This window comes from Nicotiana tomentosiformis, chromosome 12 (genome assembly GCF_000390325.3).
Source record: "Nicotiana tomentosiformis chromosome 12, ASM39032v3, whole genome shotgun sequence".
NCBI classification, from domain to species: Eukaryota; Viridiplantae; Streptophyta; class Magnoliopsida; order Solanales; family Solanaceae; genus Nicotiana; species Nicotiana tomentosiformis.
Window position 1 is genome coordinate 51339685 of NC_090823.1, and position 72089 is coordinate 51411773.

The 72089-nt window shown below is 37.7% G+C and overlaps 3 protein-coding genes across 3 annotated transcripts; 1 reads left to right on the plus strand and 2 right to left on the minus strand.

The window, feature by feature from the left end:
- The first annotated feature begins 17641 nt into the window (after window positions 1–17641).
- LOC138902623 (uncharacterized) lies at window positions 17642–18323 on the plus strand. The gene is made up of 2 exons (XM_070190508.1): window positions 17642–17892; window positions 18074–18323. Exons 1-2 carry the CDS (start codon window positions 17642–17644, stop codon window positions 18321–18323), a joined length of 501 nt encoding a protein of 166 aa, XP_070046609.1.
- Window positions 18324–64861: 46538 nt separating this feature from the next.
- Window positions 64862–67320, minus strand: LOC138902624 (uncharacterized). Its single transcript, XM_070190509.1, has 7 exons — window positions 67266–67320; window positions 66904–67127; window positions 66777–66785; window positions 66562–66681; window positions 66013–66446; window positions 65074–65203; window positions 64862–64969 (listed from the first exon to the last, which is right to left on the minus strand). Exons 1-7 carry the CDS (start codon window positions 67318–67320, stop codon window positions 64862–64864), a joined length of 1080 nt encoding a protein of 359 aa, XP_070046610.1.
- A 2681-nt stretch (window positions 67321–70001) lies between these two features.
- LOC104091495 (uncharacterized) lies at window positions 70002–71070 on the minus strand. Its single transcript, XM_070192155.1, has 2 exons — window positions 70167–71070; window positions 70002–70086 (listed from the first exon to the last, which is right to left on the minus strand). Exon 1 carries the CDS (start codon window positions 71064–71066, stop codon window positions 70308–70310), a length of 759 nt encoding a protein of 252 aa, XP_070048256.1. The 5' UTR covers window positions 71067–71070; the 3' UTR covers window positions 70002–70086; window positions 70167–70307.
- Between the last annotated feature and the right edge of the window lie 1019 nt (window positions 71071–72089).

The following is a 72089-nucleotide window of genomic DNA, read 5'->3' on the forward strand; positions in this document are numbered from 1 at the left end:
TTGTTCGAGGTTTAACTGATGAATTTGTATCTATATTTATAAAGCATGTTTTTGAGTTCGCCAATTCATTTTTGAGTGATGAAGTTACTAGGGATTTCTCTCCAGTGTCTGCTATGATGCTCCGGTCTTTGGTTGATGTTGTTATGTGGAAATGACCCCGATTTTCTCAAAGATTAGAGATGTCACTAGTACTATATTTCTGTATTTGACCTATTGATTGAGGGGAAGCAGCAAATCATGGGTGCGTTCAGATAGTTTTTTTTTAAAAGAAGCAGTCCAAAGTATGACACCCCTTATAGAATCCATATCCGGTTCTGGAATGACTGCCTCCACTGCATTAGGGGGAGCATTTTGGGGGTTTGGCTGGGCGACTCTTCGTCATTTGAATAACTATTATTATCCACAAAGAGACCTACATCGAAGGACGACTAACCACTATCAAGAGGAAAGTTCTTACTATTTAGGTTAGTAAGGTATTTCTATTTATTTTTTTAAAATAAAAATAAAAATTTTTTTGTGCTATATATATATATATATATATATATATATATATATATATATATATATATATATATATATATATATATATATATGAAAGAGTATACAATAATAATATATTTGGAAAATTAAATACCTTGGTCTAACAGACTTTGTTGTGCTTGGTCAATCACTCCATGACTGCAACGACCCGATCAGTCTTTTTATGTAATTGCGACCCATTACCCATTTTTAAGCTTCACACATGCGTGTTTATGACTTTATAACTTGTGGGGTTGTTTATTTTCGTTCCGGGAAGCTATCGGGTTGATTTGGACCCTTTGATTCTTGACTTAGAAGTTGAATTATAAATGTTGACCAAACTTTAACTTTTGTGAAAACGACCCCAGAACTGTATTTTTATGGCCCCGATAGCTTCGTATCGTGATTTCGGACTTCGAAAATTTAAAGTTGAAAAGTCTAACAGTAGGTTGACTTTTAGCTATCGAGTTCGGAATTTGGTGTTGAGACTTGAAATATGTCCGTTATGGTATTTAAAAATTGTCTACAAAATTTGGTGTCATTTGGAGTTGATTTGATAGGATTCGCACGTTTAGTTGTAACTTTAAAAATTCTTGAACTTAACTTTGATATTCATGTGTTTTAGGATTCGATTAGTAGTTTTAGTTGTTATTTTTATATTTTTATTGCGCGAGCGAGTTCGTATGATATTTTTAGACTTGTGTGGATGTTTTGTTTGGAGCTCCGAGGGCTCGGATGAGTTTCGGAGGGTTCGCAATTGCAAACCCATATCACAGTTGCGATAACTGCGGCTGAACATAAGGGCTGAAAGTCGGGATTTCATCTCTCATTCTCTCATTTTTGAACCCTAGACTCGGTAGGAGGCAATTTGGAGAGGGGATTTTCACCTACAAACTTTAGGTAATCGGTTCTAATCTATTTCTAATAATGTTCCATCAACATATCTTAGATTTTAACATCAAAATCATGTGAATCAAAGTGAAAATTTATGAAACGTTATCAAGTTTTTGAAAAATAAGAAATTGAGTTTTGAGAGTCGAATTTGACTCGATTTTGAAACTAATCACATATATGAACTCGTGGGGTCATGGGTAGTCGGAATCTACGATTGGACCCGGGTTTTGATCGGGCAGTCCCCGAGTTGACTTTTGGAAAAAAGTATAAATATCTTAGCTTTATCTATTGTAATTGATTTCCCCAACATTGTTTGATGATATTAGTAGATTTTGGTTTAGAGTTGAGCCGTGAGAAGGCGAATCTTAAGGGAAAAGCTAGTTTCGAGTGTTGAATTGGCCTAGTTGAGGTAAGTGTCTTGCCTAACTTTATGTGGGGGAAACTACTCCTTAGGATTGGTATTGATTGATTCATTTGTACTATGTGAAAGCCGTATACACAAGATGACGAGTGGGTACACGGGTTGTATGTTATAATTGACTGGTTTAGGCTATTAGACTCTTTCCATGCTTTAATTAAATTGTAGTATCATGTTCTAAAATCTCATAGCCAATCTATCCTTACTTGTGTTAGTCTATCCTTACATGCCTTAAATGATTTTGTTAATACTTGTTCCACATTCTAATTGATAAATTGCTCTCATGCTAGTTGAACTTGTTGCCTCTATTAATGTTACATGTTTTTCTCTCTCATTGTTGATTATTATTATTTGAAGTTATTGTTCATATTATCTGTCTCATTGTTGATTATCATTATTTGGAGTTATTGTTCATGTTATCCCTTCCCTTGTTGATTTCCATTATTTGAAGTCATTATTACACGTTATCTCTTTCGTTGTGAGTTATTCTTATTTAACATCGTGGTTATACATTGTCTCTTATTGTTGAGTTATTGGTGTTGAAGTTGTGAAAGTCGTTATCACGATGAGGCGAAATTGTTATTATTGAAACATCTTCCTTTTTGAGTATTTTACATTCATTGTTGTTGTTGATATTCTTGTACCCGTTGTGGTGGATCCATGGGCTATTGTTGTGGAGACATTGATATTGTTGATTGTTGGCAAGTTGTGATGTATGGGCACTTGTGATGCAAGTTGTTATTGTGATGTGATATTAAAGTGTATGTGGCGGTATAAGGCTTGTGGTTAATGGGCATGAGGTGAAATAAGGTGGGACTTATGTGCGTGTTGCTTGTAGGGGAACTACGTGAAGCCACGCGGCGTCAAAATTTGGGCTAAAGTGCATGTAGCTATTTCGAAAAAACTGTTTTCAAAACCTATTTCAAATGTAAGGCTCACATGGCGGTATAAAGAAGATTGTGATTGAAATTGTGAATTGTGAATACAAGACAGTACCTCGGTTGTGATTCTTGATATTGTACGCGAGGCGGTACCTCGGTGGTAATTCTTATTGTACACGAGGCGGTACCTCATTGTGATTCTTGTTGTTTATCTCATGTTGCAAAGAGTTTGGTGGGAACATTTCTTGTTATTTTGTTCTTCCTTGTTCTAGTAGTTGTTGTCCGTATATGATCATTGTGGCTCTTTTTAGTTGCTTCTTTCATGTTATTTCCATGTTAAATTTTCGAAATTATTTTATGTTATTTCCTTATTCCATATCAGTTATTTCTCTGCTTTACATTATTTATCCTTATTACGTTTTCATATTGTTTATTCTATCCTAGTAGGTGTCTTGACCTAGCCTCGTCACTACTCTACCGAGGTTAGGATTGATACTTACTGGGTACCGTTGTGGTGTATTCATACTACGCTTCTAGACATTTTTGTGTAGATCCAGGTACGTCTGTTCGTGCCTGTCGATAGTGACCATATGTTAGCTGCTTTAGAGAGACTTCAAGGTATGCCTACTCAGCATTCGTAGGACTCGGAATCACCTTCCCTTATTCTTATTTATTGTTGTATTCTCTTTCAGACAGTGATGTAGTAGTTACTCTAGTTTTACTCTGTAGATCTTATGACTCAGTTCCACCAGTTTTGGGAAAGTATTTGTTGAGATTCTATTTCAGGAGTTTATATCAGTTATTCAACCTTATTCAAGTATTTTGTTAATTATTTCTGTCAAGTTGTTATTAACTATTAGGATTACCTAGTCGTAGGACTAGGTAGCATAATGACATCCTACGGAGGGAAATTGGGGTCGTGACACTGACGAGCTGCTTTCTCCTTCTGTCTTAGGTAAGGGGAAGAAAGAAGATTGGGGAACTCGAAAAAAGGATAGGCCCATCAACATTGACTCTTTAGATGATATCAAAGAGGAGTCCTTAGGTAGTAGTCAATCCCATGTAGTTGCTTTAAAGTCAATTGTGATAGAGCTCTTTGAAAGGAGGCTAAGGCATCTGGATTAGGTTCCGGACTGAGGAACTGATTTGAAAGACAAGAGTAGGCTCAAGGAAGATCAAAAGACTAATTCGCGATCCCCTAAAGTTAGAAAGCTGGTTAGAATGCAATCTAAGCCTATGAAAAAAAAGTGATGAAAAGAGATTCAAATGATCATAAAGACCTGCCACTTGTTTCAGTCAGAATGAATCCCCGAGACCCGCTTCCGCCAATAGAGAACTATTAAGCATCGCATCCCGCACATATTCTACATTTTTTATTGGTTACATGTCACAATCCAAAACCACCAACCGGTCATGATGCCGCCTAATGTACTTGCTAGGCAAGCCGAACATAACAATAACGAATCATAATAACAGAAATGATGAAATTAATACAAGTCTAAAGCCATCAACATAACATAATAGGATTGATACATAAAAAATCCCTTAGAACTGGTAAATACAGAGTCATGAGCTCTAAGCGAAAATACAAGTCCAAAATACCAAATAAAAATAATGACTAAATGAAAGACAATAGTACAAAATGAAAAGAAATGCCAAGGCTGCGGTGAAGATGCAGCTCTACCTCATCTCTCAAATAACAATCTCAGCAACAAGCCACAGCTACTGGTGGCTCAGTCCAACACTTGGATCTGCACAATTAAGTTTAGAGAGGAGTATGAGTATACCGGGCCCTATGTACTCAGCAAGTATCTTAACTAACCTCGGTGAGGTAATAGAAGCAAGAATTATAAATAATACTCGCTAATCACCTGTACAGTTCATGAATCCAACAAGTACAGAACAATAATATGATCAAGCCATGAATCATTGAAAGAACCACCTTGGTGCACTCGATTATTTAACGTACTCTGCTCGGTCAATAATCTAGCATATAACGAAGATATGCAAATAAATCAGGTAAACAACCAAGGAAATGACAGGTAAAGATGAAATGCAATAACAAAACAAACACAGGCCAGCTTTTCCTCAGTATTTCCATAACCTTACCAAACCACTTATCAGTTTTCTGAAAACCGCGTGTAAACCATCAAGAATAAACGTAAGAGGGTGATCCTAGGGGGATGTATCCATATCCACACACTGCACGGCGTAGTCACGTACTAATAATCATAATCCGCCTGGCGTGGTCATAGGCTTAATATCACAATCCGCCTGGCGTGATCACAGGCTCAATATTATAATCTGTACGACGTGGTCACAGGCTCAATATCACGATCCGCCCGGTGTTGTTACAGGCTCAATATGATAATCAGCCTAGTGTGGTCACATGCTCAATATCACGATCTGTGCGGCGTGGTCACGGACACAATATCATAATTCGTCTGGCGTGGTCACGTGCTTAATATCACAATCTGCTCGGCATGGTCATATGCTCAATATCACAATCCGCATGGCGTGGTCATATGCCACATGTCCAATCCATATTGCACAAAAAGAAGATATACAAGAATACATGTACATGATCAAAGAACATCAAATTTCATACTCCTAGACTGGTATAAGTGACATGCTAAGGTGTATGCATATGAAAAGTGTGTAATCATAGTTCAAATCAGGCAAATACATCACAAAAGTACAATTTTCAGGTTCAATAAGGAGATTAACCTCTTTATAACCTCAAACTTAGCTCAAATAGCTCACAATCGGGTACACATGTAAGCAATATCACAACATGAAGCTTAGAAACCAATTCAAAGCATATCATAGCCTAAGCACTACTCCGAGCATGAATAAATTGCTACACCCTATGTTTTCGTACGTGGAAGTATGCCATAAGTAAATTAATGTAAGCTCGGAAATGAGATGTTAAATTCTGTATTTTCGTACGTTAAAGCTTCATCGTAAGTTAATCGACGTAAGTTAGGGAATAAGATTATTTTGGTATTATAAGTATTATGCTATTTCAAACAAGTGATAAGTAAATTCGCGAAGGTGAGAGGGTAAGTGAATCGAAGAAAACAAGTTTCGTCGAAGTTTGATAATTTGGGATAAAATACGGTTCGAACTATAATACCCAGTATTTAAGGACTAGTACCAAACAAGGTACCACATGACCATGATAGTAAGTTGTACAAAGTATGTTAAAAGTGAGTAGTATTTTAAGTAATTTGAGATAATTCCTAATTAAGTGGATAACTATTGGGTGGGAAATTTCCCCAATGTGGCAGCCACATACATAAGCCATTAAGTGACTCTTGAATAACTTTGCAAGGTGGCAATCTTTAAAGAAGTGATTGACGAATAATTTCTCAAATTCAAGATTTGGATTATTCACAAAGATATGGAATTCACAAAAGGCCATAAAGACTCTCAACGTGATTGCTTCAGTAAGTATCTTACAAGGTGGTGATCAAATTCACAAAGTGATCATACAGAATTGCTACAAAAATTCATACGAGATTTCATAAGGTAATAGCAACGGGATTTTGCGATTCTAAGGGAATACGGTATAATCTTTCTCAAGAATATCATACGGATATTTCCCTAATTCAATCCGCCATTACGTGTTCTTCGCAAAAGACGTGGGTTAGAGGGATTTTCAAGAGAATCGGTTTATGTATGTTAAGGCTATCCCTTCTTTCTTTTGCCATGATCCGTACGATACAAACAAAACGAGCAAATGCACAAATTTCATAAATGACTCTATTCATAGAAGTATTAGAGATGCCTACGTTCTTGATTCCCCTTGTGAATTATTATTACATCTTCTGTTCATGGGTCTCAGAAAAATACGTAGTTGATAAAGTTTATCCGAAGACATATTGGTCTTATAATATTTCGAGAAATTCTATTAACGTATTTCATATGCATTTCATTCATTTATACATGTACATTGACCCATGACCAAATGGCATTATATACGCGTATATTATATGTATATGGGATATGAAAAAAGGTTACGGTGTTATATACGCACCACCACCTGATCAGTTGGTATACGTTGATGATTTGCCCACAGTGGCCGAGATGATATAATGGGATACCCTCAGAGGCTTGATGATGTTATGAACGCATATACCTAAGCATGGTATGATATTTCTACGCATATACATGACATTATAAATATTAATGATTCACAGAGTTATTCAGACATACATGTCGAGTCTTTTACTCCATGTTTTTCTCATGTCTATTGTTTACTGATTTTCATTCCTTACATACTTGGTACATTATTTGTACTGACGTCCCTTTTGCCTGGGGACGTTGTATTTCATGCCTGCAGGTCACGATAAACAGGTCGAGAGTCCTCCAAGTAGGCTATCAGCTCAGCGGAAGATGTTGTTGCGCTCCATTTGCTCCGGAGTTGCTATTGGTCAGTATGATTAGGACATGTGTTGACTGGTATGGCGGGGCTCTGTCCTGACCTTTATGACATTTATATATCCTTAGAGGCTTGTAGACATATGTAGTGTACATGAAAGATTGTATGGCCTTATCGGCCTATGTTCAGTGTAATTTTGGTCTTATAGGCCCTATGTCACATGTATAAGTTTTTATATCAGATTGGGTCATCTTATATTGAGTATTCCCTTATGTTTATTCTGGTTAACCCATGACGGCCCGTTTGGCCCATTTGCCAATGACAGTACGATAAGAATGATATGTAACGTTGGTACTCGGTTGAGTAAGTTACCGGGTGCCCGTCGTGTCCCATCGGTTTGGGTCGTGACAAAAGTGGTATCAGAGCAGTTCTATCCTAGAGAGTCTACAAGTCGTGTCTAGTAGAGTCTTATTTATGGGTGTGTTATGCACCACACTTATAAGCAAGAGGTTACAGGGAATTTAGGACTGTCACTCTTTCTTCTTATTCTAGATCGTGTGGTAGAGCTCAGTTGTAATAACTCAATTTCCTAAACTCTATCTTATTCATAATACGACGATGCATACATCCAGAAAGATGGTAAGAGATATAGTTGTGGAAGAGTTAAGTTAGAGGAAATCGATTTTTCATGATGCTTATGATGAGTAAATGTGAGGTCTTCAGCAGATCATGTGTGTACTAATACGTGTAAGCCTCTTGATAAGGAGCCTTAAGGCAGAGAAATATAAGCATTTTCAGTTACCTTCAACAATAACAGAGGTACGTACAATTGGCCACACCCATCTCATTTATGCCCTATGGGGACTAACAGAAGTAGTATAAGAGAAGGCAGGATATCAGGATCTAACTGGGGTTAGGGTAACCCAAAATAGTGAATGGATTGTTAGCGTTAGCTGACATTTCAGAAGGATATTGCAAATCTGCTAATAGAACTCCTTGTAAGACACCCAGAGGGTGCACTCTAAAATAGTACAACTAGATATGAGTACTATAAAGATAGACACTGGAAGCCTTTAAGGGATAAATATTACCTTAGTGTAGATCTCGTCCCTAGTAGAGAAAGAATGTTAGGCAACCCGAAGAGCTAGTAGATGGAGCAAGGGGAGCTAAAAAGCAAAAGAATGCTTTGTTCGAGTTTTCAGAATAAAGTGATAGACAGAGATGTTAGCAGGGAAATAAGTAGAGAGTTAATGAAGCATTATGAGTAAGATGTGATACATGGATGACAACGGTAGATCAAAAAGATGACAGTATTACAGAGTCTATAGTCAAGTGAAGGAAAAGATGAGAGGTGACATGCCTTGAGACAACAAAAGAGTATAGGCCATAAAGTCATATCCTCATTTCGAGAAATAAGTTTGTGACTCTAACTTGATTACCAAAAGGAAACGTTAGACCCGGGAATAATAGAAATCAGAATGGGCTGGTGAACAAGATACACTAAACATGAACTAGGGACTGAGTAATAATCGACATCATGAGAATTTTAGAGATTGCGTCCCGGCGATAATAGAATGGAGGACAGATGAATACCATTTAAAGGTCATTCGGGAAGACGCTTCCCTAAAGCAAGCAAGGTGAGAAAAGTTAAGCTTAAGGGACTCTATGTGCCAGTTACACTAAGTGTCACCCTCGCGAGTGAGGAATTTCGTTATCCTTGGTACCGAAGGATTACCGCGAGAAGAGTAAGGATTCATCAATCAAATGCCAAAATCAAAGATGAAATCATGTATAATAATCAATCAGAGTAAATAATACTTATCCAATCCAAGTGGGGGGTAATCGCCTCAATCCGAGCTCCAGTCTTAAAATATGATAAAATGGTTCGAAGTATGAAAATAGAAACCCATACCATTGCTCCAAGTAAATCCTTCGAGATTGCGGGACCAGCATCGCGATCTTGAAGCACTGAAGCATAGCCGCCCTCAAAACCAACTACACGATCGCACCTGACCTATCACGATCGCGGAAGACAATATCACGATCGCGGAAGACAATTAGCTATAGCAATGCGAATGCGGACAAATAACGCGAACACAGAGACAAAATTACCTACTGCTCAACTCAGACCCTATGCAAACACACCACATCCATGCGAACGTGAAGACCTTCTAGCACTGACACATCGCGAATATGATTCCATGTCTCGAACGTGGTGCACGAAGACCCAACTCCTAACATACACTACGCGATCAGTGCTACACCTTCGCGATCACGAAGAACACCTGAGGCATCAGAAACCAACAGTTTTAAACATCATAGAAATGGTTTGGAACCACCCCAAATCACACCCAATGTCCCCGGGACCCCGTACGATCATACCAACAAGTCTCACAACATAATATGGACCTAATCGAGGCCTCAAATCCCACAAAATAACATCAAAATCACGAATCGCATCTCAATTCAAGCATAATGAACTATTTCAAATTTTTAAATTCCAAATTTACGCTAAACACGTCTAAACAACTCGGAATGATCCCAAATTTTGCATGCAAGTCATAAATCACCTTACGAACCTATTACAAGGTTTGAAATCCCAAACGGACATCAATACCATAAAAGAAACTATAGTTCAAACCTATCAAATCTCCAAGCCTTTAAATTTTTAACTTTCGCCAAATAGAGCCAAAACCTTCTAGAAACATTGAAATACGAATTCGGGCATATGCCCACATCCAGAATCACCATCCAGATCTAACGGAACCATCAAAATTTTGATCTGAGGTTAAATACACAAGTCAAACCTTGGCCAACTCTTCAACTTTAAGCCTCCAAAAATGAAATCTCTCTTCCAAATCTATTCCGAACCTCTTGAACATCGAGATCAACCATACATGCAAGTTGTAATACATTATATGAATACGATCAAGACCTCAAACTACTGAACAAAATGCTAATTCTCAAAATGACTGGTCGGGTGGTTAGAATCTAGTAAAGTTAGTCTAAAGCATTATGATTACTCTTGCAATTGTCATACACAAGCACACGAAAAGCACAATGCGGAGGGGAGGGGTATTAGAAGGGAATCGCTCCACCCTACAATAACAACAATAACAACAACACACCTAGTTTAATCCCACAAGTGGAGTCTGGGGAGGATATTGTATACGCTGATCTTACCCATATCTTTAAGAAGGTAGAGAGACTATTTCTGGTAGACCGTCGGTTCAGGAACTCCGCCCTAAAATATGTAAAATTAAAGGTATACTATATCATGTAAAATGGAAGTTGAACACTATATGTAGCATTGAAAGACCACATAAGCGATAATTCAAAATAAGGGCACAAATCGAATGAAAAAACTCGGATTTTGCGGTGATAATAAATTTAGATATTAGCAGGCATCCTAAGTACTTTTTGTTTAGTTGGAATCTAGGACACCATTTCAGCAATGCTAGCTGCCCATAGACAAATTAGTGAATTTGATAAAACTATCATATTTCTTATACCTCGTAAACTATATCTACTTAAAGCACTAGCAAATTTGAACCGCTCCTATCACAGTAGGTGTAGCATAAAGTACAGTAAGTCGGGGGGGCTTAACATAAGGCTATTACTTTCACACCTCTCTATGATAAAAAAGATATTTCTAGCTTCTGGTCTTTGATATAAAGAAATAAATAATACTAAAAGGGACATTCTCAAATTATCTTCAAGCTAGTGGAACAAGAAAGACATGGATGGTTTACTTATATAATGTAACAACTCGGCCAGTCGTTTTGAGTATTTTAGCCATGTTTACCCTATTTGATTATTTACATGTGTGTATTTGTGGTTACCTAACTTGTCAGGATGGTTGGTTTGGTTTCGGGGAGGTTTTGGATTGATTCGGGACACTTAGTCCCTTGATTGGAAGCATAAGTTGAAAGAGTTAATCGAAATTTAACTTTTATGTAGACGACTACGGAATGGTATTTTGATGGTTTGATTAGTTTTGTATGATGATTTTGGACTTAGACATATGTCTGGATTTGGATTTGGAGTTTCCTAGGTTGTTTTGGCTTGAATTATCAAAAGTTGGAAAGTCGAAGGTTTGGAAGGTGGATAGGTTTGACCGAGGGTTGACTTTAATGATATTGTATTTGGATTGTGGTTTCGGGAGTTGGAATAGACCCGTTATGTCATTTGAGACTTGCATGAAAATTTGAAGTCATTCCGAGTTGATTTGATATGGTTCAGCATGATTGGAAGTTAAAAGTTTCTTAGTTTCTTAGGCTTGAATTGAGGTGTGATTCATGGTTTTGATGTTGTTTTGAGTGATTTGAGGCCTCGAGTAGGTACGTATTATATTTTGGGATTGGTTGGTATGATTGGACGGGGTCTCAGGCGCCTCGAGTAAGTTTCAGATTGATTTTAGGCCATTTTGAGTTATGTTGGCACATCTGAAGGTTGCTGAGTCTAGTGTTTTTGCATCTGCGGATTTGTGGTCGCAGATGCGAAGCCGCAAGAGTGGCTGGTGTTATGAAGAAGAGGACTGGGCTGGAGGGGAGGGGAGTTTGCAGGTGCGGAGCTTGATCATAGATGCGAGGCAGTGATCGTAGAAGCGGTTCCGCAGAAGTGGTAGGTGAACCGTAGATGCGGTGGTCAGGGAATAAATCATTCTCTTATTTACGATTGATTTTCTGCAGATGCAATATCGCAGGTGCCATATTTTGGACCGCAAATGCGGAATCGCTGGGCAGTCTATTATATTTCGAGGGTTTGGTCATTTTTTTCATTATTTGGAGTTGTAGAGCTTGGTTGGTGGCGATATTTGGAGGGCTTTTTATTATTCAAAATTTGTGAGTTTTGTCAGGTTCTAGGGTGCGGGCCCGGGGTTGACTTTTTGGATTGAATTTATGTAATTGATTCAAGATCTTAGCTTTATCATTTGGAATTGTTTCTTATGGCTTTTTTATGATATTAAACTATTTTAGCTAAATTCGAGCCGTCCGGAGGTTGATTCACGTGGGAAGGGCTTCTTAGAATACTGATTTATCTTGCTTGAGGTAAGTATCTTACCTAAACTTGGGTGAGGCACTAGTTGCCTGAATTATTTGTGATAGCTACATGCTATAGGTGGCACACATGTGTGGGGTTGTGACCATGTGCATGCACCTGGGTATTTATTCATGCTCGGGGTAGTGCTTATACTATGATATGCCTTGAATTGGTTGCTAAGCTAAATTGCTATGATGCTTCTTATATCTATACCTCATTGTGAGCTATTTGAGCCATGCTTGAGGTTACAAAGAGGTTCAAGATTAAACCTGATAATTGCTACTTTCGTGATGTATTTGCCTTATTTGAGCTATGATAGCACATTTTGCACATGCATATACCTTAGCATGTCACTTATACCTGTCCAGGAGTATGAAATTTGGTGTTCATTGATCAGACATGTATTCCGTATATCTGCTTTCTGTGTGATATAGATTGAGCTGGTAGCACATGTCCACGACGTGCGGATTGTGATATTGAACATGTGACCATGCCGGACAAATTGTGATATTAAGCCTATGACCACACCGAGTGAATCGTGATATTGATCCTATGACCTCGCACGACAGATTTTGGTATTGAGCCTGTAACCACGCCTGACAGATTATGATTATTAGCACGTGACTATGCCGTGTAGTGCGTGGATATGGATCCATCCCCGTAGGGTCACCCTCTCATGTTTCTTCTTGATGGTGTACATGTGGTTTGAGGAAAATTGATTAGTGGTTTGGTACGGTTATGGAAATTTTGAGGAAAAGCTGGCCAGTGTTAAATTTGGTTATTGCATTTTATCTTTACCTGCAATTTCCTTGGTTGTTTACCTGATTTATTTGCATATCTTCTTTATATGCTGGATTGTTGACTGAGCAGAGTACGTTAAGTAATTATGTGCACCAAGGTGGTTCTTTTTGTGATTCATGACTTGATCATATTATTATTCTCTACTTGTTGAATTTATAAACTTTACAGGTGATTAGCGAGTATCATTTATAATTTTTGCTTCTATTTCCTCGCAGAGGTTAGTTATGATACTTGCTGAGTATATGAGGTTGGTTGTACTCATACTACACTCTACACTTAATTGTGCAGATCCAGGTGTTGGACTAAGCCACTAGTAGCTGAGGCTTGTTGCTGAGATTATCATCCGAGAAACGAGGTAGAGCTGCATCTCGACTGTAGTCTTGGCGTCTCTTTTCATTTTGTATTGTTGTCTTTCATTAAGACAATATTGTTATTTAGTATTTTGGTCTTGTATTTCCGTTTGGAGCTCATAACTATGTATTTACCAGTTCTGGGGGAATTATTATGTATCGACGCGACTATGTTATATTGATGGCTTTAAACGTGTATTATTTTCGTCATTTCAGTTATTATGATTCGTTATTATTATGTTTGGCTTGCCTAGCAAGTGTGTTAGGCGCCATCATGATCGGTTGGTAGGTTAGGGTCGTGACAAGTTGGTATCAGAGCCTTAGGTTCATAGGTTCTATGGGTCATGAGCAAGTTTAGTAGTATCTTGAGGATCGGTACGGAAACGTCTATACTTATCTTTGAGAGGCTACCTAACTGTTAGGAAAGCTTCACTTTCTTACATTCTTGTTGTGCGGATTTATTAATTTCTGGAATTTGAACCTTTACTCTTTTATTTTCTCATAGATGGTGAGGACACGTTTAGCCGGATCGGGCGGGCAGGCACCAGTACCACCAGTCAGGCCTCGAGAGGCTGAGGCCGAGGTCGGGCTCATACTACAGCTAGAGTAGCACCTGTGGGGCCACTAGTCACTCCAGTGAAGGAGCAGCTTCCGGATACTATTGAGCCGGTGGGACCAACTCAGACACTAGCGGTACCTATTATTATATCCAGTCTTCAAGAGGCCTTGGCTTTGATCTTGAGCGTGTGCACAAGCTTGGCTCAGGCAGGTACGATACTAGTTGCAACAACCACCTCACAGGATGGGGGAGGAGCTCAGACTCCCGTCGGCCGTACACTAGAGCTGCTAGCTCAGGGTTATCAGACACCAGGAATGTTACCAGTTCATCCAATTGTTGTTGCTCGGGCGGAGGTTGGTCCCCTATTACTAATAAGGAGCAGAAGACTTTGGAGTGATTTAAGAGTCTTGATCCTCCCGAGTTCAGTAGGGGAGAGTCAGAGGATGCACGGGGTGTTCTAGATCGGTGTCACTGGTTCTTCGCACAACGTGCATTGTGAATACCAGTGGAATTTCCTTTACTACTTTTCAGCTGACAGAGGTAGCCTACAGATGGTGGCAGGCCTATGAGTCAGGCAGGCCAGTTGGCGCAGCACCACTTTCATGACATTGGTTCTCGGTTAACTTCTTAGAGAAGTTTGTCCCACAGACTCGCAGAGAGCAGTTGTGTAGGGAGTTTGAGCAGTTATGCCATGAGGGTATGACTGTGACCCAGTACGAGATGAGATTCGTAGATTTGACACATCATGAAGTATTGTTGGTTACCACTGAGAGGGAGAATATCATAAGGTTCATTGATGGCCTCATTTATGGTCTATGTCACAGTTTGGCTCGAGAGGAAAAGACAGATGCTAGGGTTGACCAGGTCATTGAGATTGCTAGGCGGTTGGAGCATGTTCGCATGCTTGAGCGTGAGGAGCGGGAGGCCAAGAGGTCTCGTGGTTCAGGTGGTTTTAGTTGTGCCCCGTCGTGGTTCATGCAGGTTGCTATGCATTTCCTCCCAGGCCAGAGGCAATTGCCTCTTACGCCATAATCACAGGTATTGTTTCAGTGTGCCACATGGATGCTTCGGTGTTATTTGACCCTGGTTCCACTTACTCTTATATGTCATCCTATTTTGCTCGTTATTTTGATATGCCTCGTGCTTCTTTAGATATGCTTGTTCATGTATCTATACCGGTGGGTGATTCTATTGTGGTGATCGTGTATATTGGTCATGTGTGGTTACTTTTGGGGGTTATGAGAATAGGGTTGATCTCTTATTGCTCGGTATGATTGATTTCGAGGTGATTTTTGGTATGGATTGGCTATCTCCGTACCATGCTATTCTCTATTGTCACGCTATGATCATGATGTTGGTGAAGCCGGGGTTACCTAGGTTGGAGTGGAGAGGTTCTCTTGGTCACACACCTAGTAGAGTGATTTCATATATGAAGGCCAAACCAAATGGTTAAGAAGAGGTGTTTGGCATATTTGGCCTTAGTGAGGGATGTTAGTGTTGATACTCCTACTGTTGAGTCAGTTCTAGTAGTAAGGGAGTTTCTAGATGTGTTCCCTGCAAACCTGCCGGGCATGCCACATGACAGAGATATTGATTTTGGTATTGATTTGGTGTCGAGCACTCAACCTATCTCTATTCTACCATATCGCATGGCACTAGTAGAGTTGAAGGAACAATTACATGAGTTGCGTGATAAGGGTTTCATCGGGCCCGGTGTGTCACCTTGGGGTGCACCGGTACTATTTGTAAAGAAGAAAGATGGTTCTATAAGGATGTGGATTGACTACAGGCAGCTGAACAAGGTTACTGTCAAGAACAAGTACCCACTACCGCGTATTGATGATTTGTTTGACCAGCTTCAGGCTGCTAGGGTATTCTCGAAGATTGATTTGAGATTAGGGTACCATCAATTGAAGATCTGGGCATCAGATATTCGAAAATAACTTTCAGGACCCGCTATGGTCACTATGAGTTTCTGGTGATGTCTTTTGGGCTGACCAATGCCCTAGTAGCTTTTATGCACTTGATGAATAGCGTGTTTCAGCACTATCTGTATTCCTTTGTCATAGTCTTCATTGATGATATATTGGTGTATTCTCACAGCCGGAAGGATCATGGGCAACATTTGAGGATCATGCTCCAAACTTTGAGGGAGAATAAGCTATATGCTAAATTCTCCAAGTGCGAGTTTTGGTTTGATTCAGTGGGATTCTTGGTCCACGTGGTGTCCAGTGAGGGAATTAAGGTGGATCTGAAGAAGATTGAGGCAGTTCAGAGTTTGCCCAGATCGTCTACTACTACGAAGATTCGGAGTTTGCTTGGGTTGGCTGGGTATTATCGTTGTTTTGTGGAGGGGTTTTCATCTAAAATAGCCCCATTGACTAGATTGACGTAGAAGGATACCCCATTCAAGTGGTCTGATGAGTGTGAGGAGATCTTTTAGAAGCTCAATACTGCCTTAACTATAGCTCCAGTTATGATTTTGCCTTCGAGATCGGGTTCTTATACAGTTTATCGTGATTCTTCATGAATTAGCATTGGATGTGTGTTGATGTAGGAGGTTAGAGTGATTGCTTATGCTTCACGTCAATTGAAGCTCCTGAGAAGAACTACTCAGTGCATGATTAGGATTTGGCAGCCATTGTTCATGTACTCAAGATTTGGAGGCATTATCTTTACGGCATGTCTTGTGAGGTGTTCACAGATCACATGAGTCTCCAGCACTTATTTAAGCTAAATAATATGAACTTGAGGCAACGGAGGTGGTTCGAACTACTAAAGGACTATGATATCACCATTCTTTATCATTCGGGGAAGGCCAATATGGTGGACGATTTTTTAAGTAGGAAGACTGAGAGCATGGGCAGTCTTACTTGTATTCCAGTTGGGGAGAGACCGTTAGCATTTGATGTCCAGTCTTTGGCCAATCGATTCATGAGGTTGGATATTTTGGAGCCTAGCAAGGTTCTTGCGTGTGTTGTATCATGATCATCCTTGTTTGAGCGCATCAAGGCGCGTAAGTATGATGATCCCTACTTGCTTGTCCTAAGGGACATGGTGATGCTAATGAGGTTACTATTGGTGATGATGGGGTATTGAGGCTACAAGGTCGGATTTGTTTTCCAAATGTGGATGGGATGCAATTGTTGATTCTTGAGGAGGCCCATAGTTTGTGGTATTCCATTAATTCGAGGGCCGCAAAGATATACCATGATTTGAGGCAACACTATTGGTGGCGGAGGATGAAGTAGAATATCATTGAGTATGTTGCTCGGTCTTTGAAATGTCAGCAGGTGAAGTACGAGCATCAGAGACCCTGTGGTTTGCTTCAGAGGCTTGATATTCTGGAGTGGAAGTGGGAGCGTATCACTATGTATTTTGTAGTTGGGCTTTCACGGACCTTAAGGATATTCGATACAGTATGGGTCATTGTGGAAAGACTAACTACGTCTGCACACTTCATTCCAGTCATGATTACCTACTCTTCAGAGCAGCTAGCTCAGATTTACATTCGGGAGATTGTTCGCTTTCCATGGTGTGCCTGTGTCTATTATCTCGGATTGAGGCACACAGTTTACATCACATTTTTGGAGAGCAGTGTAGAGTGAGTTGGACACACAGGTTGAGTTGAGCACGACATTTCATCCCCAGACAGACGGTCAGTCTGAGAGCACTATTCATATACTGGAGGACATGTTACGAGCCTATATCATTGATTTTGGATGATCATGGGATTAGTTTCTACTGCTATCAGAGTTCTCCTACAACAACAACTATCAGTCGAGTATCTAGATGGCTCCTTATGAGGCCTTACATGGGAGGTTATGCCATTCTCCAGTTGGTTGGTTTGAGCCTGGGAAGGCTAGGTTATTGGGAATTGATTTGGTCTGTGATGCTTTGGAGATGGTGAAGTTGACTCAGGAGCAGCTTTGTTTAGTACAATCCAGGCAGAAGATTTATGCTGATAGGAAGGATCGTGAAGTTGCATATATGGTGGGTGAGAAAGTTCTACTCAGAGTTTCGCCCATGAAAGGTGTGATGAGGTTCGGGAAGAAAGGAAAGTTGAGCCCCAGGTATATTGGTCCTTTTAAGGTGTTTGAGAGAGTTGGAGAGGTGGCCTATAGACTTGCCTTACCACTTGGTCTATTGGGAGTTCACCTAGTGTTTTATGTTTCCATGCTCCGAAAGTATTATGGTGACCCGTCACATTGTTTTTGACTTCAGCATGGTGCAGTTGGATGAGGACTTGACTTATGATGTGGAGCCGGTGGCGATTTTGGACCTGCAGGTTCAAAAGTTGAAGTCGACGAATATAGCATCAGTGAAGGTTCATTGGAGAGGTCAGCCAGCCAGGGAGGCTACTTGGAAGACCGAGCATAAGATGCAGAAAAGATATCCTTACCTTTTTGAGACTCTACATATGATTCTAGACTCATTCGAGGATGAACGTTTGTTTAAGAGGAGAAGAATGTAATGACCAAACCTGTTATTTTGAGTATTTTAGCCTCGTTTCCCATATTTTATGCTTTACATATGTGTATTTCTGTTTATGTAACCTTCGGGAATGGTTGGTTTGGTTTTCGGGAGGTTTTGGATTGATTTGGGAAAATTAGTCCCTTGGTTGGAAACTTATGTTGTAAGAGTTGACCGAAGTTTAGTTTTTATGTAGACGACTCCAGAATGGTATTTTGATAGTTCCAATAGCTTCGTATGATTATTTTGGACTTAGGCGTATGTCCGGATTTGGATTTGGAGGTTCCTAGGTTGTTTTGGCTTGAATTGGAGAAAGTTGAAAGTTTGGAAGGTTTATAGGTTTAACAAAGGGCTGACTTTGATGGTATCAGGATCAGATTGTGGTTCCGGGAGTTGGAATAGGTATGTTGTATTATTTGGGAATTGCATGCAAAATTTGAAGTCATTCTGAGTTGATTTGATATGGTTCGACACGAGTTTTGGAAATTGAAGATTCCTTAGCTCCTTAGGCTTGAATTGAGGTGCGATTCATGGTTTTGATGCTGTTTTATGTGTTTTGAGGCCTCGAGTAGGTTCGTGTTATGTTTTGTGATTGGATTGTGTGATTAGAGAGGTCCCGGAGGTCTCGGGTGAGTTTCAGATTGATTTCGAGCCATTTGTTTTTATGTTATGTTAGCATACATGAAGGTTGTTGAGTCTGGTGTTTTCGCATCTGCGGATTTGTGGTCGCAAATGCGAAGCTGCAGGAGTGGCTGGTGTTATGCAAAAGTGGACTGGGCTGGAGGCAAGGTGAATCCGCATATGCGAGGCAGTGATCGTACAAGCGGTTTCGCAGATGCGGTAGGTGAGCCCCAGATGCGGGTGGTTGGGGAATAAATCATTCTCGCATCTGCGATTGATTTTCCGCAGATGCGGTATCGTATGTACGATATTTTGGACAGCAAATGTTGAATCGCTGGGCAGTCTATTATATTTTGAGGGTTTGGTCATTTGTTTCATTTTTTAGAGTTGTAGAGCTCAATTGGAGGCGATATTTGGAGGGCTTTTCATCACAATTTAAGGGGTAAGTAATCCTTACTTGATTTTGGTGTTAGATATTACCCATAGATTAATACACCTAATTTATATGAATTAAATGTGGGATTTGGAGTTTTTTTGGACTATGATTTTGGAGAGTGAGATTTGATGATTTGAGGGTCGATTTGAGGTTGGAATTGGATGAAACACATATATTTTGAGGTTAGAACATGTGTTTAGAATTTGTGAGTTTTGTCGGGTTCCGGGGTGCGAGCCAGAGGTTTACGTTTTTGGTTGACTTTGCATAATTGATTCAAGATCTTAACTTTATCATTTCGAATTGTTTTCTATGACTTTTATTAATGATATTAAGTTATTTTGGCTAGATTCGAGCCGTCTGGAGGTTGATTCACGCGGGAAGGGCTTTTTAGAGTACTAATTTAGCTTGCTTGAGGTAAGTATCTTACATAAACTTGATTGAGACACTAGTTACCTGAGTTATTTGTGATAGCTACGTGCTATCGGTGGCGCACATGTGTGGGGTTGGGTCCATGTGCATGCACCGTGGTATTTATGTCACGACCCAAACCGATGGGCCGCGACGGGCACCCGGTACCTTACTCAACCGAGTACCAATGTTACATATCATTCTTATTGTACTGTTATTGGCAAATGGGCCAAACGGGCCGTCATGGGTTAACCAGAATAAACATAAGGGAATACTCAATATAAGACGACCCAATGTGATATAAAAACTTATACATGTGACATAGGGCCTATAAGACCAAAATTACACTGAACATAGGCCGACAAGACCGTACAATCTTTCACGTACATGACATATGTCTATAAGCCTTTAAGGATACATAAATGTCATAAAGGTCAGGACAGAGCCCCGCCATATCAATCAACACATGTGCTAACCATACTGACCAATAGCAACTCCGGAGCAAATGGAGCACACCAACATCTTCCGGTGAGCTGATACCCTGCTTGGAAGACTCTCGACCTATCTATCGGGACCTACGGACATGAAACGCAACATCCCCAGGTAGAAGGGAGTACAAATAATGTATCGAGTATGTAAAGAATGAAAATCAGTAAACAATATACATGAGAAAAACATGGAGTAAAAGACTCGACATGTATGTCTGAATAACTCTGTGAATCATTAATATTTAAAATGTCATGCATATACGTAGAAATATCATACTATGCTCAGGTATATGAGTTCATAACATCATCAAGCCTCTGAGGGCATCCCATCATATCATCTCGGCCACTGTGGGCAAATCGTCAACTTATACCAGCTGATCAGGTGATGGTGCATATATAACACCATAACCTTTTCCCATATCCCATATACATATAATATACGCGTATATAACGCCATCTGGTTATGGGTCAATGTACATGTATAAATGAATGAAATGCATATGAAATACGTTAATAGGATTTCTCGGAATGTTATAAGACCAATATGTCTTTATATAAACTTTATCAACTACACATTTTTCTGAAACCCATGAACAGAAGATATAATAATAATTCACATGGGGAATCAAGAACGTAGGCATATCTAATACTTCTATGAATAGAGCCATCTATGAAAGTTGTACATTTGCTCGTTCGTTTGTATCGTACGGATCATGCCAAAAGAAAGAAGTGATAGCCTTAACATACATGAACCGATTCTCTTGAAAATCCCTCTAACCCACGTCTTTTGCGAAGAACACTTAACGGCGAATTGAATTAGGAAAATATCCGTATGATATTCTTGAGAAAGATTGTACCGTATTCCCTTAGAATCGCAAAATCCCGTTGTTATTACCTTATGAAATCTCGTATGATTTTTGTAGCAATTCCGTATGATCACTTTGTGAATTTGATCACCACCTTGTAAGATACTTACTGAAGCAATCACGTTGAGAGTCTTTATGGCTTTTTGTGAATTCCATAACTTTGTGAATAATCCAAATCTTGAATTTGAGAAATTATTCGTCAATCACTTCTTTAAAGATTGCCACCTTGCAAAGTTATTCAAGAGTCACTTTATGGCTTATGTATGTGGCTGCCACATTGGGGAAATATCCCACCCAATAGTTATCCACTTAATTAGGAATTATCTCAAATTACTTAAAATACTACTCACTTTTAACACACTTTGTATAGCTTACTATCATGGTCATGTGGTACCTTATTTGGTACTAGTCCATAAATACTGGGTATTATAGTTCGGACCATATTTTATCCCAAATTATCAAAATTTGACGAAACTTGTTTTCTTCGATTCACTTACCCTCTCACGTTCGCGAATTTACTTATCACTTGTTTGAAATAGCATAATACTTATAATCCCAAATTAATCTCATTCCCGAACTTACGTCAATTAACTTACGACGAAGCTCTAACGTACGAAAATGTGGAATGTAATATCTCATTTCCGAGCTTACATTAATTTACTTATGGCGTACTTCCACGTACGAAAACATGGGGTGTAACATCATTCTCCCCTTTGGAACATCCGTCCTCGAATGTTGACTGATAAACTTATCATTTTCATAACCTATGTCTTTTGGATACTTTAGTACTCCTCTTTCCATCTAGGCAACTATTCTGTGAATGAATCCCAAAGGTCAGGGCATTCCCCCCTTTAGGCCTCTTTCTCACACCACGACTCGTGGTCGAAATCCTTCCGATCTTGTAACTGTTGCTACCTTTTATCATGCAGCCTGTATGACTCTGACTTTGTAAGTGCGCTTACGCGACTCTTCTCTCCTTTTTCCTCTAGATTTTAGCTAACCTCTAGGCCTCACTTGGTAAACATATACAGAGCTTAATAAGATGTCCCCCTGGGCATTTATACTGAAGTTCTTCGCTCGGTACTATGTCATACTTACGAATTTTGTTATATCTTATTTCATAGACCCGGTTATCTATTCGCATAAATTTACTGCCATAACCCTTACTTCGATTTATCGTACTGGGGTTTGCTACCAAACTCCAGGTTACTCTCGTTGCTTCTTATCATAGATGTATAAGTCCAAGTCCTTCAATGCTTCCTTATTACTGTTCATCTAAAGGATGGAATCCTTATTTCCTCTCATACGTTGGAACTTTATCCATCTATTGTTGATTCACCTCAATATTGATCTACATTCTACTTACTAATAACTTGAAACCTCTTACGTAATCACTAGGGCTCACGTTGCATAGTGGAACAGTTGAAGTGATTATCCTGATCTACCTGGGGCAATATGATACTATACTTCCATGATCGTATTTCATAGCATCCCAACGTGATTCATATTATGGGGGTATTCTAATCCCGTGTCGTCCGTGAAATCTTTTCTTCTTCTCTTTTTTTTTTCTTCAAATCATTACTCAATCGAAGGCCCAAACTTCATCCTTTATCTATCACAATTACACCCTCATTCTACTGCCAGGGCAGCATTCCATCTCTTCTAAAGGCTATTTTTCTTAGACTCCTTTGAGTTCATTCATGCTATACCGAGCTTTGTATAACTTAGACAAACCATCAACTCTTTTTGTTTTCATGGGCTTATTCTTGAGAACTTATCCATTCTCGTTACCTTCTTACTTGCCCTTTCTTATCCTTACTCGTGTCTTCCTAAAACCTTGTCGCTTTACCATACTTTAGCTTGTGACCTACACATATCTATTTATATTACTCGCAACCTTCCTTCAACTTGTTGCACCATAGATTTCCTTGTGTTATTCTAGAACATCAAGTGAGACATCACATCGTCTCTAACTCTTCTTTACTCTCTTGACTAGGCCTCTCGATACCTATAAACCATAGGCTGGAAGATATGCCACCAATGACGTCTCTATCATTCCTGGATACTGAATCCGAGTGCTTCTAGCCTTCTATCCAAAGTATGAACTATTCACAACCTTCTGCATTTGAGTATCTCGTACGTTGTTCACCTTTACCTTAAAATCTCGCATCATATCTTCTATTTTTTTCATGACCTCCCTTCCACATAGGTATAATTCACATCCACAACTTGAAGCTCTATTATAACACTTGCATTTTTGGTGCATACACAATCCGGTGGGAGCTTCATACTGACTTCTTATAAGGTTGGTACCCTTCTAACTGGCTTTATCATAGATCCGTTATAGAATATGGCTATTGTACTATCTCTCTTGTACCTCTGATATTAAGAGTGATTCTGCAATGTTCTCAATCATAATGTCTATAACTTTCTGGGTCCAATAATCAGACTCCTAATTTACTTAGTTGATGTAACTCTTTAGTTTCCTCTTTCCTCTGATCAACCTTTATGTAGGCTTAAGCTTTCTTCCAATCTGCGGCTCATGGTATTAGTTATTACTTTAGCCCTTCATGGACGCTATGAAATATCCATACAATCTTCTAACAGTTCAATCCTTTGTCTATGACCTGGGCTCAATTCTTTCTTTTAACTTATACCAGAGTCTTCTACGGTTTGTATAATTGTCAACATATATGCTGCATGGGTAATACTCCGAAATCTTAAGTGCATTCATAACGTAACTCACTCTAGATCACTGATCGAATAATTCCTTTTGTTCCTTCTCCACTTTCTTTAAATGTAAGCAATTACTTTTCCTGTTTATTTTTCCACTTGTTGCATGCATACTTAGCTTATCTTAGTTCCCACGCATGCCAAAATTTTCGTGCAACTCATATGATCTCGAATATTACTTTTGATTTTTCTTCCTGTTCCTTAGCCACGGTAGGCGCCACTTTCTCATGGAGTGTATACAATGTTGTAGTGAGACTGGTTTTACATGACCAATTCCTCTTTAGGTCACTGTGCTTAGGTTGAAGCCTTCTTCCTTATTTCCTCAGCTAGTCTTTCGTTGTAGTACTTAGGGAAGACCTTCTGACTCTTGTAAAGCTGCGAGCTTATTACATCGTATACTTGATGGAATTTTTGATGTTCTTCCTTGCCTATAATTATCCGTAGTTACTTATTTCCATGCCCTTGTGCTTATAAGGTTGCTCTTGAACTGAAGTTTTGTCTGTCTTCACAGTGAGACTATATTTTATCTCCATAACATTCATACGGTACCTTTAACTACCCCAACTCTTATCTGAATATTTCTCAAGGGTCACGATGTCGTATCTGCGAGACTGAATTCCCATGTTGGGGTTCACTATGTTTATCTTGCATGATCTGTTGATTTGTCTGTAGCCTCTTGTCTAGCCATGACTAGACTCTTCCTGAATCAACTACTAACTGCTCGTTGGTCCATTTTCATATATGTATTCTGCGTAATCCCTCTTGTATTATTCCCTTTGTCTTAACTTACTTCTTGCACTGGCTCCTTGTTTATCAATAACATCTCGGGTAGGAACCCTTACTTTCTTCCCTTGACATCGTGTTTGCATAATATTCTGGAATCGTAGCATATCTGTAGGATTTAAATCAGTGCAATCTCATCCATTTTCTCATTTTTTATCGCATTCATCCTTTACCATTCCATAGTTACTAGAATCATTTAATTCTGACTTCATTCCACATCACTCCATATTTATTCCCCCCTTTAAGGGAGTACTAAGAATTGGAGCTACGACGATCTACGTATAAATATTTTACCTTTTCATCTTTGGCATCTTTTTACATTATCGAGAAACTAGAGGTTTTTGGCTAACTTTTTCTAAAGTGAATAATTGAGTTGTTAATATCGATTTGGAGTCGGATTTGGATAAAACTTGTATGGTTAGACTCGTATTCGAATGGCTTATCAGAATTTGTGAGTTTTGTCGGGTTCCAAGATGCGGGACTGGGTTAACTTTTTGGTTGACTGAGTATTTGATTAAAAATTCTACCTTTATCGTTTGAGTTTGACTCCCATGATACTATTTGATGTTATTGAGTTGTTTTTTGCTAGATTCAAGCCATTCAGAGGTCAATTTACGCGGGAAGGCATTTTTAGAGTATTGGTTTGGCTTGTTTGAGGTAAGAGTCTTGCCTAGCTTTGGTTAAGGAAATTTTTTCTGCTAATTGATATTGTTTGCTACATGCGGGTAATGTATATATGAGGTGACGAGCGTATATACATGTTCCATGGGTATTCATTCTTGGGGTAGATTCTAGCGTACTCTATGCTTTATTTGATGGTGTGTTCTACTTGATTATATGTATTATTCCATTAATTAGCTAAGTGAGCACAATAAATCATGCTAGAAAAATGTTGAGGCTATTGGTACCTTATGTTGAAAATGATGAGAAAATCTTGAGAGGTATGTTAAGCTTTCCTCAAAGGTAGGTACTCGTACGTTATGAACACACATTTGTACTTGTTCTTGTGTTGAGCCTTGATTGGGACATGTATACTCTGTGACACATATGGGATCCTTTGTATGACTACTTGAACTTAGTTGCTATATCTAATTTTGTCATAGTCATGTATTATATGTTGAACCACATCCGCACTTTTGTTGATTATGTTCTTGTACACTTTATTGATAAATTATGATGGTATGCTTCTTGATGATGATGTGTTATTTTGTATTGTTGTGATTGTGACACATGTGGACATGTTGGGTGAATTGTTTGGTATTGGCGCGTGGTTTCTACCGTCTATTATTATTATTGATATTGCACATATGGAGAGATAAGACGAGCTATATTGGATTTGCATATGTGGCTAGACAAGGTGGGATGATTTGGTAATACGTATGTTGCGAGACAAGGGGCAGTTTTTTTATTATAGCACACGCGGTGAAATAAGGGTGATATTGTGGGGATGTTATATGATAGCCTGGGGGCATTTTTATTGATTATGTTTGTGTGGTGGTACAATAAGGGCATTCTTGTTTGTGCTTATGACTTCTTTATGCGTGTAATGAATTTTTACATAATTTATTGTATTATTTCTAACATGCTAATCTATGCCTCTATTATTACTTGATGATTTGGTTGCCAAGATGGATTTACCTACATAGAGTTGTTATCTCATATTCTGTTGAGTTGTTGGTAGCGTAACATATTAAAGTAAAAAAAAAGTTGTTCTCATGCCTTAAAATATTTGATTCTTGAAAGTCCTCTTGAACATGTTATTTGGCAATTGACACAGAACCGGATTATAATGTGGTACGAGGTCTTTATCGTACAAGTGTGATTTATATTGTGGCACGAGTTCTTTACCGTGCAAGTGTGATTTATATTTTGGCACGAGATCTTTGTCGTGCAAGGGTGATTGATAATGCGGGTACGAGATGTTATATGCGTGCGATTTTATTTATTGACTTGTTGTTGAATCCGCGCCTTTATTTGTATTAAATTACTATCATTTGTTCTAATGAGACTATAGTTATTATTTTCTGCTATACTTCCTATTGCCAGTCTTTGATATATTGCACAAGTTATTTGACTAGTGAGTATCTTTCGAATTAAAAACCTCGTCACTACTTCTCTTAGTTTAGTCAAGATATTAACTGAGTATATGGAGTCGGTTGTACTCATACTATATTTTTGCACCTTGCGTGCAGATTTCGGAGCTGAGTAGCTGTAAAGACGGAGCTTTGCATTGGACATTTACCAATGTACCGGATTCATGCTACCTTTTTGTTCATGATGGCTTAGAATTTCATTTTTGTTTATATAACTTTCAAACAAATATTGTATTTGTTCATTTCACCAGCTTTGTAAAAGTATAATGGCTCATGACTTGTACTATTAGTCATTTGGGTAGTTTTATTACTCTTTAGCAGCCTTAATTTTAATATTGATAATTTCTCATTATAGTAGTAACTTATACAAATTAGTTTACCTAACGGGTTGGATTAGGTGTCATCACGATATTAGAGAGGATTTTGGGTTGTGACATAGATAGAATACTCTAATCTTGTTCTTAAAAAAATATATCAATCTCAAAGGGAACTAATATTGAAGGAAAGTGTTCTTCCTTTATTAAACAAATGGTGGACTTTGGTTAGAACTATAGTGCTACTTAATTTAGTTATGTGGGCGGCAGATTCATCCTCTTGCCTTCTCTTTTTGTGCTCCTTCAGTAAATAAGAAATCAAAATGTAGAGGGGAAAAGGTCAAATATATCCCTCTACTTTCGGATATTGTCTACATTTAACCTCCGTTATACTATTCGGTCAAATTTACCTTTATCATCAGCAAACTTTTAAAAATTACTCCTTGATTTGTTAAATAATCCAAAATCTCTTAATTGCCTTTTATTTAAATCACTTGTTGTTCTTCTTGCTCAACTATTTTCAGAAATTACTATTGATGTGAATGCTAAAAGTACTAGATTATAAAAATTATTCATGAATATTTTTAATTACCAATGCACCTACTTCTCTTTTTGTGATAATGGGTTTGGATTTGATTTAAAATTTTATTTATTTTCAATCATATACACATCGTAGAATTCAGTGGTTCTATTTATTGTGTATTATATGCAATTGATCAATATGTATGTACATGTATATTTGAATATATTTTGTTATTATCTGGTTAGTATGTAGTTTGATCAATTAACTTAAGAGTGCATAATGCGTAGGAATTTGATTAAAGCAAAGTTGAATTCGACAATGTAAAGTCTCCGAGGAACTTCAACTTCTATCACTAATACTTGCAAAGTTTTCATACCTTTAGTGCAACGAATTCGTTAAAGTTAGGATGTTGTAAATACTTTTGGAATTTAGACAAGCTACCTAATTTTGATTCTTTAATTTACTATACTTTGTTTACTAACCGTTGTATTATTTTAATATTTCTTTCTCTTATTTTTTTCTAATTAAAAAAGCAGATAAATGCCAATTATTTTTAAAATAGTGGATTAAGAAGAAGAATAAGTGACTTAATTAAAATAATTTGGGAGATTCTGGGTCATCTAACGGACTGAAGAGTAATTTTTAAAAGTTTGCTGATGGTAGGGATAAATTTGATCGGATAGTTTAACAAAGGTTAAATGTTAACAATATCCGAAAGTAGAGAGATATATTTGGCCATTTTCCCAATACTAAATATCTGAAGGTGGAAATCTGAGGCGTATAAAGAAGCCATGGTTTTGCCACTATTCTTATCCACTTGAGGCAGGAAACACAGACCGATGTTTTACTTCTTCCTCTCCATATTATGACCATCCACCTTTCATTTGATTCTTTCCACCCATTCTATTTTTTATCTTGGTATATGAAGTTATTTTCCATTATATTGGCACCCTGACCCTGGAGCTTCCTACCTAAGGTTACTCAAATTCCATAAAGAGTATAGAACATTAGTTCATTATATCTTATAAAAGGGACAAGGGGGGTAAGAAATGATATCTCCTCTTAAATCTACCATGAGCACTCTATGATGATCCCTAAATACAATTGTTTACCTTTAAAATAAGAAATAATTAAATTTGTACGCGATTAAAGAATACGTACTTTAATTTAACATGCATGATCTATGAACAGGAATTAATTAAAGTAAAGGGAAGCAAAATAATCAAACTAAACGTGATGAACAATCAAGACTGGCCTTTTAGAAGAACACTGAAAATTAACCTCGGTCGAGCCCTCGAGACTGGCTCGGTTGTAACCGAATAATTAAGCAGCTGAAGAACACAACGAACAGTATTTAGAGAATGAAAATAAATTTTTATTGCTTTGATATGCGTGCCAACAGTGGTTTAAAATAAAAAAGTTCTCTCTTTTATATTGTAGGGGAGTTTCAATACTAGTACAAGTCTAAATAAGGTAAAAATTTTCTTTTTCAGTAAATATTGATCTGCAGTTGATATCGGGCGGGATTCGCGCCATAATATTCGGTTGAGGGCGGACATGACGGCTCCCCGCTTATTATGCTTAACTGTTTCTCTTTTTCCTTAGTCTCGAACCTTCACTCTGCCCGGACCCGATGTTCAGCCGTGTCCGATCCCGGATGCATCGTTTGTCCTCCCCGGGCTCCGAAACGCAGAACCCTCCGGCTTTACTCGAGGTTGCTTCATTTCATGCTTCCTTCTCATTTCTTTACCGGAAAATTGGGGGTAACATTATCCCCGATTTTATTCCTACATAGATAGTCCCCTCACTTTTCGGAGGGAAGATTTATCGAAGCGACGAGAAGTGATTAGTTTACCCCGGTTCCTTCCTCTGTACGCTGCAATCGGGTCAATGGGTCAGTGAAACGTCCCATCAATCGTGTCGTTCTGACTTCAGACACGTGTCAGCCGCCGGTTGACCGTCCTCGAATGCGAAACGTCGTGCATTAATCACCTCCCCCCCTATAAAAGCTTCGGTTCTTCACTTGTTTACTTTCCGATTTCAAACCTTCTTAAGTTACCCCCAAACTTTTCACTTGCTGATAATCCTTTCAAATCCTCATATATTTTTCTTCACATCTTCATATCTTCATCTTCCCATCTTCAAATCTTCATACTTTGTCCTTGAATCTTCAAGTTTGACCTTCAAACCTTTATTCTCATCTTCAAACCTTCATACAATCTTTCATACATTCATATTCCCAGAATTCGATAACTAAAACTTCAAAATATGTGCCCCAACAGACCGCCCCTTCAACTTCTAACCTGGCCATGGATGTCAAGGTGTTTGAATCTGAAGCGGCCCTGGAACCTCCTCTAAATAATTTCATTCCTGGAGGCTGCCCTATAGACAACGACTTTAAGGTCGAAAAAATCTCCAAGCAAGGGGATCGAGGTGAGGAGGTGTGAAGGTACATATGCTCCATCACTGAGGACACGCTCCCAATCGTTCGGGAGGACTGCAAGTGGGAGGGCAAGGAAGTGGTCATCCATGTCCCTGATGAGGACATCACCACACATGTGGAGGGGTATTTAAGTATTTATACATATCCCTTCACGCTTGGCCCGGTGGATACAATAGTACTCGACTTCTGCAAAAGGTACGAGGTCTGCCTCAGGCAAATTCACCCGTCCCTTTGGAGGATCGTAATCCTCCTCCGTCACATCGTCAATAACATGGAGTAGCCTTGGTTTACCATCGACCATCTGCTTCGCCTCTACAGTCCCCGAATCTTTCGAGGGGGATTAATCAAGCTCGTACATCGGGAAAAGATACCTCCATTCTCGAGCATAGATGAAGACAGGGATTGAGGCTGGCAAGGGAGATTCGTTTAGGTGAAGACCGAGGATCTCATTCTTCCCGAGTTCCCGTCGTTCCCTGAAAAGTGGAACTTAACATGTAGGTTCCTCTCCTCTAAAGTAGTTAGAATACTTTTTGGGTTTTGTTCTTCTTTCTCATCGTCTGGTTCTACTGTTGTGCAGTGGTCACCTGAGTCCCCAACGCAGTTCCCCGCTTAAAAGAGTGGGTCGAGGGGATCTGCAAACAGTTATCGTATTTTGAGCGCGAATGGTGCAAACTCTAAAAGGGCAAGTGAAAGGCATGTTCCCATGGTGAGTGTTCTCCCCATGATTGAATTTCCTTTTCTATTCAACTGTCATCTTTACTAAGTCCATTTCTTCCTTCCACATGTTTTCCCAAGACCACTGAGCTTCTGGTAGTGGACGAGGACAAGGCTCCATCCTCACTTTCTAAACCCTCCGCTTCAGGACAGCCTACCGCAAAGGCCGTTGTGAAGAAAGAGAAGAAAAAGAGAAGAAATAGGGGGTCTTTTGGATCCCCGAACGCGAACGCCAAGGCCAAGAAGAAGAGGGTCATGGTCAGGGTCCGAAAGAGCAACAAGAAGAGTACTCGGGCCAGGGTACCGGACCCCGAATCCCTTTATCGACTCAGGGACTACCCTGAAGATGACGACTTGGAGTTCGTCGCCCATGGGCCAACCATTGAGGGAGAAGAGCAAGCAGCATCGGAGGGAAGTGACCGGGAGGCCGAACCTTCTTCGTCTCGAGAGCCCGAAGGAAAGCCAATGGCTACAGCCTCTCAAGAAGCTACTCCCTCTCCGAGAGAAGCCGCCGGTGTCATTGACATCCCGGAGTCGTTGTCTCACGCAGAGTCTCTATTTGACGAGGCTCAGGCCATCAAAGAAAAAGCAACCGAGACATCACAGGCCGCATACAAGGCCCTCAACCTGTTCTTTGAAGGCATGAACATCGGTGTGTTGGACTACTACTCCTGGTTTGGTCACCTAGAGATCCCGCAAAAGGATGTGCTGCCGGAGTCAGGCGGGCCGAGCTCGGGCCCAAAGCTGGTGAAGTAGTTCCCTGCCCCGAGTGTGGATCTTGGCTGTAAAGACCGGTTATGTTTACGATCCTGGTGGATACCCGGGTGTTGGCCGGACCGGTTGGCGTTGCCATCTACCTTTATTGCTTGGTGAGCGAAGAGGACCAAGCGAAGGTGAACGAGGTGGATTCACCGAGCCTTTTCAACGAGGCACAACAGGCGCTGAACAAGGTTTGCTTTTCTTTATTTGTATCCCTTGAAGGGTTCATTTAACCTTAGCATATTCTTATGATCTCATCATTTTTGTTTCTTAGGCCTCGGTACTTCATCACAAGAGCTTCCATCGGTCTTGGATGGAAGTAATGCAACTCGAGTTTGAGCTCAAGGAACAGGTCCGCCAGAAGGACGTGTACAAAACTCTTAGCGAGCAAAGATACGAGGCCCATAAGGACCTCCCCATCCTCAAAGCCGAGCTGGAAAAATCTCAAAAGGCATCCTCGTCGGTGAAACGGGAGCATTCCATTCTGGTCAAAAAGATAAGGGTATTTGATATTAATAACGAGAGGCTAAGCGCAGCTACTAACACCGCAACCTTGTCGACCAGCTCCAGGCCGAAATGAACGAGGTCAAAGCCTTGGCTGAGGCGTTGAGGAGCAAGATGGATCTCCTGGCCTTGGAAAAGGAGGCTACCAAAGAGGATTTGGCATCGGCCAAGGACCAGCTCAGGATGATGAAGGATAAAGCCGACAAGTGGTATCGGCTGAATGATGAGCTTAGAGCACAACTGGACTCGGCCATCTCGGAACGGGATGCCCTCAACTGGGGTACACCGCGTTGAAGTCCAAGTTGGAGGCAGCTTCGAATGAGTCCTCCGAGGTTCAAGATATGCTGGCCCAATACAAGAACGATGTGGAACTAGCTGAGGACCGTATAATAACAAAGGTCGAGTATGTAAAGTGGCTATTTTTATAACTGGGAAGTATATTTTTCATAGGTTTTAACCATGTGTAAGAACCTTACTTTCTACGAACGGACTCGGACATCTCCGAGTAGTTTTAAGTTGATCGTAGCCTTTTATTTTCGGGCCCTGCCTAATAGACTCGGTGCCCCCTGGATACAATAGCCCGAGTTGTCCAATATTATTATCGAATAGCAATTCCCGACTCGGGGAGGCCCGTGGGCTCTAGGGTTTTGAACCCATTATTTATTCTAAGTAACTTAACGATAATATCGATGGTGCAAATGTGAATTGATGAAATATAGAAGGCAAATTTCTTTTATTACTTTGAATGTAGAGTACATGATCGAAGGCACAAAAGCTTTTTGTCATGGAAAGAATGAGCTACACGGGCACAGTTTGACCCTTAAAATTAATTCTAATATTCAAGCCTTGGATTTTAACATCAAAAAAAAAATCCCTCTAAGTATCCTAACTTAGGGCGTAATGGCTCCCCCAGTATTCGAGACTGAGCTCGTGAGGGCTCGAATACTATCGATCCAATAGGGGTGATCAGCAATCCCGCTCTCAGGCTTGTCTTCAAAACTAGGGTAGCACGTCTTACTGTTGCCTCGTTAAAAACCTTGCCGTAAAACCCACTTCGGGAAAAACCAGTCCAAGAGAAAAAGAGTGCAACACGTGCTTTTAGACCTATTCGTCAAATTTAACCTCGACCGAATACATGCATGGGTTAGTTTAAAGCATAAGAAATATCAAAGGAAATTGTGTTCATACCTTAGCAGTAGTACCGCTTTAAGTGTGCCACATTCCAATTGTTCGATAGTTGTACACTGTTCCCTGACTCGAGCTTATATGAGCCTTTCCCAGTTATACCTGTAACTCTGTACAGACCTTCCCAGTTCGGGCCTAGTTTCCCATCATTTGGGTTCTTGGTATGTAGCGTAACTTTAATTAATACCAGTCCCCGACTTGGAAGTGTCGAAGGTTAGCCCTTCGGTTGTAGTATCTCCCTATTCGCTGCTTTTGGGCCGCTAATCGGACCAGGCCGTCTTCTCACCTTTCGTCCGATAAGTCTAAGCTTGTGGCCATGACCTTGTTATTTGATGTCTCGGTAGCATACTGGAACCTAAGGCTCGGTTCTCTTACTTCGACCGGGATCAGAGCTTCTGCATCGTAGACTAAAGAGAACAGGGCCGCACAGGTGCTTGACTTCGAAGATGTTCGATATGCCTACAAGACCTCAGGCAAAATTTCTTTCCACTTTACCTATGAATCGGTCAATATCTTCTTCCAATTTTAGAGTATAGTTTTATTTGTTAACTCCGCTTGACCGTTCCTACTAGGGTGGTAGGGTATTGATAAGATCTTTTTAATTTTGTGGTCTTCAAGAAACTTACTTACCTTGTCACCGATGAACTGCTTCCCGTTGTCCCCAGCGATCTCAGCCGGTATCCCGAATCGGCATATTATATGATCCTATATGAAGTCGATGAGCTCTTTCTCCCGAACCTTCTCGAACGCTTGTGCTTCGACCCACTTGGAGAAATAATCGGTCATCTTGAAAAACGCCAACAAGTGGTCCCCGCTGAATGATGAGCTCCAAGCACAACTGGACTCGGCCATCTGGGGGTACACCGGGTTGAAGTCCAAGTTGGAGGCAGCTTCGAACGAGTCCTTCGAGGTCCAGGATATGATGGCCTAATACAAGAACGACGTAGAGGTGGCTGATGCCCATATAATAACAAAGGCCGAGTATATAAAGTGGCTATCCCGGAGGGAGATCCTCGAGGAGATTCATGCCTGGGGTTCTATCAATCGGTCGAGATTGAAGAGGCAAAGAGGCCGAGGCCAAAGAGATATACAAGCCTGAGGGTTCAGGCAGTGAATCGGGTTCTGGTGAAGACTAGGCGAAAATGCCTTAGTTTATTTTTTGTTTTCTTTTGTACATTTTTTTTATTTTGGGGCCAATTTACAGTGCCTCTGTAAAAACTTTTGATATATATAAAAAAATTCCATTCGTCTATACTGTGTCCTTTACTTTTCAGCATCTGCTTACAACTCTTTGTTTGAAATATGTCATTAATGCCTTAGTATAGAGTTTGTCATAATTTAGAGTGCTCGTTCCCCCAGAGCCCAAATGAGGCATGGTTTAAGTAACAACTCTGAGTTGCCTTGGCTTTGGAGTATCTGATAAAAATGAAGTCTTTAAAATACTTGAATATTTCAACCGGACACGATGATGTTTTGTCGGGGGTGGCTCTTTTTATAGCCGGGTGGTATTTTTTCATAGGTTTTAACCATGTGTAAGGACCTTACTTTCTACGTACGAACTCAGACGTCTCCGAGCCATTTTAAATTGGTTGTAGCCTTTCATTTTCGGGCCCTGCCTAATAGGCTCGGTGCCCCCGGGATACGATAGCCCGGGTTGTCTGATCTTATTATCAGATAGTAGTCCTCGACTCTGGGGGGCGTAGGCTATAGGGTTTTGAACCCATTATTTATTCTAAGTAACTTAACAATAATATCGCTGGTGCAAATGTGAACTGATGAAATATAGAAGGCAACTTTCTTTTATTACTTTGAATATAGAGTACATGATCGAAGGCACAAAATCTTTCTGCCATGGAAAGAATGAGCTACACGGGCATGGTTTGTTTGACCGTTTAACCCTTACAATTAATTCTAATATTCAAGCCTTGACTTTTAACATAAAATAACAAATTCCTTCTAAGTATCCTAACTTAGAGTGTAATGGCTCCCCCAGTATTCGAGACTGAGCTCATAAGGGCTAGAATACTATCGATCCAATATGGGCGATCAGCAATCCCGACCTCAGGCTTATCTTCAAAACTAGGGTAGCACGTCTTACTGTTGCCTCGTTAAAAACCTTACCGTAAAATCCACTTCGGGAAAAACCAGTCCAAGGGAAAAAGAGTACAACACATGCTTTTAGACATATTCGTCAAATTTAACCTCGACCGAATACCTGCATGGGTTACTTCAAAGCATAACAAACTTCAAAGGAAATTGTGTTCATACCTTAGCAGTAGTACCGCTTTAAGTGTGCCACATTCCAATTTTTTGATAGTTGTACATCGTTCCCTAACTCGAGCTTATATGAGCCTTTCCCGGTTATACCGGTAACTCTGTACGGACCTTCCCAGTTCGGGCCTAGTTTTCCCTCGTTTGGGTTCTTGGTATGTAGCATAACTTTCCTTAATACCAGTCCCCGACTTGAAAGTGTCGAAGGTTAGCCCTTTGGTTGTAGTATCTCCCTATTCGCTGCTTTTGGGCCGTTAACCGGACCAGGTCATCTTCTTACCTTTCTTCCGATAAGTCTAAGCTTGTGTCCATGGACTTGTCATTTGATGTCTCGGTAGCGTACTGGAACCTCAGGCTCGATTCTCCTACTTCGACCGGGATCAGAGCTTCCGCGCCGTAGACTAAAGAGAACAGGGCATCACCGGTGCTTGACCTCGAAGTCATTCGGTATGCCTACAAGACCTCAGGCAAAATTTCTTTCCACTTTCCCTTTGAATCGGTCAATCTCTTCTTCAAGTTTTGGAGTATAGTTTTATTTGTTAACTCCGCTTGACCGTTCCCACTAGGGTGGTAGGGTGTTGACAAGATCTTTTTAATTTTGTGGTCTTTGAGAAACTTACTTACCTTACCGCCGATGAACTGCTTCCCGTTGTCGCAAGCGATCTCGGCCGGTATCCCGAATCGGCATATTATATGATCCCAACTGAAGTCGATGACCTCTTTCTCCTGAACCTTCTCGAACGCCTGTGCTTCGACCCACTTGGAGACATAATCTGTCATGAGCAATATGTATTAGGCTTTACCGGGTGCCCATGGCAAGGGACCGATGATGTCCATCTCCCATTTCATAAGTGGCCATGGCGATTGGACCGGATGAAGCATTTCCCGATTGATAAATCATTGGGGAATGCCTCTGGCATTCGTTATATTTTCGAACGAAGTCTTTCACATCCTTCTCCATCTCGTTCCAGTAATAACCCGCTTTGATCAATTTCCGAACTAAGGATTCCGCTCCTGAATAGATTCCACAAGTATCCTCGTGTATTTCCCTCATTGCGTAGTCGGTCTCCCTCGGACCCAAGCACCTAGCTAGTGGCCCGAAAACTTATCTTATGTGTAATTTTCCCTCGACCATGCTGAACTTGGCAGCTTTAGTACATAGGGCCCTCGATTCCTTGGGATCCGACGGCAATTTCCCTTTCTAAAGGTAGTCTATGTATTTGTTTTTCCAGTCCCAAGTCAACCTTGTCGAGTTCACCCCGATGTGACCTTCTTTTATCACCGAGTTCATCAATTGCACTACTACTCCGGAGCCGAATTCGTCAGATTCGACTGACGACCCTAATTAGGCCAACGCATAGGCCTTGAATTGGTGTAATGTCACCTGCAACTTATCCAAGTATCTCTGCATCCATTCCTCTTTTACTTCAAACGTACCGTTGACTTGGTTGACAATGAGGAGGCAGTCATATTTTTCCAATTCTAGACCTACAATCATAGCCTCATATTCGGTTTCATTGTTAGTCAAGTTTACAATTCTAATAGACTGCCTTATTACGTTACCTGTAGGTGGTGTTTTAATACGATGCCCAGCCCGAACCCCTTTGTGTTGGAAGCACCGTCCATGATTAGGGTCCAGATCCCCGAGCTAGTCCTCGAGGAGAGCAATAATTTCTTCTCGACCTCGGGGATCAAGGCCGGCGTAAAGTCAGCCATGAAGTCCGCCAAAATCTAAGATTTTATGGCGGTCTAGGGTTTGTACTCAATATTGTATCCGCTAATCCTATGCCCCATTTGGCCAGTCGGCCCGAGAGCTTGGGTTTGTGCATAACATTCCTCAGTAGGTATGTGGTCACGACACATATGGGGTGACACTGAAAGTACAGTTTTAATTTCCTAGATGCGCTTAATAAGGCGAGCGCTAATTTTTCTAAATGTGGATACCTTGTTTCGGCATCGCCTAGGGTTTTACTAATATGATAAATAGGAAATTTCATACCTTCTTCTTCCCGGACCAGGACACCACTTACCGCTACGTCGAAAAATGCTGAGTAAAGGTACAGTTGTTCATTCGCCTTCGTAGTGTGCAGAAAGGGAGAGCTCGATAGGTACCGTTTGAGTGCTTCTAAAGCTCGCTGCCACTCTGGGTCTAAGAGAAGTCATTCTTCTTTTTTATTAATGAGAAGAATCGGCGGCTCCTGTCTAATGACCTTGAAATAAACCGGCCCAATGCGGCTATCCGCCCGGTCAGTCTTTGTACTGCCTTGACGTTGTCAAATACAGTGATATATTCTATGGCTTTTATCTTGTCTGGGTTTATCTCTATTCCCCGATTGGATACCATGAGCCCAAGGAGCTTGCCCGAGCTGACCCCGAAAGCATACTTCTCCGGGTTTAGCTTCATGTTGTATTTCCTCAATATGTCAAAGGTTTCCTGCAAATGATTCAAATGGTCCTCTTCTCGCAAGGACTTAACTAACATATTGTCAATATAAACATCCATTGATTTCCCTATTTGTTCTTCGAACAACCGATTAACTAGGCGTTGACACATGGCACCGGTATTTTTAGCCCAAACGGCATTACGTTATAACAGTAGGTGCCAAATTTAGTTATGAAAGATGTCTTTTCTTGGTCGCCCGGGTCCATCCGAATTTGGTTGTACCCAGAATAGGCGTCGAGAAAACTCAGTATCTCGCGTCCGGCGGTTGCATCGATCATTCGATCGATGTTACGCATAGGGAATGAGTCATTCGGACATGTCTTATTTAGGTCCGTATAATCTACATACATTCTAAGTTTGTTTCCTTTTTTAGGTACGACTACTACGTTAGCTAACCAATTCGGGTATTTAACTCCCCGGATGAAACCTATTTTCAAAAGTTTAGATACCTCATCTTTGATGAATGCATGCTTGATTTCGGACTGCGGCCTCCTTTTTTGTTTGACCGGGTGGAATTTTGGATCCACGCTCAATTTGTGAGTTGTTACCTCTGGTGGGATCCTTATCATGTCTAAGTGGGACCAGGTAAAACAATCGGCATTAGCCTTAAGGAAATCAATGATTTTTTTCCTGAGCTCAGGAGTTAACCCCGTGCCCAGGTATACCTTTCGATCATGTAGGTGCTTGATCAATATAACCTGCTCAAATTCCTCGATTGTCAATTTTGTGGCATCGGTATCATCGGGTGCTATAAGGGACCTTGGGACACCGTAATCATCCTCCTCATTTGATGTGTGCTCCTCTTGTCTTTCCGGACCGGTCGAGGTCAGGATCGTTGATTGCTATTTGGTTTCCTTTTCTTTGACAAGTCCCCTATTATTTGATGTCGAGATCGCGGGCACCGGGATCACTTCATTGACAGAAGACATATCCTTTGCAGCCGACTGTTCCCCGTAGACCGTTTTGATTCCCCCCCCCCCCCCCAAGTGCAAAATTTCAACGTCTGATGTAATGTTGATGGTACCGCCCTCATGTTGTGAACCCATGGCCTTCCAAATAAGACATTGTACCTCATATCCCCCTCGATCACGTAGAATTTTGTTTCCTGGGTGGTCCCGACAGTGTTTACTGGTAGGGTTATTTCACCCTTCGTCCTCTCGCACACCATGTTGAACCCGTTCAACACTCGGACTGCCGGTACGATTTGGTCCTATAATCCCAATTGTTCTACAACCCTCTATCGAATGATGTTGGCCGAACTACCTGGATCAATTAACACATGTTTAACTCGAGATTCATTGATAATTACGAATATTACCAGTGCATCATTGTGAGGCTAGATGATGCCCTCGGCATCCTCGTCGCTGAACGATATGGCCCCCCTCTAGAACGTAATCCCGTGTGCGTTTTTCTCTTGTGATAGAAACCTTGGTGCGTTTTATCATTGGCCCTTGGGGGACATCCACTCCCCCAATGATCATGTTGATCACGTGTTGGGGCTTCTCTTGTTCAATCTGTTTGTTGGCGTCCCTATTCTTGAAATGATTTTTGGCCCATTCACTTAGGAATTCCTGAAGATGTCCGTTGTTGAATAGTCGAGCCACCTCTTCCCTCAGCTATCGACAATCTTCGGTCCTATGATCGTGAATACCATGGTACTTACATACCAAGCTGTGATCCCTCTGTGCGCGATCGGAGTGAAGTGGCCTAGGCTACTTGGTCTCTTTGATGCGACCAATGGCCAACACTATACTCGCAACATTGTGAGGCCTCGTAAATATTTTACCTAAAACCCGGGATTTTGTGGTACCGAAGTAGACTATGTGTTGACGAAGCTCGCTGCGGTATGGACTTTTTGCGTTGGACAGTGTGTTGGGGAGTAAAGCAAAAATTTTGGCAAAAAAAGACATTTCTGTGGCACACTATGCAGTCACAGAATCACTATGCGGGCCGCAGAATGGCTGTTGAGTGAAGCAGTAACTGGGAAAGTTTGGAGAACAGGTCTGCGGTGCATTATGCGTCTGCAGAACAGGTCTGCGGTGCATTATGCGTCCGCAGAACAGGTCTGCGGTGCATTATGCGTCCGCAGAACAGGTCTGCGGTGCATTATGCGTCCGTAGAACAGGTCTGCGGACCGCATAATGGCCGCAGAATGAGGCAGAATTGCCCAATTCCGGAGGGCCATTTCGTGGCCCATTTTGCGGACCACAGAAGCATTATGCGGTCGCATATGCGACTGCAGATATGTGATGGGGCTCCTTTTTTCTAATATTTTTACCCGACCCTATTTCGATATATTACAGTAATGGACCATTTTTGAAGCAAAAACATATATTCTAGAGTGAGGGAGTGCCAAAGAGTGAGAGGGGGAGTTCCTAAGCCCATCATCCTTCAATTCTTGCTCAAAGTTGAAGAAATTGTAAGAAGAATTCACTAGGTCTTCATCCTAGAGGTAAGTTTTAACTCCATAGCCCTCAATTTCGTGATTTTAACTGAAAATAAGTAATAAGCCAAGTAAATTCTGGGGTGTGGGAGTTGTTTATTTTATATGCATGTACCATCTAGGGTAGTGGGAAGATTGTTGAGCTCTTTTGGGTGAACTTTGGTAGTGGGGTGAAAGAATCCACCATATGAATTGACTTTTCTGAATAGTTTGACGTCGGATGATGTATGTGTGTGTGTGTATATATATATATGTGTGTGTGTGTGTATGTGTGTGTGTGTGTGTGTGTGTGTGTTCAAATGTATTCCGGAATGTTCTTATTAAATTGTGCTATTCTTCGGGAGAGTATTTGAAGTATGAGTATGTATTAAAATGTTGTGACTTCAAGTGAAGTCCAAATGAAAGTGATCACATCAAATTGTATAAGAGATCATATGTGCCTAAGACCCTAATTTTCTCAAGTATATGATTAAAGTCTTAATTTGAAAGGCCTTGTTGTCGATTATCCATGATAATGATTGAAAATGGAATAGTGAGCTTGAATTATAAAGTACGGCCAATGTGCCAAGAATGATATTGCGTTATGGCCAATGATGCCAATAAAATGAATGACATGTAAAAGAATATGAATTGAGTGGTAAATAATTTTAATAACAAATGCTTTGGGAGTATCGATTAGCCACCGAGGAAGGGTAGGTCAGAACAACCTAACCCCGAAACTACACGTGCCGGTGTAGGAGTGATTGAGGGGTAAATCCCCGTGTTAATGTGATGAGACTGTTTCCCCTTATATGGTATGAGATTGGTGTGTTGAGATGTTTTTCCCTTAAATAGGATGAGATTATTGCTAGCGAGATGTAATGTGATGTTGATCCACACGGCATTGTGGTGAGACGGCATAGCCGATCGGGCTGAGATCGGACACCATGCTGCGCATATGGTGGTATTGCGAGTGTATGTCTCGGGGTGAGATGGCTTAGCCGGTCGGACTGAGATCGGACTCCGTGCTAAAATACAGCGGTATATCGGTGCTAAAGAACTCCCAACTTAAATTACCGAAACCTACTTGAAATTTACGTTTCCCCTAATGTGACACTTTGATACCGTTTGAGTCTCCTATTGATATCATATTTTATTTTCTGTTTACTGTTGCTCGTTCTATTGAGAGGTGTTTAATTTTACATACTAATACTATTCCATATGTACTAACGTCCCTTTTGCCGGGGACGCTGCATCTTTAATAGATGCAGGTGGTTCCATAGCAGGTGGTATTGATCAATGATAGCAGCACACCCTCTCCTCAGCTGATTTGGTGAGCCCCACTTCACTTCGGGGTCCTGTATCTTCTATCCTTTGCACATAGCATTTTGAGGTATAGCCGGGGCCTTGTTACCGGCACTGTCATAGCACTCTTTTATTCCTGTTAGAGGCTCTGTAGACATAGCGTAGGTTGAGTCTGTTTTGGGAAATTTAGAACTAAAAATGTTGTAATTGTATCATCTGTCCCACTTTAACTATGATTGTACAACGTACTATTTTGAAGACTTGTTAATGATGTAACTAATGGAAATGAACTGGTGTTGTTCACATGACTTCTTACTGACTAATTAATGAAATGCATTCTTCTCTTTATTTGTGGGTGAGCTGGGTAGACGACATTGTGCAGGCTTGCTCGATCGGGGTAACTCTGTTGAGCATCGATTGCACTCCCCGAGGTCGGGGTGTGACAAGCATCCACGTTGAAATTGTACTCCGATAATCTCGGTGCTTCCCTGCACTCGAGCGATCTGTCAAAATCGCTCTTACTCATTAAACCCCTCTTGCTTGGTCCTTGATCACTTCTCCTATCATTCTTGTTTGGGTGGCGACCGGATCCGTTTCCCATTCTGTCCGAGCCGTACAGTTGATATCGATCTCGGACAGGCCTTGGCTCCTGGTCCATAATCCTTTTAGATCTATCATTTTCTCTGTTAGGGTAAATAGACCCTGAGGGGGCCCCCAGCTGATCATCCTCGACTCTGATCTTCGACTAATACATGTTATGGACGTCGACCCAAGTAACCGCCGGGTAATCCACCAACTTTTGCTTCAATTATTGATAAGCAACGGAACATCGGGGCTTGAGCCCTTGACTGAACGCCTGAACGGCCCAATCATCCGTGACGGAGGACAGGTCCATTTGCTCCATCTGGAACCTTGACACGAACTCCCTAAGCATCTCGTTATCTCTCTATTTGACTTTAAAAAGGTTTGATTTCCTCGTCTCGACCTTGATGGTTCCGGCATGGGCTTTTACGAAAGTATCTGCAAGCATAGCAAATGAATCAATAGAATTTGGAGGCAAGTTATGGTACTATATCATCGCTCCTTTGGACAAGGTTTCCCCAAATTTCTTCAGTGACACTGATTCGATCTCGTCGTCTTCTAGTTCATTGCCTTTGATTGCACACGTATAGGAGGTTACATGCTCGTTTGGATTTGTGGTCCCATTATATTTGGGAATGTCGGGCATTCGGAATCTCTTAGGGATTGGCTTCAGTGCTGCACTCGGGGGAAAGGCTTCTGAATGAATTTTTAGGAATCCGACCCTTTCAATATTGGAGGCGCTCTCGAAATTTGATCGATCCTCGAATTGTAAGTTTCCACTTTCTTGTCATTTGCCTCTATCTTTTTCTCACCAGACTCAACCCCCTTTGTTAGTGTTCGAGCATTTTCATCACCTCGGAAGTTTCTCTGGCCTGCTCCGGCTCGAACGGCCCAAATTCATCCGGTTCCACGGCAATTTGTTCATCCCTTCGAGCGTTTTCTCTGACCTGCTCAGGCTCGATCCTGTTAGGGGCGTGACTTTGGGTCTGCAACTGCACTATTGCCGCTTGCTGAGCTTGTAACATTTCAAAGATCAACCGCAAGCTAACTCCATCACCTTCCCCCTCGGGTGCTTCACTAATCGATGGTCGGGGTGCCCTGTGAATGCTATTTTCGGGTTCAGTTGGCAGGTTGATGTTGATGGCAACCTATGAGTTAGTGTCGACCGGGTGAGCGATTGGGACACTATTGGGATCAACAAGGGGTACGTCATTATTAGGTACCACATTATTATTTTTACCGTGGTGGCCTGACTCGGCGTCAACGTTTAAGTGAGCGGACTGAGAATTTGACATTCTTAGATTAACCTGAAATCAAACATCGAAGAGCAAGTGTAAAATAGGGTGTGTTATGGAGATTCGTATTAAATCACCACTATTATCTATAGCCCCATGGTGGGCGCCAAAGTGCTTACCCTTAAAATGAGTAACAATTAAATTTGTACGCGGTTAAAGGATATGTGATTTAATTTAACACGAATGATCTATGAACAGAAATTAATTAAAGTAAAGTAAAGCAAAATAATCAAACTATATATGATGAACAATCAAGTTTGGCCTTTTAGAAGAATATTGAAAAGTAACCTCGGTCGAGCCCTCGAGACTGGCTCGGTTGTAACCGAATAATTAAGCAGCTGAAGAACACAATGAACAGTAGCTAGAGAATGAAAATAAACTTTTTATTGCTTTGATATGCGTGCCAACAATAGTTTTAAAATGAAAAAGTTCTCCCGTTTATATAGTAGGGGGGCTTCAATCCTAGTACAAGTCTAAATAAGGTAAATATCTTCTTTTTCAGTAAATGTTGATCTACAGTTGATATCGGACGGGATTCGCTCCGTAATATCCGGTTGAGGGCGGACTTTACGGCTCCTCGCCTCTCGTGCTTAACCGTTTCTCTTTTTCCTTAGTCACGAATCTTCACTATGTCCGGACCCGATGTTCAGCCGTGTCCGATCCCGGATGCACCGTTCGTCCTCCCCGGCCTCCGAAACGAGGAACCCTTCGACTTTACTCGAGCTTGCATCAGATCATGCTTCCCTCTCGTTTCTTTACCAAGAAATCCGCGGTAATATTATCTCCGATTTTACCCGTACACAACAATATTGTCCAACTATGATGTGAGTTTTATCTATGGGAAATACACCTCTCTCAAGGTAGTACTAAATTATATTTTCTTCCTTCATATCCAAATTATACGTGAATTGATAATCGGCTTAATGTATGCATATTTTGATATATACCGCCTCACATTTTGCTCATGCCTCGACGATTTGATATGTTTAATATGATTATTTGTGCTAAATTTTGATATTTCTATGTGTAGGGATCATTCGGATGCAATTTGGGACGAAAGGACGCGAATTGGAGCGAAATCGGGACAAAAAGGCAAAAAGTAAAATTTGAGGGCCACAGCCAGCGTGGGGCGCTGGCTGTGGCGCAATTTACAGCAGCTAAAATATTTGAGCGCCAGGGCCAGCGCCCCACGCTGCCCTGGATGCTAAAAAATGTGAACATGTCCTATTTCGACCGGAACTCGGTTATTTCGAACCCAAGACGCCTCCAACTCATATAAAAGCCAATGTAAACCTATTTTAAATAGAGGAGGACGCTTTGAGAGAAAAACACAAGCACAGAGCCGCCGTGGAGGCCGGAATTCATCAAGTTCCATCTTTCTCTCACCAAACTTAGTAATTTTTATGTTTCTTTGTATGATTTGTTGTTTGGCTACCATGTCTATATGGAGCTAAACTTCACATTCTAGGGTTGTGGTTCTTTCATGACTATTGTTATTCGGATATTGATTTTGCCTTCTTGATTTATCATATTAGTTTAATTATTCAATCTTGCGCTTAATTATTTAATTGCTTGATCACCAATTGAATATTATCTACGAATCTAGAATTGAACTCGAAAGTGAAAATTCTATATTGCATATAGGATCGAGTAGAGCAAGTTCTTGAACTCGGGCATCGGGGAATGGATTCGTGGTTAGGATAGACATATACCTAATTGCCTTGCTTGGTTGATTTACAGGAATTATAAATGTATTTTTGTTGATTCTAACTCCATAGACATATAGGCGTTAGGTTAGCTTGAATAGGCGAGCAAGAACTCGACAGATTCTTATGAGCAATATTAACCCTGTCAACCAATAAGCTAGATAAATTAGTCGGTTAATTCAATTAAAGAATACAATAGGATTGTTAGATAGCCCATAACCCTAAATCGTTTTTATTACATTGATATCATAAAAATATGCTCTTTCTCTGTTCAAAGTTCATTATTTATATTATTTTTATTTAATTAGTTTAGAATAAAATATTTTTAGGTTTAATTCTTGTTTAGATAATTAGGATAGTCTAATTTAATTAATAGTTAATCACAAGTCCTTGTGGGTTCGACATTCGACTTTTAGTCACTTTATTACTTGACGACCGCATATACTTGCCTGTGCGTTTGGCCGCAACAAATTTTTGGCGCCGTTGCCGAGGACTTAGAAATTAACTATTTTTCTACATTAGGCTTTTACTTTTATCTTTACAAGTTTTTTTTCCTTCTCTTTTTGTAAAAATTTTATTTTTATAACTATTTGATTTTTCTCTTAGTGTGTTTCTAGTTCTTTCACCATGACATCTGGGGATGAAATATATGAAGGTAAGGTTATTAATGAAGACTTTTGGTTGACGAAAGACTTATATGGCCCGTCATTTTGTGCTTGTCATGACTTGAACTCTTGAAAATCTGAATTTGAATATGGGAGTAAGGGTTGGTTTTGGGACGAATATTCTCGATTAAGGGAATATGCGGAACGACGTTGTCTTCTGACAACGTTGGTGAATGATTGGTCTAAGGAGAGAGATGATCTTGCACATAAAATTGATAATTTTGGCTTGGGTGTGCATAACTTTGATGCAAATTTGAATGAAAAGGTTGACGCGTATAATGGCCAACAATTTAATGATGAGTTGTGTGAAGCTGAAAAAACTCTTCTAGACCAAATTGAGGAGCTAAAACGAGAATACCAATCATTAGACCATGTTTTTTTTTAGGATGCCAATGCTGAGAAGAATGCTTTAGAGTCATATAAGGGAATAGATAACATTACTTTGGGAGACTTGAGTGTGTGTATATATGGGGATGTAAATAGTAGTACAATTCATGAGTTAGGGCGCATTAGACCTCATTCCAATTATTTTTTCACATTGTGTTTAGATAGTAAGATAGTAATCGAGTCATCTGAGCCAATGAGAGGGTCAAAGGGTGAGGATGAGAGTGCCTATATTCTTGAATTTGTTGTGCCAAAAAGCAAAAATTACATTCCTCATCTAAAGACCGAGAAGTGTAGAGTGAAAAATTTATTACTTGGTCTGGTTATCGTTGTAGCCCCACCACTGGAGCATAGCCGCAGACTGGATGCCATGTTAGGGGCTCAATTCATAAGTTCGAGGTGGAGGCAAAAAAGCGGTTCACGTCGTGCTGCTACATTAAATTAGATATTTGTTTGGAGGCAACCCAGCTTTACTGCTTTATTTATTTTTGTTTATTTTATTATTTTTGTAGTGTTGTTTTGTTTTGTAGGATTATGAGCATAGGAAGAAAAGTCACTGGAAGCGTGCAAAAATGAGCCAGATGGTTGGAACTAGTGTGAGGTACCCGCACAAAGGACCATCCATGGGAGAAGTCTGAGTATCCCGTGAGCTATTATCGCTCCGGCCTTTGGTCTTTCAGGGAGTTTCTTGTCCACCCTTGTCATTCTTAATTTATTTATGCATTGAGGACACTGCACTCTTTTAAATGTGGGGTGAAAGATTCTCTATTCTTTCTATAGTATTATATTAGTATATTATTAGTTTCTTATCTTTTTATTGTTAGCTAGCTTCTTATTTTTAATAGCATAATTAGTAGAATTAATGGTGTAGTATAGTAGTAGTAGTAGTAGTAATTAAAAAAAAGATTTAAAAAATAGAAAAAAATTGAGAAAAAAAACTGAAATTTTATTTTTGGACTTTTTCCGACGATGGATCTGTCGGACAATTTTCTTGAGGGATTAAAGTCCGATTAAAAATACCAAAAAGATTTCCTTTTGTTTTTTTTGGTAGTTAGGTAGTATCCCTTGATTTTTCTTTCGACATCGGTTCTTTTCCAAGGGTGTAGCTCGAACCGGAAAATTTAGTTTAGTTTTTTTTTTAGGAGTAGGATAAGGGAGAAAACTGATATTGCTCTGAGGTACTTGTTGACATATTTGGTGTTGGCAAGTTAAGTTAGGGCATGCGCTCTGTCTTCCTGCATATATGATTTGAATTGTAATACCCAAGTAAATTTAGTAGCCTACTCTTTGACACCTTTTTCTCAGTTGATTGACTTGTATGCCACCTAGTGCAGTGTTGCTTAAAGAATTCTCAACTTGATATACTTGCTTGACCTGAGAGTCACACATAACCGTCTTGAGTGAGTCAAGTGCCATGTGTGTATAAGGATTGTTGATATTTTGTGCTATCCTGTGTAGTCTAGAACTTGCCCCGTGTGTTAATCAACGCGAAATTATTAACTTGTGCTAGTCTAGGAGATGACATAGACATTTCTTGATTGATCATAAAGGTGCTTGTCACTGACAAATAAAAATTTTCCGTTGCTAGTCCCTTTGAGCCTATAGACCGTTTTCTTGACAACCACATTACAAGCCGTACTCCTAGTTGTTCTTAATTTGAGATTGTTAAACCTTTACCTCCTAAGGCACTTAGTCGCTAAAAGAAGTAAGGTGAGAGATTAGGAAGTGGCTTTCGAGTGGAACCATGGAAGGGCCCTTAAGGTACACTAAAATTGTGAATAAAGGTCACTAGCTTATGAATTTCAATGTATGGAGTGTGTAAAAACAAAAAAAAACAAAAAAAAAAAAAAAAGAGGAAATGTTTTGCAAGATAGAGCAAACAAAAGTTCAAATAATGTAGAAAGACACACCTCCTAATCCTTCTCACTCGTTCTAGTGAAACCATAGAGGTGCTTGATGGAAAAGAGGGCTATATTAGTTATGGTGTATGACAAGTGAATGGGTTGCGAAGCAATTGCGCTTGAATTGTGAGTGTAGTGTATTAAAGTGCTTAGGAGGGTTAGTCACTATTCCTAAATGTATCATACCCGTCCCTTAGCCTACATTACAACCTTAAAGTCCTAATTGATCCTAGATTTAGCTAGCTTAGATTAGTAGAGATATACACTACGGGCAAGCTTATGGTACGACCACGGGATGCACATGAATTCTTTGTGAGAGTGAGTGAATGTTGTTCAATTGTGTGATATCCTTAATTTATGTTCAATAACATATTTAAATTTGTGGACTACTTTGATATTCACTCTTTTGCTTGTGGTGAGGGCACTTGATCTCATGACGGATTGGTGATATTGTACACTTTCTTGTGTTGGGTGAGTGAGTAAATTGAGGATGCTTAGTGGTAACGAGTCGTTTCTTTAGGTAAGGTGGTTGTGGAGAGGTTGCTTGAGTTGATTGAGTTAGTTGAAAAACATTGAGTATACTTGGGCTATTTAAAAACGGAAAGAATGTGAAATTTGTGTGTTCATGCTTAATTGCCGACATCGATCATAGTCAAAAGGTAGGGTGTTTGATTGAGTTAATTGTGAGGTCCTCTTTCATAGTGCTAAGTACATTTTAGGGGTGCTAATATAGTTCCATTGCTCGAGGACGAGCAAGAGTCTAAGTGTAGGGTGTTGATAATCGGCTTAATGTATGCATATTTTGATATATACCGCCTCACATTTTGCTCATGTCTCGACGATTTGAGATGTTTAATATGATTATTTGTGCTAAATTTTGATATTTCTATGTGTAGGGATCATTCGGATGCAATTTGGGACGAAATGGCGTGAATTGGAGTGAAATCGGGACAAAAAGGCAAAAAGTAAAATTTGAGGGCCACAGCCAGCGTGGAGCGCTGGCTGTGGCGAAATTTACAGCAGCTAAAATATTTGAGCGTCAGGGCCAACACCCCACGCTGCCCTGGACGCTAAAAAATATGAACATGTCCTATTTCGACCGGAACTCGGTTATTTCGACCCCAAGACGCCTCCAACTCATATAAAAGCCAACGTAAACCTATTTTAAATAGAGGAGGACGCTTTGAGAGAAAAACACAAGAACAGAGCCGCCGTGGAGGCCGGAATTCATCAAGTTCCATCTTTCTCTCACCAAACTTAGTAATCTTTATGTTTCTTTGTATGATTTGTTGTTTGGCTACCATGTCTATATGGAGCTAAACTTCACATTCTAGGGTTGTGGTTCTTTCATGACTATTGTTATTCGGATATTGATTTTGCCTTCTTGATTTATCATATTAGTTTATTTATTCAATCTTGCGCTTAATTATTTAATTGCTTGATCACCAATTGAATATTATCTACGAATCTAGAATTGAACTCGAAAGTGAAAATTCTATATTGCATATAGGATTGAGTAGAGCAAGTTCTTGAACTCGGGCATCGGGGAACGGATTCGTGGTTAGGATAGACATATACCTAATTACCTTGCTTGGTTGATTTACGGGAATTATAAATGCGTTCTTGTTGATTCTAACTCCATAGACATATAGGCGTTAGGTTAGCTTGAATAGGCGAGCAAGAACTCGACAGATTCTTATGAGCAATATTAACCCTGTCAACCAATAAGCTAGATAAATTAGTCTGTCAATTTAATTAAAGAATACAATAGGATTATTAGATAGCCCATAACCCTAGATCGTTTTCATTACATTGATATCATAAAAATCTGCTCTTTCTCTGTTTAAAGTTCATTATTTATATTATTTTTATTTAATTAGTTTAGAATAAAATATTTTTAGGTTTAATTCTTGTTTAGATAATTAGGATAGTCTAATTTAGTTAATAGTTAATCACAAGTCCTCGTGGGTTCGACATTCGACTTTTAGTCACTTTATTACTTGACGACCGCATATACTTGCGTGTGCGTTTGGCCGCAACATGAATCAAATTTACAATCTTTACTATGTTTGCAGAGATCTTTTGTGGAACAGAAGAAGTTAAAAAGATGAGCTATTGTAAGTAGATTCTTTCATGTTTTTAACAACAAAACTTTCGATACTGTTATCTTGGTTTTGGAATACGAAGATATATTATCAAACCTAAAAGCTTCAGGAGCATTCTCCTAGAGCTGAGACCACTCAAGCATGCCAAACTTCTTTTTTGCTTCTTGGCGTAATGTGTATTTTTTACCATTTTTATTTTGTAGTCAGGGCCTTTAAACCCCACATAAATAGACATAGATTGACCTTTTAAGTGAATTGAATTAAATTTATGTTGGATTGTCTTTCCAGAGTATAAAAACTATTCTGTTTCAAGGGTGATGTGTTATCTACCAATAAATTTATTGGCAGATGTGGAATCTCTATCGTTTCGTTCACCATAATGTAGCTTGGCAGATATGGAATATGTTCCTAAATTTTTATGGAGTCCGTTGGGTGATGCCTCAACTTTTAAATTGTTGGCATGAACAGAAAATAGAGAAAAGATGCGCACAAGTGTATGAAAAACAATTCAGATATGCATTTATGGATTATTTGATTAGAAAGGAATAGTAGGATTTTTAACGGAGCTATGGAATGTACTCCTCATGTAAGATTTAGTCGCATTCAAAATTTGGATTGTTGGAGCAAAATAAATGTATCATTTGATATTTGTAGATATCCTCGAACTTATGGACTCCTTGCAGGTGTAGGATGGGTATATCATGTACGTGAGGATTTTTTGTACAATTTAGTACTTTTTCATGGAAGATAAATAACATATCTTTTTGCAAACGCGCGATGTTCTAAATGTAGATATTTGATTAGTAATCTTTTGGATATCTTATGAAGCTTTGTTCCTCAATAAACTTATCAACTTGACAGTGTTGCTCCTTTTTCTTTAATCCAGTTAAACGCTTGAAATCTTCAGGTAGAAAGGACGGGAACTATTTGGCCTTCAACCTTTCTGGTAGCCTTATAGTTGTATTATGAAATTTGAAACCAAGTTAAATAGAAAAAGGGGATCTTTATTAGCTTGGTTGATGCACATCTTATTTTATCAAATTTCAAAACCGAGTTTGCCCTTCGTATAACTAATCGAGATTGGAACATGATAGACCAAGGTTCAACTTTGTGTAATATCGAGCCATGATGCGATATTAGGTAGCCGAGCTCGAAACCTAGAGACCGATCATGATCGAGATTGGCCAAGATCGAGATCGGCCAAGATCGAGGTCAAGCAAAATAGAGACCGATCAAGATCGAGATAGAGCAAAGTAGAGACCGATCGAGGTCGAGATCGGCCGAGATCAAGGAAAATTTATCGAGCCAAAAAACGAAAGCCGGAATATCCGCAATTGGGCGAGAATCTCAGCGGAAATCACGGCGCATATCAATGAGAGACCAATTAATTAATCTATCATGGAATTCCTTGCTGTATTTAAAAAATGGTATTAAGAATAGGACTTCCCTACTATATAAAGGGGGGTCTGATCATTTGTAAGAGGCAGATACACATATCCATTCACATACACGTACAGACTCAGATTCATAAAATATAAAGCAATATAGAGCCTTTTCTTCTGGTTTGGATATTCAGTCATTTTGTTCCTATATCAGTCTACTCTCCATTGAGTCTGAGGGTGATCAAACTTGAGGGCTTAGGCTAATTAATTCATTCGGTTTGCATTCATTTCTTTTACAGTTAATTTCGATATTCATTTATACATTTTCTCAATTTGTACCAAGTTATACTATGTATCCTTAGAACCGCGAATAAATTCAATTGTTATCTGTTTTTCGGGTAAACACAAATAAATTATAGTTCCACATGCAACCAAAAATATATTGGAGGTTCTTGATATTGCTATCAGTATTTTTCTTAAATGCTTTATGATTTCTACAATAGCCCCAGTGATCAAGAAAGAGGCTGAGAAATGAGAGTCCAATGTGATCGGAAATGAGGCTGAAAAACAAGATTGTTTTTTTGTATTTGCAGATCCAGAATTCATCTAATGCGAGGAATTTACTTACATAATGAACGTGATTAATGACTGTCATATCTAAGCAAAATACTATGACAAACATTATTTGCACTAGAACAAACAAAAGGATATTATACCAAAATTGTTAGGCCGGTGCTTTAGCACGGGCTACCACATCTAGTATTTTAAAATACGTAAAAGGGCCAAATATATCGAATTACTATTCAAAATAGTTTAAATATATGGGAGAATGACACAGTTATCCATAAAAATAAAACTATTTACCCTTGTCTATCCATTTATTTTTCTACGCATCAAACCAATTACATTTCCTACCCATAGTAATTTTTGTGGGAATTTTCTCTTTTTTCTCCAATTCTTTTTTATTTCTATGCTTCTTTTCTTTTTTTTTCCTTTTTTCTTTCTTTTCTCCTTTTCTTTTTTCTCGTTTTCTTCTTATTTTTTTCTTTTTTCCTTTTCTAATTTCATTTAACTTATTTTGTTTTATATTCTTTTTCTCTTCATAATCTAATTTCATTTACTGTTTTTACTATTTTTTATTATTCTTTTTTTATACAATAAAAAAAAATAACTGATATAGAAAATATTTTGTTCACCTTTTTTTTTAAATATAACTAGTATAATATACCTTTTGTCTTTTTTCTCATTTTTAAAATTCAATTATTAAACTGAAATAATATCAGTTGTCACTTGATCTAATTCACTGAATATCACACTGACTGCTGTTGAACACCATAAACTACATAATCAGATTCTAAGAATCAACACGTGATTGCCATGCAAACATTGATCTCCTTCCCTATAAATATCAGTACACACTCTACCATTAGCAGTAACACAACCAGTTATGGAGCAAGAAAACATAATCTACGGCCACCAAATCTCCATATATACTAGTTAGAATAGAAATGATAATAAAATATTAGAAAATGCAATAAAAGTATAAGTAGCAAAAAAGATTTCTAGTACCATATGATACCAATATGGTATACATGTATACCAACAAAATATATGATTGGTCTAGAATATTGCTACAACTATCTCGACTATACTACTGTACCAAAACATTAAAGGGTGCAATAAAAGTATGAGAAAATTACATGCTCACATTGCAAGCTAAATATTCGCAAAGCAACTTGCTCATTACGTATACTAACAGGGTATATAGTTGTATAGGGTCATTCCAACAATTGCCTATAACTATAAAAACTATTACATAATACACATAATCTATGTTCATCGGCACAAAAAAAAATCCAGCACTGTAAATCATGTTCATATAAATAATTTCAGAATAGTAATCACTTAAAAATGCAGCTAAAACAACCAAAAAAATGTTCAAACTACCATATGATACCAATATGGCATATAACTACACCAACATAGTATACAGCTTTACTGGTTAATTTTCGGCAACTGTATGACTATGCTACTATTACATAACACACATGTATAAAGAGAAAAATAAAAAAAAATAGTGTATCACATATTAATATAATAAAGTATTTCAAGATATTGTACTATATTGCTATTATTAAAAGAAAATCAAATAATGTACCAATTAAATGCAGCTAATACAACCAAAAAATGATTCAACTAGCATATGATACCAATATAGTATATAACTATACTAATAGGGTATATAGTTGTACGGGGTCGTTCCAACAACTGCATATAACTATAAAAACTATTACATAATACACAAAATTTATGTCCATAAGTACAAGAAAATATAACACAGCAAAACATGATCATATAAATTATTTCAGAATAGAATTCACTTAAAAATACAGCTAAAACAACCAAAAAATATTTCAACTACCATATGATACCAATATGACATATAATTATACCAATCGGGTATACAGTTCTACTAATAATTCCAGAAAACTATATAAGACTATACTACTATTACATAATATACATGCATAAAGAGAAAAATTAAAAAATAGTATACCACATATTAATATAAGAATGTATTTCAAGATATTATATTATAATACTATTATATAAAACAAACGCATAAAGAAAAAATCAAAAAATCAAAATACTGTACTATTCTACTATTACTAAAGAAAAATCAAATAGTGTACCAATTAAATGTAGTTAATACAACCAAAAAATATTCCAACTAACTTATGATACCAGTATAGTATATAGATATACCAACAGGGTATACAATTGTACGCAAAGAGTTTAATTTTTTTTTTAAATTCAATTATTAAACTGAAATAATATCAGTTGTCACGTAATCTAATTAACTCAATGAGAGCTTATACAATGAATAATACCTCCATGGAATTCCATTAATGTTAATAAATATTATTAATGTTAATAAATATTATTATTTATTTATTGAAAATATGGACAACAATTGGATGAAAATTTAGGACAATCCTTTTGAAATTGTGGTATGCACGGCAACCGGGAGTTTCTTCGATCAACTTATTCCTCTTGTCCATTTTTCTCACTGCGAATATCCTATTTTATTTTTATTTTTATTTTTCAAATAATTATTAATATATGTTTCTACAGTCAAAGTACATATCATAGACGGAAAGATAGTCAAAAGTAATGTGATTTAAGTCATAAAATAAAAACAAAAGGGGAATAGATTTGCATTTTCCACATGCCCCTCACGTGGGGTAAAGCAAATTAAAGGGGAAATAGGAAATTGAATAATCCGGTAATAAGTTTGTGTTGTATAGGTAGGAATTGTAATTAATTTTTGAGTGGGCAACACCAGGTAATTTTTGGCCTTGATAGGCATTATGCGTTATTTTCTCTAAATATATTCTCCGTTTGAGTATTGATCCAATTATACCCATGCTGTTATACTATTGCACTAATTTGGCCCTAATTTAGAAGGCGGTATATGCGGCAAGCCCAATAACAAATAATCCTCGCTCAATTTTAATAGGAAATTTTACCTCCTATAGCAAAGCTTTACATCCTATTTATTATAAATAAAAACTCTTTTAAAATATTATTTTCTATAGCTACCTTTTAGTTTTTATAGCAAAATATGTATTTATGGTCACTTCCTACAGTTAAGCCATTAAATACGTTGTCTAATATTTTTCTCTCTCATTCTTTTAGTTTATTCTCTCCATTGTCCTCCTCATTATTGAACCACGATTCTCTCCTTTATTTGCAGGTTCTCTCTCTAGATTGTTCTCAAACCCTAAAGTAGATTTTGCGGATGGGTGATGGCGAAAATTTGTTGACAAATCCCTTATAAACGTGCACTGTAACAGCAACAACATATCAAAACTCCACCTTGATTTCCCCTTCAAACGTTGTTTCTCATCCGATGTTACTGTCCGGGTCCTTTCCGCCATCACCCATAAAGTCAAAGAACTCAACTTGATTTTATCCAGTGTATTGACATAGGAGATTTTATCAGTGTACAGTGATTTTGCTGAATTGATTTTGAATGTTGACATGGGAGAGGAAAGGATAGAGGAGACAGTGGCAGCGGCCAATGAGATTAGGATTAGGTTTGGGATTTTTAGTTTGTACAGTGGTTTTCTCTTCTTGTATTTATATGTATTTGATAAGGCATATATTTATACAGTGGTTTTCTCTTCTAGTATTTATATGTATTCGATAAGGCATACACTAATTTTTATTTTGTACAGTGATTTTTGACTATTGTATTTATATGTATTTGAGTTCATACAACAACATTTTTAAATACATTGTTAGTTCTATCATTTTGATGTTATTCATCAATTAGTTATGCATTCAATCTAATTGTATTCATCTGTATTTTTAACCTAACTGTATCCATATGTATTTAAAATAATAATACAATGAAATACAGTAAAATACTCTCAATACAAATAGAAAATCAATGAATACAACCAATGAAATATACCCAATAAAGCAGTAATACCAAGCATTAGGAATAAATAAAATATTGTGAATAGAAAAATAAAATTGAATACATCGAACAATGTCAGAAAAAAAATCTTGAACTGTATCAGAAAAAAAAAGAGGGACTAAAACTCTGAAGAATGCTCTATTTTTTTGTGTTTGACGTCTCATAAATCTTCTCATTAATTAGATTGATAATGTTGTGTATTATAATTGATTTAGGCGAGTTATATTAGGAGTGTATCCCATTAAATTAGCAGTTTTCTATTATTAAACAACTGAAGAGACCTATTATTACATTGTATTCATAAATACATGATATGAATACGTGTGAATACAGCGGCTGACAGCTGGATGCCCTATTTTTTAGCCGATTTTTGCTACTGTATTCATGAATACAGGAGCTCGAATACGTCGAATACATTACCATAGCAACTGAAAAGTAGCTACGAAAAGTAATTATGTATATGATAGCTATAGAAAATTAATAGGCACTAAACTATAGTCATTTCAAAATTCCTCTTTTAATACCCGAAAACCCACCCGTTAAAATCATGGACCTAGTAGAGGCGAGCCAAAAAAGACCATATCTCTTCTCATATATTTTCTTTTACATCAAACCCATTTCACCGGCGCTACAGCCTTCCAGATAACTCCCATCAACTAAAGGACTTCAATGGTAGTAAAATAAATATGAACTAGCCAACAACAAGAAAAACAAAATGACGGGAAAAAAATTGTTGCATCTTCCTGGAGTGGGTCTTTTTGACCAAATAAGACCTGGGATAGACTCAAATCTTACAAGATTAAACATTCTTAGTAGTGCATTTTTCGGTGTAATTCCAGGAATGAAGAAAAAAAAAAATAGAAAGGGAAGAAAAAAGAAATTAAAAAATCCGGCAAGAGGCTCTATTTTCCGATGACATCAGGTGAAGGATAAAGCTGTGAAAGAGCTTAGTTAATGGGTAGAAAGTAAATGCACCAATAGAATGGAATTTCTTCCATTTCAATTTATCACTACATATCTCCAAATGGTGTAAAAGAAATTACACTGTACCAAAAAAAAATATATCAGTTTCAATTGACGTGAACCTAATTTGACTGGGCACACAATTTAAGAAAAATAATTTTTTTTGAATTTTATGATCCTAAACAAATCAAAAAGGGGTCCAGAGTATTTGTGTGGTTATAAAAGCTTCTCATTGAAGGTAGAATTGGACGTTTAAGCTAAATTACTTTCAAATTTAAAAAGGGGTCATTCTTTTTTAAACGGAACAAAAAACAAATAGGTTCAGGAACGGCCGGAGTACTATTGTAAGCCAAATCAAGAAAGTTGCCGGCGGATGAGATGTATTTGGGCATATCATTTGGTGAGGAGGGGTTACAGCAGCTCCCTGGTTAAGCCAGCTTGGGTAGGGAATTTTTTCTTTTTATTTTATTTTTACCTTTATTTTATTTTGATAAAGTTACATAAAACAAAAAGTGGACACTTGTCAAGTTTGAAATGTCTAAAGTTTAGAAAAAAATTATATTTGAATGGGTCGGGTATTAAGGGTTGGGCTTCCGGATATTAAAATTAGGGATGGATTCTGAGCTTGCCACGTATCTCGCCGTTTAAATTAGGGGGTGACGGTAAGGGTATAACTGGATCAATACTCAAACAAAGGGTATATTTAAACTATTTCGAATAGTAAATGGATATACTTGACATTTTTCGTTTAAAAAGTTATTTTAAGTTTGCCCTTTTCAAATTTAGTTTGCATCTTCCATTTTTGGGCGATGTGCATAGATAGTCAGTAATAACATATGTATTTACTTTTAAGCCACTGTTTTAAATGTATTTAGTCTTTAGCCACTGCTTTAATAAACTTTTATCCACCCGGACAAAAATACCCTTCTGCTATATAGGATTTCGCTGATACATACGCTCCTTATTTACGATCAGCAGCAGCTCAAACTTACGTGCAGAGAATTGTTATGATTGTTCAAAATTGCAGAAGCTTCTCTTCCGATTTCAAACTTCCAGTCTAAGTTCAGAATTCAACTTTCTCGTCCAAAATTCACAATAAAATTACAGTAAGTTCTAAAGTTTTGGATATCTCTATATGCTTTTGTGTGTTTGTGTGGATTTTTATTTCGTTACTGAAGAATAAGATGCTAGGAATTTGATTTTTTTTTCTTTTCTGTATTGATAACGTTAAGGACATCATGTCCTTAACTATGTGATTGTTCTGTAAATATTGAGGACATAATGTTAAGGATTTGGTGTCATTAACATTACTGTTGTTTTAAAAAATATTAAGGACAAAGTGTCCTATATTTTGCAACTTGTATTAATAAAGTTAAGGACACGATGTCCTTAATTTCATGACTGTTGTTCTAAATATTAAGGACATAGTATCATGTATTTGCAAATTGTATTAATAAAGTTAAGGACACGATGTCCTTAACTTCATGACTGTTGTTCTAAATATTAAGGACACCATGTCCTTAATATTTTCACTGCATACATCAAAGTGAAGGACACCATGTCCTTAACATTTTTCACTGCACACATCAAAGTTAAGGATAGCTTGTCCTTAATATTTACACTGCACACATCAAAGTTAAGGACAACTTGTCCTTAAAATTTTTACTGCACACATTACAGTTAAGGACAACTTGTCCTTAACTTTTATAATGCACACATCAAAGTTAAGGACACTATGTCCTTAACTTTTACAATGCACACATCAAAGTTAAGGACATAGTGTCCTATTTTTGTAACTTGTACTGATAAAGTTTAGCACATGATGTCCTTAACTTCATGACTACTATATAAAAATTAAGGACATAGTGTCATATTTTTGTAACTTGTACTAATAAAGTTTAGGACATGATGTCCTTAACTTCATAACTACTGTGTAAATATTAAGGACATAGTGTCATGTATTTGCAACTTGTATTGATAAAGTTTAGGACATGATATCCTTAACTTCATGACTGTTGTTCTAAATATTAAGGACATGGTATCATGTGTTTTGCAACTTATATTGATAAAGTTTAGGACATCGTGTCCTTAACTTCACGATTGTTGTGTAAATATATCCTGAATTTTCCATTTTCTTGGGATGGATACAATATGTATTATAGTTGCTTTTAATGGTAGATGGACTACAGACTATAAGTATCTTGATCATCAAACAAAGCTTGTTCTAGTACCTGAGGCAATTCAATTTGAAGATTTTATTAACCAGGTCTTTGAAGTTATTAAATTGGATAGAGACAAGTTTGAAGCAATGATATGGTTATCTGGGAACAAGCAAGGGAATGCTTGTATCCAAAGATTTAGATCTTCATACATGTATAGAGTTACTAAAAAGTCATTCACTCTTCAAGGGTTGTCATTTCATTGTTGATGTTTCGGAAAGAGTTTTTTGTTCTACAAGCACCTTTGAACATGTCAATACTGAAACTCAACAAGACAATCAAGACAAATGCCAACAGATAATGGAAATAGATGTGGTTGAAGCTCAACCAATAACTGAAGAGGTGCTTCAAACATTTGATTCTATTCAAGTAGAAGGCAAAGCATTATAGAGATTGACAACGAACAAGTTTTGGGTATTCAAGTCTTAGAGAGTGCACCGGTAATAGAAGAAGTTTCTGAAAAACCCTTTACTCAACTAACTAGACGAAGCTCAAATTCGAAACAAAAAGAATCCCCAACTACGATATTAAGAGAAAATGCTTCGTTGGATAAAATTAAAGTGGGGTCAATATTTGACAAAAAGAAGAGTATAATTAATTGTTTTTCCAATATAGCAATTAAAGGACATTTTGAATTCAAGGTTGTTAGATCAAGCTCAACAAGATATTCTTTGAAATACAATGATGATAGGTGTGGGTGGCATGTGCGTGCTTTCAGAATTAAAGATTCAACACTATTCAAGATAGTAAAGATTAAGAAAAATTATGACTGCTCAGTTAACACTATGAAAGCTGATCAAAGGCATGCAACTTCAAAGTTGATTAGTGGCTACATTATCGACAATCTTCGAGACCCAAGGTTTGAAGTTACACCAGCCGTTGTCATGGCAGAAATGCAAAAATTGCATGGACTAGACATTGGTTACACAAGGCGTGGCGTGCTATTCAACGTGCTTCAGCTTTAATAAGAGGAACTCCTGAAGAGAATTATGAATTATTGTCTTCATACTTGTATATGATGAAAAGTAAAAACTCGGGAACATACACTAACATAAAGATAGACGACAACAACAGGTAAACAATCAAAAAGAGTTTATTAGTCTGTTTTATAAACTTTAGGACATGGTGTCCTTAACTTGGATGTGTGCAATGAAAATGTTAAGGATATGGTGTCCTTAACTTTGATGTGTGCAGTGAAAAAGCTAAGGACATGGTATCCTTAACTTGGATGTATGCAGTGAAAATGTTAAGGACATGGTGTCATTAACTTTGATGTGTGCAGTAAAAATGTTAAGGACATGGTGTCCTTAACTTTGATGTGTGCAGTGAAAATATTAAGAACAAGTTGTCCTTAATTTTGAAGTGTACAGTAAAAATGTTAAGAACATGGTGTCCTTAACTTTGATGTGTGCATTATAAAAGTTAAGGACATGGTGTCCTTAACTTTGATGTGTGCAGTGAAAAAGTTAAGGACATGGTGTCCTTAACTTGAATATGTGCATTATAAAAGTTAAGGACATGGTATCCTTAACTTTGATGTGTGCATTGTAAAAGTTAAGGACAAGTTGTCCTTAACTTGGATGTGTGCATTGTAAAAGTTAAGGACATGGTGTCCTTAACTTTGATGTGTGCATTGTAAAGGTTAAGGACAAGTTCTCATTAACTTTGATGTGTGCAGTAAAAATGTTAAGGACATGGTATCCTTAACTTGGATGTTTGTAGTGAAAAACTTAAGGACATGGTTTCCTTAACTTCGATGTGTGCATTGTAAAAGTTAAGGACAAGTTGTCCTTAACTTTGATGTGTGCAGTGAAAAAGTTAAGGAATGGTGTCCTTAACTTTGATGTGTGCATTATAAAAGTTAAGGACACAGTGTCCTTAACTTTGATGTGTGTAGTGAAAAAGTTAAGGACATGGTGTCCTTAACTTGGATGTGTGTATTGTAAAAGTTAAGGACATGGTGTACTTAACTTTGATGTGTGCATTGTAAAAGTTAAGGACATGTTGTCCTTAACTTGGATGTGTGCATTGTAAAAGTTAAGGACATGGTGTCCTTAACTTTGATGTGTGCATTGTAAAGGTTAAGGACAAGTTGTCCTTAACTTTGATGTGTGCAGTGAAAATGTTAAGGACATGGTGTCCTTAACTTGGATATGTGTAGTGAAAAACTTAAGGACATGGTGTTCTTAACTTTGATGTGTGCATTGTAAAAGTTAAGGACAAGCTGTCCTTAACTTTGATGCGTGCAGTGAAAAAGTTAAGGACATGGTGTCCTTAACTTTGATGTGTGCATTATAAAAGTTAAGGACATGGTGTCCTGTATTTTTAACCTTCTGTTAAACTGTATTTTTAGGTTTCTTTATATGTTTTATGCATATGGATCATCAATAGCTGGTTGGAATCATTGTAGACCAGTGATTGTTGTTGATGCAACTTTTTTGAAGTCAAAATATCGTGGTGTTTTAATGATTTCAGTTTCAAAGGATGCAAATAACCAAATATTCCCACTAGTCTTTGGAATTGGAGAATCAGAAAATAACAATTCCTATAAGTGGTACTTTAGTGAGCTTCGCAATGCAATTGGGAGCCGTGACAATTTAATTTTTTTATCGGACATACATCAATCTATTGCACATGGCATTGCAAAGGTATATCCTGAAAGCCACCATAGGATTTGCATCTATCATTTGGAGCAGAACCTAAAACGAAGGAAAGTAAAAAGTGAGGTCATAAAACTTTTCCAAAGTGCTGCAAGAGTATACAGGCGCAAAGAATTTGATCTATACATGTCAGATATAGCAAAAGTTGATAAGAAAACTTTTGACTACTTGATGGAAGAACCACCGGAAAGGTAGGCACGTTCTTGTAGTCCACGACAAAGATATGACATGCTCACAAAAAACATAGTTGAGTCAATGAATTCGGTGCTATTAGAAGCAAGGGATTGCCTATATTAAGAATGATGGATTTCATCCAAGTGAAGCTACAACATTGGTTTTATGAAAGAAGAAATAAAGCAGAAAGAACTTTTTATGACGTTTCTTGTTGGATAGAAGAGGAATTGAAGAAAAAGACAGATTTAGCTTTTACTTTAAATGTAAGTATTATGTTCTTACTTTAGCTTATTATTTTAATGATAATTGAACATAATGTACTAACTTATAGTTTTTCAACTTTGAAGGTCTTCCCTGTTGATTCATGGCATTCTAGAGTTGAGGAAGAAGGAATTACTTTCTTGGTGGACTTAAACAAAAGAACATGTGATTGTTTTCAGTTTTAATTTGATGAATTACCATGTATACATGCAATTTCAGCTATCGAGAAGAGAAACATCAAGAAGTTCAATTTCTGCTCGGACTGGTATTAAAGGAATCTTGGCTGAAAACATATGAAAGAAAAATACATTCTGTAGGACATACAGATTCTTGGATTGTACCAGAGAGTATTAAATCATAAATTATTAAACCTCCAGATTTCAAAGTCCTGCCAGGTAGAAGGCAGAAGAAAAGGCATATTCCACCTACCGAATTATCAAAAATAACATTCAAATGTGGTCGTTGCAGAAGAATTGGTCATAATAGAACATCTTGTATATATTCTCCGGCAGTCCATCCATTTTCAAGGAAGCATAGAGAATACTAGATATATCCAATTATGTTTATCTACTCTTTTAAGTTTTTGCTATAAATTGGATTCATTTAGATTATTTTTAAAAGTTTATATAAAAGATGTCTTGAATTTTCAAAGTTTCTTTGCGCCTACATGCTCTTTGTTTCTTTTTCTTTTTCTGGGAGTTTAATTTACCTTTGTCGAACCAATTATTGTTTATGGGATTTTATTCTTGCCCTAAGTAAACAAGAAAGTCCTTTTCTTTATATAATTTGACGCTTGCAGCTTGCTACATCTTTATTTTTAAAATCATATTGGTACAAGTAAAACTTAAGGACATAATCTTTTAAAAGTCCTGAAAATTTCAAGTATGAATCTAATATTAAGGACATAAATTTCTAAAATGTCCTTAACTTCTGAAAATCTCAGATTATTGTCTAGATTTCCAGAAGTTCAGGACATTTCAGAAAAATATGTCCTGAATATTATTTTTATCCTTCAACAAATCAGGACGTTTATGAACATTATATCCTGAAGTTCTACAGCAATCAATGTATCTTTTGCTATATCTCTACAGATTTAATAAAAGACTGCAATTTAAAATGGACAAATCAGTAGTTATAAAACTTGACATCTGCAGCTTGCTAAACACAGCTTGCTACATCTTATTTTTAAAATGAGATTGGTACAAGTAGACTTCGAGACATAATTTTTTGAAACATCCTGAACATTTAAAGTATGAATCTAATATATAGATCATAAATTTCTAAAATGTCCTTAGCTTCTGAAAATCTCAGTTTATTGTCTATATTCCAGAAGTTTAGCACATTTTAAAAAATATGTCCTGAATATTATTTTCATCCTTCAACAAATAAGGATGTAGTTAACAGATTCTGAAGTTCTACAACAATCAACGTGTGTTGCTTTGAATTTCTAAAAATTTCAAGACAATTTAATCAAAGATTGGCCCTTTAAAACTGTGAAAAAATGGACAAATCAATAGTTAACAGAAAGAAAGAAATTAATAACACGATGCGCCTTCATATTACTGCTGAAACTATAATTTAGCATAGTTGTGACCAAAAGATTATGCTATGCAAATAAAATAAAGTGCCTTGTGACAATTTACAGGATATTTCAGAATTCATATGAATTCTTTACAACAATTTTATACCAATTCCACTACAGCTGACTTTCTTTACAACTACACTACAACTCCTTTGGGCAAGAAGTTTTATTTTCACTATCATAGTCGTCGCCGATATTTTCTGGTGGTGTATCATAACCAGAATTTCTTTTCCACTCTCCATGTGCCCAAAGATTTGCTGCAAGTTCTTTTTTGAAGTTTGATATGTCCTCAGGTTGGAATTTCTCCATATCCTTTAACATCATCAACAACTCCACATACTTGATTAGGAATGCACCACAATCAGTCCTAAGAAAAATGTAAAATATGGAGTCAATTGAATAATATATTTAATAAAATAAATCTAAAGTACATATAAATTATATAGCAAATGACAACACGTACGATCCAGTTTGGTATGGTGATCTTTGCCGCTGAATATCAAATTTGTTGGATACATTTCCAAAAGACTTGTGATTTTTCTCAAACTGTGAGAACTTTAGCAAGTGGGGGATCATGCGTGCATACATTTCAATGTGTTTCATTCCTTGCTCATATGGCTCACTATATATGGAATCGTACACATCAATCTTTCTCTCATTCAAGTCCAATACCCCCAAAAGAAAATGTATCACAAAATCATTATCTTCTGAAGGAAGCCGACATGGAAAAAGGATTTTGTCAACCTCTGTCCAAGCAATTCCATATCTACGATTGTCACTCCACACATATGGTGTGAGAACCAACTAATTATCATCACACCAAAACAAATCTGAAGCATCTTCATTGAAATCCTTAAACACAATTAGCATATAGTTATCAAAAGTATATCTTTAGTTGTGCAATGAAAAGGATGGGCGCAAGGGTGGTAGCATTCCTTCTTTCTCAAATAATACAGGGCAATGTCAATATGCTTCATAAAAAGGCAAAAAAAGAAAAAAAAAATACATCAGTCATAAATAATTAAAAATAATAAATTAAGAAGAAAGAAAACAAATGCCTTGTGAATTATCAAACCTTATCATCAAGTACAAAGCTACTATCTGCAAGCTCAAGGAAGAACATTTTGCTACTGATTTTTTGATGGTACAATTTATATGGATTCTTTCTCATACCATTATCCTCAGCATATATATCAGTTTGTCCCCTGAAAATTTTGAAAATATCAAAGTTAAAAAGTTTATAAGTTAGTCCTCGATTCCTAATTAAGGACACTTGGTCCTGAACTTACAGTAACAATGTCATAAGTTTAGGACACTTGGTCCTGAAGTAAGAGTTGCAAATTCAAAAATTAAGGACAAGTAGTCCTTAACTTACAGTTACAAGTTCAAAAGTTAAGGACACTTGGTCCTGAACTTAGACTTACAAGCTCATAAATTAAAGTCCTTAACTTAGAGTAACAAGCTCATAAGTTAAGGACAATTGGTCCTGAACTTAGAGTGGAAGTTCAAAAATTAAGGACACTTGGTCCTGAAGTTAGAGTTGCAAATTCAAAAATTAAGGAAAGGTAGTCCTTAACTTACAGTTACAAGTTCAAAAGTTAAGGATATTTGGTCCTGAACTTAGACTTACAAGCTCATAAATTAAAGTCCTGAACTTAGAGTAACAAGCTCATAAGTTAAGGACAATTGGTTCTGAACTTAGAGTGGAAGTTCAAAAATTAAGGACACTTGGTCCTGAAGTTAGAGTTGCAAATTCAAAAATTAAGGACAGGTAGTCCTTAACTTACAGTTACAAGTTAAAAAGTTAAGGACACTTAGTACTGAACTTAGACTTACAATCTCAAAAGTTAAGGACACCTAATCCTTTTCTTAGAGTTACAAGCTCAAAAATTTAGGACATTTAGTCATGAAGTTAGAGTTGGAAGCTCAATACACTTAGTCCTGAATTTAAAATTACAAGTTCAAGACACAAATGTAAGCAATTAAGAAATAATGAATATATTTAGGGACTTACACTTTTTTGCGACCTTTCCTTTTCTCCTTGCTCAACCACCCAATGAATTTCTTCAATAAATTTTCATCATCTTTGGCATAATGAAATATACATGTACGAGTATATTTTGATTTTATCCAGCCTGTATACTTGGGAGTATTTTCATTGTGCGCCATCGATGTTCCTCTTTTTCTTTTCTGTTCAAAAGGAGATTTCAATTGCCAACTAAGCTTCTTATTCCTTTTCCCTCGACTAAGCTCTTCTTCAACATTTACTTCAACCTCCATAGACAAACCCTCATCAATGCTCATTTGTGTAGTCGGAGGAGTAGGAGTAAGAATAGCAAATGATGGACCATCAAAACCAATACTATCTCTCTTCTTTTTCCTAGTATATTGGTTAACGGCTTCATTTTTGTTTTGCTCTGCAAGCAACACTACATATACATTAGTTTGCTGCAAGTCGTCAATTCTATGAATTGTCAAATGAAGAGATAAAAACTAAGGACATAATTTTTGAAAGTCCTAACAATTTGAATTATGAATACAATATTAAGAACACAATCAATACCTGTGTTGGCCATGCTGCCTTCTTGTATTTTTTTAACAGATAATGGAGCTGACATATTAATTGCATTTTCTTTATCTTGCAACTGTTCTCCATGTTCTTCGATTGCAAGTTCACAAGATTCTGCAAAATATTTACAGGAGCTAACACAATTAGTACTTGTTACTAATCTTTGATTAAAACAAACATGTATAAGATGAAAAAAAACTCCGTCTAACCTTTTGCAACTGTCAAGATCATGCCAGTTAAATCATTATCTTAACTAGTATTTTTTTGGCTTCCAATATTTTCTGTAAGAGAGAGAGGTGTAGAGATATCATACGTTCCTTCTATACATTTGCAAACAATCTCACTTATGCTTGTTCCTTGGGTATTTTCTATGTCTTGAGATTGTCCTCCACTTCTCTCTTTTGAAATTTCATCATCTTGATAGTCCACTCCATCTTGTGTAGTCGGAGGAGTAGGAGTAAGAATAACAAATGATGGACCATCAAAACCAATACTATCTCTCTTCCTTTTCCTAGTATATTGGTTAACAGCTTCATTTTTGTTTTGCTTTGCAAGCAACACTACATATACATTAGTTTGCTGCAAGTCGTCAATTCTATGATAAATTGTCATATGAAGAGACAAAAACTAAGGACATAATTTTTGAAATGTCCTGACAATTTCAATTATGAATAGAATATTAAGGACACAATCAATACCTGTGTTGGCCACGCTGCCTTCTAGTATTTCCTTAACAGACAATGCAGCTGACATATTGATTGCATTTTCTTTATCTTGCAACTGGTCTCCATGTTCTTCGATTGCAAGTTCACAAGATTCTGCAAAATATTTACAAGTGCTAACACAATTAGTACTTGTTACTAATCTTTGATTAAAACACACATGTATAAGATGAAAAAAACTCCGTCTAACCTTTTGCAACTGTCAAGATCATGCCAGTTAAATCATTATCTTGACTAGCATTTTTTGGCTTCCAATATTGTCTGTAAGAGAGAGAGGTGTAGAGATATCAAATGTTCCTTCTATACATTTGCAAACAATCTCACTTATGCTTGTTCCTTGGGTATTTTCTATGTCTTGAGATTGTTCTCCACTTCTCTCTTTTAAAATTTCATCATCTTGATAGTCCACTCCATCTTCTTTCCTTGCAGCTTCAAAAGATTCTGTAACATTTACAATTAATACTTGTTACTAATAGTTTACTAAAACTAACATTTAACATATCATAAAAATTTCATCTAACCTTGATTGGCATCATTTTAATTTCCAGATTTCTCTTTAAGTGAGAGAGGTGTAGATAGATCATATATTTCTTCAACACATTTGCATACAATCTCACTTATACTTGTTCCCAATGAATTTTCTAAATCCTGAGATTGCACTCCAGATTTACAAATTATTTCTGTTACACTTGTCTCTTTTGGATTTTTCTGGTCTTGACATTCCATTCCATCTTGAACTTGCACTCCATCAAAAGATTTTACAAACATTTGTAATCACAAAAAAGTTTATATGTATTACGTTATTGAATATAAATTTCAATGATAACAAATTCAAAAACTGTATCTAACCTTTCCCAATTTTGATGCCAATATCAGTTTCATCTTCTAGATGCGCATCTCTATAATCGCTTTCATAACGATCTTCTACATGCACATCTATATCGTCACATTGATCATCAACTGCATCTTTACTAATTGGAACACTAGGTTCTCTCTCTATGGTCTTTTCATGAGGTTTGTCAAGAAGCTTCAATAAAGTATCAATCTTTGATCCTAGGTTTTTCTTTAAAGCCTGTGAGATAGTATTTAAAATAAGAATCAGAATGATAGCTGCTTATAAGTTACGGACACTTGGTCCTTAACATAGAGGTACAAGCTCACAAATTAAGGACAAGTGTTCCTTAACTTAGAGTTACAAGAACAGAAATTAAGGACATGTAGTCCTGAACTTAGAGTTATAAGTTAAAAGGTTAAGGATGGGTAGTCATAAACTTCAAGTTACAAGCTCACAAATTAAGGACACTTGGTCTTTAACTTAGAGTTACAAGCACAGAAATTAAGGACATGTAGTCCTGAACTTAGAGTTACAAGTTAAGAAGTTAAGGACATGTAGTCCTGAACTTAGAGTTACAAGTTAAAAAGTTAAGGACAGGTAGTCCTAAACTTCAAGTTACAAGCTCACAAATTAAGGACACTTGGACTTTAACTTAGAGTTACAAGCACAGAAATTAAGGACAGGTAGTCATGAACTTAGAGTTCCAAGTTCAAATAATAAGGACATGTAGTCCTGAACTTAGAGTTACAAGTTAAAAAGTTAAGGACATGTAGTCCTGAACTTAGAGTTACAAGCTAAAAATTTAAGGACAGGTAGTCCTAAACTTCAAGTTACAAGCTCACAAATTAAGGACACTTGGTCCTTAACTTAGAGTTACAAGCACAGAAATTAAGGATATGTAGTCCTGAACTTAGAGTTACAAGTTAAAAAGTTAAGGATAGGTAGTCCTAAACTTCAAGTTACAAGCTCACAAATTAAGGACATTTGGTCCTTAACTTAGAGTTACAAGCACAGAAATTAAGGACATGTAGTTATGAACTTAGAGTTACAAGTTAAAAAGTTAAGGACATGTAGTCTATAATTTAGAGTTACAAGTTTAAAAGTGAAGGACATGTAGTCCTAAACTTCAAGTTACAAGCTCACAAATTAAGGATACTTGGTCTTTAACTTAGAGTTACAAGTACAGAAATTAAGGACATGTAGTCCTGAACTTAGAGTTCCAAGTTCAAAAATAAGGACATGTAGTCCTGAACATAGAGTTCCAAGTTTCAAAGTTAAGGACATGTAGCCCTGAACTTAGAGTTACAAGTTAAAAAGTTAAGGACAGGAAGTCCTAAACTTCAAGTTACAAGCTCACAAATTAAGGACACTTGGTCCTTAACTTAGAGTTACAAGCACAGAAATTAAGGATATATAGTCCTTAATTTAGAGTTCCAACTTTAAAAAGTAAGGACATGTAGTCCTGAACTTAGAGTTACAAGTTAAAAAGTTAAGGACATGTAGTCCTGAACTTAGAGTTACAAGTTCAAAAGTTAAGGATAGGAAGTCCTAAACTTAGAGTTACAAGCTCAAAAATTAAGGACATAGTGTCCTTAACTTAGAGTTACAAGCACATAAATTAAGGATATTACCTTGATGTTATTTTGAATCCTTTTTTCTGATAAAGCTATTTTTTGATGTATTCTAGTACATTTTGCCTCCATATCCTTTTTGAACTTCTCTGATAATCTATGAATCAAAAAACATAAAAATAAAAAAGTCTCTTAAGCAAATATAAGCAAATAAAAAACTAATGGTATTCAAAGACAGAAAATCTATGTTAACAATTTTCTTAAGCAAGACTTCATCAAATTATGTTGAAGGCATTGAACTTTGATCTTGAGACAATAGCACATGTACACTAGCGGGCTCCGTATCTACTTCAGAAGAAAGAAATGGTACCATCTCGAGCAACTGATACAACTATTATATAAGAAAAAAAAGTAAGTATTCAGAACTAAAACACATAAATAAAAAAATAGCTAGTAATCTTATTAACTTACTTTTTCATTATGGAAGTACTTTTTACATAGGGTGTCATAATGTGGAGATTTCATATCTGAATAACATAGCATCCGAGGGAACCCACATTCTCTGAAGTTCACAAATTATTTTTCCTGAAAAATTGGGAATACTTCCATAATTCAAACACAGAAGGCAAAAGGGAAGCCAAGTATAGTATAACTGTCCTTCACTTTATCTATCTCTTTCTCTTTCTCATTCTCATTCTCATTCTCATTGTCTGAAATATTTTGTTTGGGCTTCAAGCAACTCTTCAATGATTTTAGTAACTTTTCATAACAAAGAGAGACCCAATTGAAAGAAGAGTAGAGTTCATCGTCATCTACGATTTTTATTACCCGCTCAGACATATTCCGATTCTTGCACTTCCCCATCAACACAGATTCAACAAAATAAATTGTTGCCAACTTCACTGCATCGTCATGGCTTCCTACAAATGATGCAGTTGTACCATATGGGTGACTAGTAATAAAATGCCACAAATCGCCTAACTCGATTCTATCCTTTCCAGGGAAGTAGACTTTCGAAAGCCTATTCTCTCTTTCACGTAAAACTTTGAAGTTCACTGAAGAAGAACATTTCAACCCAGTAATTATCTGGAACGCTTCACGTGTAAACTTCACTTCATGATCAAAAACCTTGAATGTCATTGAATGCGAGTCATTGCTTACAATTTCTGAAAGCAACACACAATGAATAAGTCTACCACAGAACTTCACACCTTGTAATTGAAAAAAGTTTCCGAAAACACCATCCCTCAACTTCTTCCATTGCGTGTTCGGCAAGAAACTTTTTATTGTTTCCTTATACTGAAAATCTCCTTTCCAATAGCTCATTGAATTACGCCAATCATCAAACTCGAAAACATGATCTCCTTCCATTAGCACACTACAAAGAAGGAAATAGAACGTAAACATTAGGACAATTTTTCTGAAATGTCCTTAATATTTAAACTACAAAACTAAAATTCAGGACCTAAGTAAATGCATCTTTAATAGAAGAACAATAAACTAAAATTAGCTTACAAATTCTTAGGACTATTTTTCTGAAATATCCTTAATATTTAAACTAAAAAACTAAAATCCAGGACCTAATTAGATGCATCTTTAATAGAAGCACAATTAACTAAAATTAGCTTACAAATTCTTAGGACTATTTTTCTAAAATGTCCTTAATATTTAAACTAAAAAATAAAAATCCAGGACCTAATTAGATGCATCTTTAATAGAAGTACAATTAACTAAAATCAGCTTACAAATTCGTAGGACTATTTTTCTAAAATATCCTTAATATTTAACTAAAAAACTAAAATTCACAACCTAATTAAATGCATCTTTAATAGAAGTACAGTTAACTAAAATTTTTAAACACAGTTAGCTTACAAATTCTTAGGACTATTTTTCTGAAATGTCCTTACATAATCAATATATTGATTGAACCACGAATACATTTCAATACTAAAAGGTTCTCAATAACTTTCTCACAAAAATCCGCACCTTATTCCTCAGTGAATGAAGTTATAATCATTATTTTGAACATTTCACACATACTTGATGACAAACACAGCATTGATCACGATTAGAGATATACAAAAAGAAAAATGCATAAAAGCAAAATCGAAAACATACCAGTACGCTAGTTCGCTGCAGAGAAGATGACAAAGGAGAAGAGATTAAGTTCGACAAAGTATATGCAGAGAATTGTTGTGGGCTGGGCAGGAACGATATTGAGGGAGCGAAATTTTGCTTATGAAATTTTGGCTCTGAACTTCAATCGAGAGAGGAGAGTTGCATGCAGGAACGATATTGAGGGAGCGAAATTTTGCCAATGAAATTTTGGCTCTGAACTTAATAAGAGAAGCGTATAAAGGAAGGATTTGGGAATAAAAGAAATAGAAGAAAGGG

Excerpts from the sequence above, each read along its gene's own strand:
- LOC138902623 (XM_070190508.1), top strand. The coding sequence starts at position 17,642 with ATGGCTCCTTATGAGGCCTTACATGGGAGGTTATGCCATTCTCCAGTT. Across the intron at positions 17,893-18,073 it reads CCCATGAAAGGTGTGATGAG|CATGGTGCAGTTGGATGAGG; the intron begins GTTCGGGAAGAA and ends TTTTGACTTCAG.
- LOC138902624 (XM_070190509.1), bottom strand. The coding sequence starts at position 67,320 with ATGTCAGCTGCATTGTCTGTTAAGGAAATACTAGAAGGCAGCGTGGCC. Across the intron at positions 67,128-67,265 it reads AGGCAGCGTGGCCAACACAG|TGTTGCTTGCAAAGCAAAAC; the intron begins GTATTGATTGTG and ends ATGTATATGTAG. Across the intron at positions 64,970-65,073 it reads GCTTTGTACTTGATGATAAG|CATATTGACATTGCCCTGTA; the intron begins GTTTGATAATTC and ends CTTTTTATGAAG.
- LOC104091495 (XM_070192155.1), bottom strand. The coding sequence starts at position 71,066 with ATGGAAGGAGATCATGTTTTCGAGTTTGATGATTGGCGTAATTCAATG.